This window comes from Carya illinoinensis, chromosome 13, assembly GCF_018687715.1.
Source record: "Carya illinoinensis cultivar Pawnee chromosome 13, C.illinoinensisPawnee_v1, whole genome shotgun sequence".
NCBI lineage: Eukaryota > Viridiplantae > Streptophyta > Magnoliopsida > Fagales > Juglandaceae > Carya > Carya illinoinensis.
The window spans coordinates 27,864,733-27,936,821 of record NC_056764.1 but is presented as its reverse complement, the minus strand read 5'-3'; the positions used below and the strand labels follow the sequence as shown (position 1 = coordinate 27,936,821).

The following is a 72,089-nucleotide window of genomic DNA, read 5'->3' as shown; positions in this document are numbered from 1 at the left end:
AGGATCTCTTTCGGTCCTATCACTTGAAGTTGCTATTTGGTGTGAAGATTAAATAATTGATGAAAATGTATCTGATTTTGTAATTTATATATTGTAATTTTGTATTTTGTAATGTATATATAACAAATAATGGAATATGTAGTGGATTGCATTATGATGCATGCATAGATGAATATTGGGTTTTTTTTTTAGATGCATCTAATATTTTTAGAACACAAATATTATGCTTTGACTATGTTTTTATGAGTATTTTTTTTCTCTTTGTATTCGGTCATCTTTGACTATGTTTTGCATCAAACAAATGAAACATGCATAGCTACATGTTTATTCTTTTGTTTTTCAACCTCTAAAGTACATAATCAAATTTATTCTTTTGATTTTTATAAAAAAATCAGAGCTACATGTGAAAATATTATATATACATTTAGGCTTTTATATGGGTTTAAAAAAAAAAAAAGGTTTAATCCGGGTTTTGAAAAATTTGGATTCATCTGAGTGCTGGCCCGTGTATGACCCGGGCTAATCCGGTTCTAGTTCCGACCCGGATTTGAAATCCGGATTCTGATTTGGGTCTACTCGAATTTTTGAGTTGAAACCCGGACGAACAGGCCTAGCTGCTATGTCACCCAACTTGTCTCGTTGAGTGTGTCTCTAACGCAAATTGTCATTTTTTCATTTTTCTTTCAAATATTCTTTAAACTTCTTTAAATATTTAAAAGAACAAAATACATCAATTCATTAGTAGTCACTTTGTTAACCATTATAATAAACAAAATTAAAAATATAAAATACAAGAGTGACCGGTCAAAATAAGAGGCAAAATCATGGGAGATTCTATCATTTTTTTAGAAAAAATGTTACCCACCTAATCAAGTGAAATTAGATCCATGTTCATCATAATTAGGTGTTATTTTGATGTTAAAATAGTTTCATCTTATCTCATCATATCGTAACATCTAAATACCACTAAAACATACAATTTTCAATTTCAATTTTTAATTTTTTGTTATCTAATTTCTAAACTTCCAAACAAAACACAAAAAATACCATTTTTTTAGCCCCATTCCAACTTTTTGCAATTTAAGTTAGATTGAGCTAAAAAAAATACCATTTCAAATTCAAACTAGAAGAAAAGCAAAAAGTAGAAAGATGAATACCTGTCCTAGTGTCCTATCTGAAAGAAATTTAAATGAAATAATAACTGAAATAAAAATAAAAATGAGAACGAGAACGAGGAAAATATATTTTAAAAGCTACATCTTAATTGCCTTTGAATACAAAACGGAAGCCCCTATTTATAAAAATATCTTCTATATATAAAAAGTGTGTAAGAAATGGAAAATTTTGTTTTAACGGTTTTTCTTGTTTTTCCGTTAAAGTTAACACCGTTTGTTTTAACGGTTTGGCACATAAAATGAAGACATAAATATTGAGAGAGATAGCATTCAATATTGTTATATGATTTATTAATCTCAATAATTATAATACTTAATAGTTTATATAATAATAAGTAATTAAAGATTAGTTATTATATTTTTCTCTTGCTCCTTAACATATACACATGTATTAGGTGCATAAGACGTAAATCCCTAAGTATAATATACGTGTATTATACATTTCATTAACTCAGATTATTGAGTATTTCAAATTTAAAAATCTCATATAATATATAATATAAGTGCGTTTAATCAAAATGTTTTTTTTTCCCATGGTAGTAGGACGTAGCTTCCGCTAAATCATATTCCATACGTGGGCTTGCTATGATAGGCACGTGACAAAGGCCGTGATCCTTGAGCTAATCAAGAAAGAGTAAATTCGGCCAACAATTTCAAAATATATTTTATGATTTATATATATGCTATATATAGAAAATATTATACCACAAATTTTATAAAAAGATTATGTTTTAACTTTATGTTGTCCCTGATCGATTCAACCAACAGCAAAATAAGAATTTCAATGTTGTCTCTATTGATTGTCTACAGGATGACATAAATTGATGAATTATAATACAAACATCAAACAACACATATTTTGAACTACCGTTTGTGTTAGACTTTTATTAAATTTTTCGTATACATCTTTACTAAAATTATAGATGTTATAAACATGTATTGGATTATATGATACTTTGAACTAATTTTTTTATTTTCTCCAATATGCCTTAAATTATTAAGTGACATCAATAATTTTTATAAAATATATATTATTTTTTACAAATAATCATTTCATAAAATTAGACAAACGTGTTTTGCACGTTACTCTCACCTAGTTATTATACAATGTATGAAAGCATAAATTTATTATACAATGTCTTACCTCTTTTTAGAATTTCATGCCATGATAATCAATTTATAATTTCACCACACCTAAAGAATAAAAATGTGATTTTTTATAGTTTTGGAACTTCTCCCCAATAAATTTAGCTTTTATACCAAAAGATTTCACATTTTTTAATAAAAAAAATATTTATAGTTTTATATTATTCAAACTCCGCACACTCTCTTTAAAAAAGTTTAAAAGGAATTAAATATGAAACTCAAAAAAATAATTGTGTTTTTAATAGTGGACGACAGACCCTCTATTTTTTTAAAGGGAGTGCACGCTATGGAGTAAGGGTGAAGAAGTTTTGGTCTGGATCGGAAAAACAGACTAGACTGAATTAGTATATACATATATTTAAAATATTATATATATTATTTTATTTTATATAATAGTGGTATAAGTTAATTATATAATTTTAATCTAATGTATTATCATTTAGGACTAAACAGAAATCTAAAAATTTGACTCCGACGAGTCGGAGTTTTTTCCCATGGGGAAGTCGGAGGCGGAGGTGGAGTTGAGCCGACTCTAACTCCACTCCGCCTCCGACTCTAACTTCTCATTTTAACACTGACTCCGACTCCGCTCTGATATTATGTATATTTTATAAAAATATATTTATTTTTCTATATATTAATCGTATAAATATAATAACGTGTACATAATATATAAAAACTAAAATGCATAATAACATGTAACATTAATGGATAACACTAATGTAACGTTCTTTTTTTTCTTAGGCACAACTTGAAAGTTTGAACATTTGAAAATTTGTAACATTTACTTTATTGTTGTTGGGAACATTTGTTGGGCATTTAGAAGTTTGCAATTAAGTTATTTTGGTGCATTTGGAAGTTTGTAATTTATAATTTGTTGTTGTTGCCTTGTTGGGAACATTTACTAATTTGGTTTGCACTTAGAAAATGTTGGATTTATTATTTTTTTTTTTTGGACAGCAAGCTGCATGTTAGTATGTTACTTGTTTTTAGTTAGTTGTATTTTTTTATTATAATCAAAAGTAAATTATTTAATTTAGATTGTAATTTTTGAAAAAATTGAAATTTATAACCCCACACAAAGTTTTCTTTAAAAAAAAAAAGGAAAAAGAAAAATGAGCCAAATATAAAGTTAAAAAAGAAAAGAAAAAAAAAAAAAACCCAAAATCCTACTCCACTCCAAGTCAGAGTCGGAGGTTGGCCATTCCAACTCCGATCCAATCGGTGCTTAGTCCTATTATCATTGATCATATAAAATGTTAAATAATATATTATATAAATTAATAATGTATCATAAATCATATGATAATATATGTAGATATAATATATTCGTACATATTCTATTATTTACACGTAATTAAAGTCATTAAGTAATTCTTTTTAAATACCTAAGTTGCAAGTAAGCAAGAGTAATCTATTTACAATGAAACTATTTGATATTCATTAATCATATATAAAATGTTAGAATTTTAATTTTTAATATAGGACATTATTAATAACTATGCATACTAAAATTTTAGTTAGTAAGTAGTAATTATCAACATCATAATTATAATAGTAGTTAAATATTTTTTTAATGAGCTACTTACATAATCCACATTAATAATTCAATTAATTTTAATTTTAATAATTTAAATTTTCTTAATTTATTTGCAAAAAAAATGAATCAAAATAAACAAATAACAAAATAACTAGGCACGACCGAATGGTCCGGTTCAATTTAAACCCCTAATATGAAACTTGCACACTTAAAATTTGTATCTAATATTATTCTTTTTGATAAACCAAAATCTTAGTGTATCTTCTATCCAAAAAAAAAAAATTCTTAGTGTATCTCAAAAAGAAAATAAAAGAATAAAAATCTGTTTGGTTGATCTTTTGATCGTGGAGAATTTATGCAGTTTTTCTGGACAATCTTTCGAAGAAAACTGTCGGTACATAAAAATCATGCCCATGCTTGATTTTGATCAAGTGAGTTGTAATGAATTCATTAAAGTTTTACAACCTTTTTTTATTTGGGAAAATGTAAACACACAATTATTTTCACAATCTTCTACACGATCATGCTTTAAATTAATGAATTTTTTTAAAAAAATAATCTATAAAAGTATTATTATTTTACAAAAATTCCCACGCACATTAAAAAAAAAAAAAATTGTGAAAAAAGGTTGTGTATATCGCCACTCGTTTATTTGATGGGCAAAAAGATAGATAATGGTATTGTGAGTGCAAAAAGTAGAAACCATATGAAAGTTGATTTTCCCATTGAGCAACACACAATTCATGTCGATTTCAGCTAGGGCCGGCAAGTAGAGAGCGATTTGAATTTTGAAGTGGGAAACAGTCATTTGCGCAAGCTCTGGCCCAAGGACTTCCAAATACCCACAGGGCCACAAGCATGGCCTCTACGTCGTGCTCAACTACAATGTCTATTGCCTAAGGACTTCCAATTTTCCACAAGCATGGCGTACACGGTATAAATGTTCTCTAACTAGATTTGAGACTCGAGACTGATATATTTATAAAGAGATTATATATAAATAATTATATAAATTGAAGTGTTTTTATATGATTTGTCAAATTTATTTTATATTAAAAATAATTTTATAATCTAACGAATTATATCAAGTCATATTAATTTATAAAATGACTTTTATATAATCTTTTATAGTTTAGAATATTTCTCATTAATTTTTAGTACATGATATTTAATAAAAAATCGAATCTTATTTCAATACCTAACTTTAATATGATATGAAATTACTATTTATTCATAAATTTAAATAAATAAAAAGATATAAATTTAAATATTTATATTTATCATAACATTACTTAATTGTGAAATAAGATATCATGATTTTATTTTCATTTGTTTTCTTATTTTACGCATTGTAACATTCATAGTAAATTATGTTTAATCATTAAAACAAGGCGTTGATCCAAAGGACACGTTAACCCAGCTTGAGCCAGCCAAACGCCATCCAATCAAAACTCCGCGTACACAGTGTAAAGCCATCAGTATTCAGTGCATTGAGCGCAGTTTTGTCGGTGTACATAAGAAAATCAGAAAAGTGCTGGATGGAATTTGAGACAGCACGGCATTGCACGCCTCCGACAGAATATCACGGACACGCGCTAAAGAATCGCGTGTGATGATAGCTCGATTGATTGTTTGTCGGTGCTGCTTCTGTTATAATTGGGCCATTGGCAAACAATAATCAAATATATAAATTTAGTGGAAATGTTTTATAAGAGGTGTGGGTCCCACCATTAGCCACGCTGTGCATTTTTCTTTCTTTTTTAAAGATTCTTTCCTTCTTTACATCTATTCGTACCGTTGACTTCACGAGTCAAGGAAGCTTCCTCCATGCTTGTCCCAACTCTTTTATTATTTTAAAAATAATAATATCTTATTCTCGATTTGATTATTAATAAGGATTTTAAATTTTAAGATAAAATATTATATTTTAATATTATTATTATTTTAAAATTTTAAAAAATTAAATTATTTATTATTTTTTGTATAAAAATTTAATAAATTATAATAATAAAATAAAAATTTTGAATTTGAGATGAGAATTTTTAATAGTCAAATTGAAACCTTATTGAAATTGTTACTGACTTTAGTTTCCCTTTTTATTAAAATGTTAAAACGAATAAAATATATGTAATGTCACGCAACTTTAATGATAGAATATTTAATAAGAGACAGATTATAAAAATAATGATTGTTAAAAGAGATATAAAGTATAATTAGAAATATGGCTTGATATTTTAATTACAATTAGGAAAGAGCCCTGCTTGCGAAGATGGCGGTGAGTGAAGTTGCATTAGTGCTATGGGTGGGAGAAGTGTGGCACCACGGGACATGTGAGTGGCTTGGTACCAATGAGCTGTATATGTTTGTAGTTGAAGCTCACGCGGGTCATTTTTCCTTTTCTTTTAGACATTGCATTTGCATCGGTTTGTTGGCCACCGACACGGACACGCACCTTTTCTACACATTGGCAGCATGAAGCATTCACCCTTTCAAAAATACTTTTGATTTTTTATTTTATTCTTAAATATATATATATATTTTTAAAATTCATAATATCATTAAAAAAATATTTTCTTAATCATTAAATTAAAAACAAAAAAAAAAATCGAGACAAACTATCGGGATCCTTCTCTCAGTAGGTTTAGACTATTTAGTATTTCTTGAAGAGAAAATAGAAAAAAATTAAGGTCTCGTTTAATTGTTGGAGTGTATTGAAAAATCAATTCAGTTCAGTCTAATTTTAAAATAAATCTAATATTTAAATATACAATTTTCAAATTATTAAACTCATCTTAATTTAAAACTTTTTTATATGTGAGAGTCAGTGAGACCCACAATCTTTTTTAATTTAACATTTCTTTATACGTGGGACTTACAACCTTTTTTTAATTTCTCATAAACAAATTTAAACTTATTTTAATATTTAAATACATATAAACTCATTTTAGATGAGTTTCACAAAAATTATTTTACCATCTCAACTCATTATTATTCATAAAAAATTTAATTCATTTCAACTCAATTTAACATATAAATACAGCCTAAGAGAGCTAAGTTACCAAATATCAATACTAGCCATTAGTTGCTTAGAAAAATAAATACTGGCCTTTTAGTTCCTTTTGATCTTAAGTATTGGTATTGGATTATGTAAATGAAAATAAAAGAAAAGATTTAGCTAATAGAGTATAAAAATATACTGTATTGGATTATGTATATGTAAAACAAAATAAAAATAAAAATAACTTTTAACTTCAGTAAACTTACTCCTTAAATCATATTTAATAAATAAATAAATAAATAAAGACTTTTTATGCTCTCCTGTCTCTTTTTGTCACTTTGCACCTTAAGTGTTGATGTCCCTCTCGTTGAACTCCTTGCATGAATTTGTTTTACATTAATATGCTATTAATTAATTTTGTTCGCCCATACTTAAAAATAGAAAATTTGAAGCTCATATGGTTCTCGAACTAAATTATAATTTGTCTCTACCAATTATATGTTAATTATAATTTGATTATTAATTAATATATGAGTGGTAGAATTATAAAATATGAAAAAAATAAATTAGAAAAAATATTATTATTAAATTAATATTGTTTTAAATAATAGATAGATAATCTAATGTGAGATTAGGTTTTGAGTAGAATAGTTAAATGTAAAATCATATGATATTATGTAAATTATGACTTTGCATTTGCATAATCTAATAAAGATGCTACATGCATGTGCAAAATCACATATTTTGGATATTGACTTTGTCATTCAATAAAAACTTTCACATTGAATTATGCATATTTGAGCTAAAATAATAATAACATATTATTATTTTTTTATTATTAATTTTTTTCTTAAAATTATTATGTTTTTTATATTTTGCAATTAGCACCCACTACAAATTTCATCTTTTAATCTGTGTTCAAAAACATCAATTTTTCACTTTTGAGAGAGAGAGAGAGGAAGGAGAGAGAATAAATTAATAAAATAATATTTGGAGAGTAAACAGTACATCTGCAAATATGTAAAATTACTGTTTATAGTTATTTATAAATTTACATGTGCATAATCCAATGTAGTCAATTTAATGGTCTAATTATATAAATATGTATTTGTATATGCATATAGATAAACTAAGAGCATTTTTAATGGATTATGCATATGTAAAAAACACTTTTTATGAACGTAAAATGAATTTAGATTTTGGATATTTCATTTATATAAGTCTTCACATTGGAATAACTATTTTTTCATTATATAACAATAAAATAATATAAGATGAATTTGATTTTGGCTATTCACATCATATTTTCATATTGGATTATCTATTTATTTATTATATATTAATGAGGAGTTGATAATTTAAAAAATATTTAATTTTTTAATTATTAATTTATTTAATTTTATCATATTTTACTATTCCACCTATTATATGTTAATTATAATCATATTCTAATTAAATTGTGTAGATATTTGTAGATGTAGATGGAGAGAAGAGAGAGTGTTATAAAAAATAATAAAATAGGCATTTGATATATGTATTGTATATATCAAATTTGCTTTTAGTTTTGAATTTACTCTCAACTAAAAGCTATTATAGCAAAGTTTTGGATAATCCAATGCGATGGTTTTTTACATCCTATTAGGCATTTGAATATATTTTTTGATATGTGGCTATTCTATTAACAATGCTTTAATACCAATGCTTTTAACAAGAGATCCTCTTAACGGAAGATGTCCTATTACATTTGCATGAGAGGCAAGCCACTATTAAGAGCATCCTCAATGGATTATCTAAAGTTAAATGACACTTTTGATGAATGTAAGATGAATTTAGTTTTTAACTATTCCATTTATATAAGTTTTCACATTGAAATAACTATTTTTTTATTATATAACAATCAAATAATATAAGATAAATTTAATTTTGGTTATTTACATCAAATTTCTACATTAAATTATTTATTTATTCATTATATAGTAACGAGTAATTAATAATTAAAAAAATTATTATTTTTAATTATTATTTTATTATATTATATTTTACTATTATATCTATTATATGTTAATTACTAAACATATTCTAATTAAATTAATAATCAGGAATAATATAAAGTAATAAAATAAATATTTGTTCCTTAAACAGTAACAGGCAAATTTAACTTTACTTTTATCAATATTGTAGCTAAAATCATAATTTAAGTTTGCTTAATCCATTGCAACCGGTTTTTATCTCTAATAGTTAAAATAGATTTTATGTTTATATATATAATCTGTTAAAAATGCTCGTACAAGAAGTTGTTTGAAACATGGAGGTTGCTTTTCAGAACGCAACCACACCACACATTTCTTTCTTAACCTTCTATTTGGATATCTAATACTTATATTTTTAATGAATTGACATCTGTTACTTATCATCTCTACACACTATATTTTATACTTATTTTTATTTTATTTTTTAAAATTATTTTTTATTTTTATTTTATTTTATTATTCTTGAATTAATAGAGTTCTTATACTCATCATCCATACATCACATATTTAGTAAGAGAAAAAAATTAAAAATTAAAAAATTATGTATGATATGAGGATGATAAATAAATTTTTTCTTATGAATTTGATCTTGCATATTTGATTCATATGCTCGATTTGAGTATGACTAGCAAAATGTAAGCTATAAAAAAGCCAGTTGGGAAAAAATATGTATTTCTTTGCTTAGACCTTGAGCTAAAAATAAAAATAAAAAAATGATACGTTGTGTTTGCATGCTGAAGTGATCTTAGATAATTTGAGTTAATTTGTAAATAATAATATTTTGTAGAGCCTATTGAGGTGCATTTGAATGTATGAAATAAGTTGAAATGTGTGTTTGAATATATACAATCGATTGAGATATACTTAACTTTTTATGAAAAGTTAAAAAAATAATGAGTCACATCAATAATTAGTTTGAGATGAATTTGACATCCAAACATACTATTATGGGTTTTTTGGGAACTCAGAGAAATTCCCATTTCATTGCAAAATTTCTTATAATTTCTGTTCCAAATTTCATTTAAACACAAAACATTTTAAAATTTCAAGTCTTTAATTTTTTCATCTAATCATTATCTGTGTTAAGGAAAAGTTGACAAGATCTAGCACACTAAAAACTATCGCTAATGGTAAGGGAATAGATAAAGCCAATAATCTGTCCCAGAGATAGAGCCAATAATTTAGCAGGAGAGCTTGTAAATCGTCTATTATAGTAGATTTTTTTCCCAAACAACCGGTGGACATAGACTTATATGCCCAACTATGTAAATTTTTGTGTTTCTCTCTAGTTATTTTTGTACATTTATTTATTATTAATTTAATGGATAAACGTGAATAGTAATATATCGACGCCATAATCATTATCACATGTAGGGGATAATTCATTCAATCATTTTAGTCTATTGTGTGAATTTATGCATTAATAATATAATCATTACAATTTTATCAAATTTCTAAATAAAACATAAATAACAATAAAATTTATCCAAATTTAAAAACAAAATTAATATTCAAATATTATATTCAAAGAATTTTTCTACTATATTTTTATTGAATTTTGTCTTTAACTACTCTGTACACATTTATCTCGATTAGTTATATAGTTCATATGAGATATTTTATTAAAAATTGAATAAAGTATTATTATAATATAATTTTTTAATTTTAATTTTGTTTTGAGATTTAAAAAAGTTGAATTTTTTATTATATTTTATGTGAATTTTTTAAAAAATGATAATAATGAAATGAAATAATTTAGATTTAAATAAACAAACTGAGCATAGATATTTTATGAGGCGATTATAATACGGAGAAGTATCCTTTTATTATTATTTTTAAAATTTTTATGTAACATTATTGGCAAGAAGGACAATATGGGTATTCGAGTTCACATGCCAGCATATAGAAATAGGGATTATATTATTCCATTTAATTTAGGAATGCCGTATTATTTCTCTCTACTTTTTTTTTTCGAAATTATTTCTCTCTACCTTGTTTAAAGTAGCGTATTATTTTTGAAAAACCCATTAAAAACAAACAGGGGAAACTCGATTTGCCTAGGAGAAAGTAAATTAACATTGATTTCTAATTCATTATTATCCCCATTTTAAGAAATTCAAATAATGAAAGAATTAGTATTTTTAACAAAATAATTGGATAAAAAATGTTATTTTTCATCCTAGATTCTATCATCCTTATTCACACTACTTGTAGTATATTTTGAAACTGTCTTTTTTACTTAAAATGATTATGGTGGCTCTACAGTCACTGCTTGAGGCTTTCGGTGGTTACTTTTGAGTTTTATTTTTTGCTTTTTATTTACATGTATTTTTTTAATAATTTTAAATTTTTTTGATAATATTATTAAATAATATTTATTTAATCATTAAGAAAAAATAATAATAATAAATAAAAAAAAAAAAAACTCCAACGATAATTCCCAACAGGAGTGAGCCACCAGCAATAAAAGAAGCATTTTGTTCAATAAATATTATTAAGACCACCACCAAACTTATATACATCATCAATAATTCGAATGGGGTTAATAAATGAGCACTTACAATGACTTGTTAACTTTGCATTTTTTTGTAAAATAACTAACAACATGTCAAAATCAGTTATCTATTAGATGATGTAATATCAATGCAAAATGCATATGAGCTAAAGTGATTTTATACATTATTAGTTGACTTATAGTTCAAGAGATATTTTATGCTTTTGCAGTAACAAAGGAAAGGGTGAAGTCGTTGGTTTTAACTCCACGAAAGAGTCTTCCATTTTCAAAATAAAAGGAGAGGTTGAAGTCGTGGATCAATGACAAAGATATAAATTGGTGGAGATAAGTGGACAATCATAATAATTAATTAGATACATTATAAATAATTTCATAAACTAGTTAATTAAATAGACCAATCCATATATTTAAAATGAAAGAAAACATTTATCTCATATGAGATGAGACAATAGTAGATCATGACATAACACTTTTGACAACGTTTGATCCAATTTAATAAATTCCCTCTCTTTTTAAAAAAAAAAAAAAATTGAACCTTTGAGAACAAAAACTAGTTAAATAGGTTGGTTTGGATATATAGAATTAAATTATCTCATTTCATCTTATTTTATGTAATTATTATAATTTTTTAAAATTTACAGATAAAATATAATAAAAAATTTAATTTTTTCAAATTTTAAAATAAAATTAATATTATAATAAAATTTTATTTAATTTTTAACAAACCCTAACACGACCGGGTCGTATCGTGTCAACCTATTTTGACCCATTAGTAAATATTACAAATTATGTTAACACGACACAATACGACCCGTTTCAAACTGTTTATATAAATGGGTTGAATATGTTCAAAATTAATCTGTTTAACTTTATTAAAATATAGCATAATTTTATATAAATTTTAAAATCACAATATTTATAAAAAATTATAAAATTAACTACAAGTCTAAAATTACGATATAAATAATAAAAATATTGAAATTAAAATTTTAACAATTTTATTTTTAGATATAAGGACATAATTGTAATTTTAACTTTCTTAACGTATCATAACTAATTAACTTATTATTAACCCGTTAAGCAATCGTATTTTAACAGATCAATTCATTTTGATTCAAATTTATTAAAATTAAATTTTAACTCGTTATTATCGTATGATATTTATATTAAATTAATAAATCGCGTAACATATTACACCTATAAGTTCCACTGCCACTACTTCGAATACGTATCAAGAGACAAAAATCTCTGGTTAAAAAAAATAAAGAAAAGAAAAAAATCTCCTTCCCCCTCTGCTTTAAATAATTTCTCGCACCCCCCGTCCTCCCTCTCGAACCAAATTCACGCAAGACCGGTTATCTTCCTCTCGCACTTCGTTTCACCCCCAGCGCACGTTACACTCCACCGCACCTCCCGGAGAGAGATAGAGATAGAGGGAGTGTAAACCGATAAAGAAAGAAGTAGAGAAAGATAGTATTATTTCGGAAATGGCGTTGGCGAGGGTAGATCTGGACGGGAACCCGATAAAGCCGATGACGATATGCATGATCGGTGCCGGAGGGTTCATAGGGTCCCACCTTTGCGAGAAGCTGATGGCGGAGACGCCGCACAAGGTTCTTGCCCTCGACGTCTACAACGACAAGATCAAGCACCTCCTCGAGCCCGCCGGCTCGCATCCCTGGTTCGATCGCATCCAGTTCCACCGCCTCAACATCAAGAACGACTCCCGCCTCGAAGGCCTCATTAAGATGGCAGATCTGGTCCCCATTCCCACTCCCTCTTTTACTCCTGTTTTTTTTTCTACATTTCAATCCCATATCTTGCAAATTCTTGTATAATCTTTTTTTCATGAATTTGTTTTTCGAAACTTTTGTTTGCATTTGTCGTAGACGATAAATCTGGCTGCGATTTGTACTCCTGCTGACTACAACACGCGCCCACTCGACACGATTTACAGCAATTTCATCGATGCGCTCCCTGTGGTACGCGTTAATTGAGATATAGGAACTCGCATGTTCTCGGCGCGGTTCTTTGTTTTTTCTGTTTTCCTAATCAATTGGCATTGATTTGTCGTTGGTGCTTTGTTACTTTTACAATGATTTGGTTGTTATAGTGGTAGGATTTGATTGAATGTGATGTTCGTGATTTGATTAGGTTAAGTACTGCTCAGAGAACGGCAAGCGTCTCATTCACTTTTCTACTTGTGAGGTGTATGGGAAAACGATTGGGAGCTTCCTTCCTAAAGATAGCCCTCTTCGTCAGGTAGCCTTTAGCTTTTTTTTTCTTTTTCTTTTTTATGAAATTGCTTTTAAGCTAGGCACTTCTCGGATATAAATCGGATCTATGATTCTTCTTACTAATTTTTGTGTGCGAAAATCTTCCTTTGTGTAACTCAGCTAGTTAGACGTCCAGCATTGCTTGTTTTTTATAAATCCGTCAGCGACATCTATCTTGCATGTCTATATTTTTTTGAGAAAATATCTTGCATGTCTATATTCCAAGATAATTCAAGATTTGAAAAGATCTGTGTAGCAGTAGCTGAGTATCAACATTGTGAACACAATGGTTAAGGTTAATAATTAGAACAGCTGCGAATGACTGGGTAGAGGTTTTCCGTGGTGGTAGTGATAGAAGATCCTTTTGTTAGCTTGTCTATTTGTCCATTATATCTTTTATGTAAAGAATGTTATGTATACAAAAGACTGATCCATGGGTTTTGTGTATAAACCATAGAATTTCAGCAGATCTCATTTAGCTGCCAATTCCTTTTTCTTGCGTAGAGACAGATCACTTCCCATGGTCGTAGTGGCCCCCGTCTTGTGTGCCGTACAAAGTTTTACTAATGTGTTCTTCATTCTGTCGATCTGCATCTTGCCAAAACCATGCTGCTTGTTACTTTTTTTCCCCAATCCATCCCCTCCCTCCCCCCCTTCTCTCTTTCTATTTTGTGGGAGGGGAACAACGCATAGATATGTGCTCAGTATTTTGTTGCATTTTTGTATCTGCTGCTAAAAGGGCATTTGTATATAGCGCCAATTAGTCTAGTCTTATGGGAGCCCATTACGGTGGCTTTATGGATTCCTCGACATTTTTGGTTGGTCCAGACAAACATCTCAAAGTTTAAATGCCTAGATATTATCAACCAATAATCCCCTCTTTTAGGAAAAAAATATTTGCAACTCTTAGGTTCATGATGGTATATTTAATCGCTATCCCTGTCTTATTGATCATTAATAAAATGATCTGACTTGTAAAAAATTTATTGAATTCCTTTTAGTATTTTGTTTCTTATTCTTCTTGTTTGCCATGAGCTGAGTATCTTATTCTTCCTTTTAGCATCTTGTTTGCCATGAGCTGAGTCTTTGTCTCCAATCTGTTATAGGATCCTGAATATTATGTTCTTAAAGAAGATGCCTCCCCATGCATTTTTGGTTCTATTGAGAAGCAGAGATGGTCGTATGCATGTGCAAAGCAATTGATTGAGAGGCTGATTTATGGTTAGCTATATTTTCCATGACCTAGCTACTTTTCAATCGGTTTGTGCAATGTATATTCTGACTCTTCTTATTAAATGCAGCTGAGGGTGCAGAGAATGGTCTTGATTTTACAATTGTGAGGCCCTTTAACTGGATTGGACCCAGAATGGATTTCATACCTGGAATTGACGGTCCAAGTGAGGGTGTTCCAAGGGTTCTGGCGTGCTTTAGTAATGTATGATATGTTTCTGCCGCATTTTTGTCTCCATTATCTTCTTCTTCTTCTTGTTTTTTTTTTTTTTTTTTTTTTTTTTTTTTTTTTTTTTTTTTTTTTTTTTTTTATGTCGGGGAACCTCTCCAAGGCAGGACCCTTTGGACCCACCCCTGCAGAATAAACCCCGGTCCCATGCACCGCACTCTCGGAAGTTTCCCTACACGGAACTGGTTAAATCGCTGGCTTTTCACCAGGAGGTGTGGCCCCAAAAGATTGTTTGCACCCATGAGGTGTTGAACCTTGGACCTTGAAGGGAATGAGACCCCAAGACCAAGGCCTTCACCACTTAGGCCAACCCCTTGGGGTTATTTTTGTCTCCATTATCTTTCAAAGGGGAAGGAAGGTCTCCACTCATTTCATTCGTTATTTGCTTTAATTATGTCCTCTTTTTCTTCTCAATGCAGAATCTTCTGCGTCATGAGCCACTCAAGCTCGTGGATGGTGGCCAATCCCAGAGAACTTTCATTTATATAAAGGATGCAATCGAAGCTGTTTTGCTGATGATTGTGAGTCCAGTATACATCGTCTTAAATTTATTTGGCATATTAAAAAGGTGGCTGAGTGGTGTATTTTTATCCCTTTCAGGAAAATCCAGCTAGAGCCAATAGTCAAATATTTAATGTTGGCAACCCTAACAATGAAGTTACAGTTAGGCAGCTTGCTGAAATGATGATTGAGGTGAAGGGTTTTGTCAGATGCATATATAAATATACTCACGTCTGATGAAAATACGTTAGTGGTTTTTCATGCTTTTTCATTTTTGGGAATTAAAAGTTAAGTACCTGCAATGTGCAGGTCTATTCAAAAGTAAGTGGGGAACCATCTCTGGAAGCACCTACTGTCGATGTGAGCTCTCAAGAATTTTACGGTGTGGGATATGATGATAGCGACAAGAGAATTCCCGACATGACCATAATCAATAGGCAACTGGGTATTGACTATTTTCTTCTCTTTTTCTCTTATAAAAAACATTGAGATTTAGGAGCATTGTGACAGAAGGTAACGGGTTATAAATTCCAGGTTGGAACCCCAAGACTTCTTTGTGGGACTTGCTTGAATCAACACTCACCTATCAACATAGGACATATGCTGAGGCCGTGAAGCAGGCCACTGCAAAACCAGCTGCCAACTAAAAGCAAAAATGGTGTTTGGTGGCACTTAAGAAGTGGGGATTCTTTCTTTAGGTTGCTGCTGTTTGGCAGGTGTTACCATTCTTTCCAAGTCCATCATAATATAATATATGATTCGCATATACGCTACATTTTTTGTCTCTCTTTCAAGTGTCGGTAGTCAATAGCTGAAGTAGCTGAGGAATGTGTGTTGGATGGATATCTCTGGAGGAGAACTTAGATTCTGTTATGAACAATTTTAATCATACTACTATACTACTGTAATTGTCAGTAAAAGCTTGGCTACGGCATGCTGCTAGGGGCCGTTATACAAGGAAAGCTGCTTGCTGTTTTCACTTCCTCTAGGGGGTATGCTTGTCGTTCCCCTAATTTGTCACTCCAAGGATGTATTGTATTATTTTGTTTTGACCCTTTCCGGCTCATGTTTCTTCAATTTATTATTTATTAATTTTATGCAATCAATCACTTCTTCTGGTTGCCTTGCACTAATAGCGTTATTTTGTTGAGGGAAAAGGTTTGGTTGGTTCATGAAATGGAAAAATTATCACCAACAATTAATTTGGGTTTTAGCAATTAACCATTTATTTGGTGCGCTTATTAATGAAGTCGGTCTAAATTTCTTGCTTTGCTAGAATTAATAGCTACTGTTATGGGTATGGACTCGTATCAAAATCTCCTTCAAACACCAACTTTTCTCGATGCTTTTTAGGAGATGTTTGGATAGTGAGTTGAGTTGAGTTGAGATGAAAGTAGAATAAAATATTGTTAGAATATTATTTTTTAATATTATTATTGTTTTGAGATTTGAAAATTTTTAATTATTTATTATACTGTTAAGTAATTTAAGAATGTTGTAATGATTAGATAAGATAAGTTGTGAGACTTTTGTATTCAAATCAGGTTAGGCTACGTTTGGCTGAGATGATTTTAGATATCTGTGAATAGGAGTGAAAAAGTAATGATAAAATATTAAATAGTAGTGGAGTGATCTTACTACCCAAACACAATAATGTCTCGCCAAAATGAAAAACAAAAACTTTAAGTAACTCAGGTTCTCAAATCCCAAATCTTTATCCTCCCATATCAACAAAGCAACTTAAAGAGCATGCATGCAGACGCTTGCCGACAGCAACTTTCAATTCCCCTTAACGGCTAAACTTATGGGTCTGTATCACGCCATTAAGAAATGTAGGAAGAGAGAAGAAGAATATAGGAACTTTTCTTAGAAGTTGTGCATAATTCTTACAAACTGCACGAGGTGTTCATATTTCAGATTCCTCAACCGACCGGCGGTGATGGCGGATTCGGGATGCATGTCACGCATAAAACTAACATAGTAGACGGAACTAGATAGTGGGCCACATGGGCTTACAACTATATGGACTCTTAATAGAAGAAAAATGCTATTCCAAGGTCTTTGTACTATACATCATTTACATATCATAGTTTGATTTATAATATCACAAAATTTAATTATGTTATATAGATAGTGTGTGGTAGGAACTTAAAAAATAAATATGAGCTTACTACCACTAAAAGGACTTGGAAAGTAAATGGACTGAAAGATATAAACGAAGATAGTGGCGATCCGTATTCATTAGCCTTGTGGGCCGGACCGAGACAGTTTTGCCAACGGAAATGGATTTTTAAAAAGATAATATTAACTCTTCAAAAGTACGCACGGTGGGACTCGAACCCACAATCTTCCGTTTAGAAGACGGGCGCCTTATCCATTAGGCCACGAGCGCCTTTCCCAGCTATTAGGCAGTACCATTATGTCAAAAATAGAATAGTGCTAGACCACGCCCCTCTTCCTATAGTATATGATGTGACGTATTTATTACCATTTGATGATAAATAAATATATAATAAATAATCATTTAATAGTAATAAATATGTCACATCTTATTTAGTAAGATGCTAGTGGGATAATAATATAGTATATAGAATTTTCCTTAAAAATATTATACCCATCATTCCCTCAATCTTTTTTTTTTTTCCTTACCAAATTTTCCGTACATGGATGATGAGTAAAAAAATAAATTAGTTTATGAGGAATAAATAAAAATAATAAAAATAAATATGGTGTATAGTGTGTGGAATGATAAGTAGCAAAGCTCTTTTATTTAACCTAAATATATAAATTACAGATTCTATACAATTTGTGGCCGATTTTATTCCTTCTTTTAAGCTCATCGTGGGGAGAAGACTTGTGGATCACAAACATCCTATGGGGATTGATTCATGAATGACTACTGCTAATCTTTAATATATACTACTATCCCCACCTAGGATGATGGTGCCCTCTTTAAGATTGTGTGAAAAGAAAGGGAAAAAAAAAAAAAAAATCTTTTGGTTGAGTATGGTAAATATATTTGCTCAGGAAAAAAGGAAAAAAATTAATAAAAATAAAACTTCTTGCTTTGACAGCATATTGTTTTATCTAGAAAAAATAAACAAATGTTTGTTTGCTGGAAACCTCTAAAAGATACACAGAAACTCTGAGAGTACCCTTTACTCAGTGCACTCAATTTTGATAAATCCAAGGGCTTAATTCCGAGTTCAAGTACCAGTTGCAGAATTCACCTGTCCTAGATGAAAATGCAGTCAAATATACATTCTATTGACATATCATGCATATTTGTAAACTTTGCAGTAGTTGGTAGCCATTAATGATCTGATAGGGGAATTTCCATTTACTGCTTTTAATAATCTAATTGAAGATATATATATATATATATTTATATATTCAAACCAACATATAATTATTTAGTTTAACCTGCTCTCTTGACTTTCCAGCCTAAGATGGTGGAGGTTTCAAAAGTTCAACGACCATGATCCATTAATTGACTGCTTGATCATGTCTTTTGGTTGAATGACTTATTCAAAAGAGTAATACATATATCAATTCGAATGAAAGCTCAAATGAATGGATTAAGACCTAATTGATCTAGAACAGGTGTATGGATAATATGTATAATAGATGTGAATGGAATAATGAATTGTGCAGACTAATATATATCTTTCTTGATCTTAGAGGTTGGTGTGGAGCTGTTAGGCTGTGGGGCTGTGGTGGAATCGAGTCTGAGGGCCCTTTCTTGTTTCTTCCATTGTTTTTCCAATTGATATTTGAAAGGGTTGATGATGTCATGCTGTTGGTGGGATCCCTTTATTTTAGTACATTTAGCAGTCCAAAAAATAAAACAAAAACGTAAAATAAAGCCCGAGAAGGTTGATATTTGAAAATAAGGTGATATTCTAACATACTGATCACACATATACCGGCTGTTAATATGGATGAAGGATTGGAAAGTATGACATTGGTGAAATATAGATTGATCGCTGGGATACGGATGCCATATCTGTCTCACTCATATTGCAGAAAAGCTCTAATTTCCATATGGTGAGAAGTTTATTGTGCTAGATGTATAACAAATGACTGGTACAGAGTTGCAGAGCTTTCATGCATCCCACACATGTTGCATGATGGGAATATCATGTAGATTTTATAACCTTTAGTGTTGTTCGTATAAGAATTTTGGTTTATGAAGTTGGTACTTAAGACCTATTCATTCTTGGGCTACACAAAACATAATATCATTTATTTTACTCACATATACTTGACCTCTCACTGCTTTGGGTCATCCTATGATGATGATAAATCCATGTCTTTGTTGAAATTAGAGGCGGTTTACATATGTAAGATGAAATAGACAAGCACTACATATATACTTTCCATGTCAAAAACTCCCTCAATTGAGCAATACAACAGTAGATATTCAAGAAGATAGTGGCTGCATTTGCGGATGTGAAACGAGCACCAAGTCTAACATCAGGTAGTACTCCATTTACTTTGTTTTCCCCTTATCAAACCTTTTATCCTCTTTTAAATTTTCAATGCCAAGTGATATTTGAAGCTAATTACATAAAAAATTGACCAAAATGGTACAGTGCTGCCCGCACCCATGGACAGGGGTGTCCCAAGACTCCCTACCCCGCCCCTGAACTCCAGCACCACCCTCGTGGGTGGGTGCCGCCTTCCAGACGCTGGGGGGCGGATTGGTCCCCCAAAACTGTATGTCCCACCTCGCCCAACACCTATCCACAGCGAAAAATAACAGAAAAAAAAAAAAAAAAAACACAACAAATCCACATTATCACATATCCATCCATATTGAAGCAAAGGGTCATGATGAACTACCAAAAAGCCATGCATGACTCAGCCCTTACATAACCAACTGCAGAATGCTAAGAAAGGAAGACTCTCGAAGAAATTGGCAAAACTGATTATGCTGAGGTGTACAGTGTAGATTTGATCTTTGTATTCTTTTTGTTATGAAAGTAGTCTATAAATACTTTGTACTCACTGTATAAGAAAATATACAAGAAATAATAACATCTTTGTGAGGGTTTTATTCCTTTCAGATATTCTGTCAAGCACTTCGTGTGCAAGTTCTTTTTAGTCCTTTTTACCCATTCAATATGGTATCAAGAGACTGAAAACAGACTTGCGTCTGTCTTTCTCGGTACCTGTCATGACTTCCGAATCACTCACCTCTTCGCTCAAATCACCCACCCCTCCTCCCTCTCCACCGAAATCCTTTTCCCCAGCTCTATCCTCCCTCTCCACCAATTTGATCACTGTCAAACTTAACATTGACAACTATCTACTCTGGAAAGCTCAGATCCAACCATTTCTCATAGGTCATCGTCTCTTTGGTTATATCGATGGCACTATACCTACCCCACCTTCCACCATTAATGGAATTCCTAACCCCGACTACAATCAGTGGGTTTTACAAGATCAACTTATTCTTTCGGCCATTAACTCTTCTCTCACTGATACGGTGCTTGCTCAAATCCTTGAATGCACTACTTCGCGTGATGCTTGGACCACACTTCACTCTCTTTTTTCTACACAATCTTCTGCACATGTTATGCAGACCAAATTTCAGTTAGCCACTCTAAAGAAAGGATCCGAAACTATCTCTGCTTACTTCAACAAAGCTACTGCTCTTTCCTCTTCTTTAAGTGCTGCTGGCCATCCTCTTTCTCCCTCTGAATTTGCAATCTATCTCTTGGCTGGCTTAGGATCTGATTATGAATCCATCGTGACCTCCATCACCACCAGACCAGAACCCTTATCCTCCTCTCAAATTTTCAACTACCTTCTCAATCATGAGTCTAGACTTGCTCATCAAACTCACTCCCTGCTCTCGGCCAGTCCTATCTCTATCAATTCCACTACCACTCAATCTCAGTCTTCTTCCTCTTCATCTAATAGAGGTCGTGGACGTGGATTCTATCGTGGTCATGCTCGTGGCAGGGGCCGAGGCTCTTCTTCACATTCCACCTTTTTTAATCAATCCTCTGCTTCTCGTCCAACCTGTCAGGTCTGTCAAAAATCTGGTCACACGACGTTATCCTGCTATCATCGGTTTAACCACACTTATTAATCTGGTTCTCCATCCTCTCTTCAAGCTCACTACACTGCCTTTCCTAACCCAAATCCCTCCATGTCAAACTGGTTTTCCAATACTGTTGCAACCAACCATTTCACATCTGACTTTGCTAATCTTCATGTAGATCCTACTCCATATTATGGTACTGATCAAGTCAGTCTTGGTGATGGTTCCTCTCTCTCCATCCAGAACACTGGCACGGCTCAATTTCCTACTTCTTCTCGTCAATTTCTTCTTAAAAATCTTTTACATGTTCCTGCCATCACTAGAAATTTGCTATCTGTTAGACAATTTTGTATTGATAACTCTGTATTTTTTGAGTTTCATTCCTCTGGTTTTTTTGTGAAGGATCTACATACTCGGAATGTGCTTCTTCAAGGACCTGTTAAAGATGGGCTTTATGTACTTCAACCTGATGCTAAACAACTGCAGTTTCCGTCAACTCGTTCTTCTTTAGTCTTCCGACCACAAGCTTTAATTAGTGAATGAACTTCCACACAGACATGGCACTTCCGTTTAGGACATCCCAATCCTTGTGTTACCTCATTTACTTTACGTCAGTTTCATTTACCTGTTTCTGCTGCAAACTCTACATTTACGTGTCAAGCTTGCTTGCAAGCTAAATCTCATGTTCTCCCTCATCCCCCTTCCCTTTCCCGTTCTCAATTTCCCTTTCAACTTTTATTTTTAGATGTTTGGGGACCAACACCTGTACTGTCCTCTAAGAGATTTCGGTTTTATCTTTCGATAGTGGATGATTATACTAAATACATTTGGTTCTTCCCTTTACGAGTCAAATCCGATGTGGTTGCTATTTTTCTTGCTTTTCTTTGATATGTGAGTAATACCTTTCCTTCAAATGTAATTGCCATACAAACTGACTGGGGAGGAGAGTTTCGGCCACTTCAATCACTACTTAAAACCTTTGGCATTACTCATCGCATTACCTGTCCTTACTCTCATCCACAAAATGGAAGTGTTGAGAGATGTCATTGACATATAGTTGAGACAGGCCTCTCACTTTTAGCTCACTCCTCTATGTCCAATAAATATTGGATAGAAGCTTTTCAGACGACCACTTTTCTCATTAATTCTTTGTCGTCTCCAACCCTTAACAATGCCTCACCATTTCAGAAATTATTTCGACAGATTCCGGACTACTCTTTTTTTCGTATCTTTGGGTCAGCTTGTTGGCCCAATCTCCGGCCCTTCAACAAGCATAAAATTGATCTTTGTTCTCATCTTTGTGTCTTCATTGGTTATAGTCCTGATCATAAACGTTACAATTGTCTTCATGTACCTACTGGTCATGTCTATATATCTCGTGATGTTCGTTTTGATGAATCTTGGTTTCCCTTAGCATCCACTAGGTCTACATCTACTTTAAATCAACCGAATTTCCTGGGTCTACTCTCTTACTCGACTCTCGTTCTCCCCTCATTCGGCCTCCAGATATTACCTCATCTACTCGGCCCAGTTTCAATTGTCATATATCCACGACTTCTCCTCTCTCTCTAATAACCCCTCAATCATCCTCACGGCCCACTCCCTCTCAACCCGTATCCACTTCCTCTCAACCCGTACTTGCTTCCTCCCACATACTCACTCCAGCTCTGATTCCTCTTCTTCTTCTCCTTCGACGGACTCATCTTCTCCTTTAACAGATTCATCTTCTTCCATCCAACCTCCTTCGGCTCCTCCTCCCATCCAACTCCATGGTTTCCATCCCATGATTACTCGCTCAAAAACCAACATTCACTGCCCTCGCCTTCTTTTGACAGCACAATACCATGGCCAGATCATAAATCCGCTTCCCTCACTACGTCTGTCGTTTCTTCCATTCCTGACGATCCCACTTCATACACTGAAGCTGCAAAATTTCCTGAGTGGCGTGAAGCCATGTCCACTGAGTTTCAAGCCTTATTCCATACCCGTACATGGGATCTCATTCCTCCCTCACCCAATCTCAATATTCTTGGCTATAAGTGGGTTCTCAAGACCAAGAGGCGTGCTGATGGCACTCTTGAGCGACGCAAAGCTAGACTGGTCGCCAAAGGGTTCCACCAGCAACCCGGTCTTGATTACTCTGAAACTTTTTCTCCAGTGGTTAAATCTGTAACCATCAAACTTCTCCTCTCCATCGCTATCACCAGAAGTTGGCCTCTTCATCAGCTTGATATACAAAATGCTTTCTTGCACGGGGACTTGGAGGAGGATGTGTTCATGCATCAACCTATCGGTTTGTTAATCCTGACTTCCTTCATTATATCTGTAAATTACGTAAGTCTATTTATGGGTTGAAACAAGCTCCTCGGGCTTGGTTCTCCAAATTAAGTTCCAAATTGTTGTCCTTAGGATTTCATGCATCTATCTCCGATTCCTCTCTTTTTATTTTTTCTGCTAATTCTCATTCCATTTATGTACTCGTTTACGTGGATGATATTATTGTTACTGCCTCTAATCAATCACTGATAACTGATTTTATTTCTTTCCTTCGTTCTGATTTTCCTGTTAAAGATCTTGGAATTCTGCATTTTTTCTTGGGTCTCGAAATTTGCCGTACCTCCTCTGGTTTATGCCTGTCTCAATCTCGTTACATTAATGATCTTCTCCATCGGACCAACATGCAGAATCAAAACCTGTGTCTACTCCCATGTGTTCCAATGTTAAACTTTCTGCGTTTGATGGTGCTTCTTTTGAAGATCCCTACCCATACAGAAGTGTTGTAGGGAGTCTCCAGTACTTAGCTTTTATCCGTCTTGATTTATCATTTGCAGTGAACAAAGTATGCCAGTTTATGCACTGCCCTCGGGTCCTTATTAGCAAGCCGTCAAGCGTATCTTATGATATCTTGGACTCACCACCAACTTTGGCCTTCATTTTTCACCATCCTCCTATCCTAAACTCACTGTATTCTCGGATGCAGATTGGGCGGGTTGCCCTGATGATCGTAAGTCAATTGGTGGTTTTTGCATCTACTTTGGTTCTAATATGATTTCATGGGGTTCTAAAAAGCAACCAACTATTGTCCGATCTTCTACGGAGGCTGAGTACAAAGTGTGGCTAACACAACTTGTGAACTTTTATGGATACAATCCTTATTAAAAGAGCTGGCAATTTTTCTTCCTGATCCACCTACCTTATGTTGTGATAACCTTGTAGCCACATACTTATCTGTGAACCCAATCCTCCACTCTAGAACTAAACATGTGGAACTTGATTTTCATTTTGTAAGAGATCGTGTAGCTGCAAAAACACTTAAAGTTTCTTTTGTTCCTAGCAAAGACCAAGTGGCTGACATTCTCACCAAGCCACTCTCATTAGTCCGTTTCAGTCTTCTGCGCTCCTGCCTTTACATCTCTCCAGTACCAGTTGGAGCGAGGGAGGCTATTGAAGCAAAGGGTCATGATGAATTACCAAAAAGCCCTGCATGACTCAGCCCTTACATAACCAACTGCAAAATGCTAAGAAAGGAAGATTCTCGAACAAATTGGCAAAATTGATTATGCTGAGGTGTACAGTGTAGATTTGATTTCTGTATTCTTTTTGTTATGAAAGTAGTCTATAAATACTCTGTACTAATTGTATAAGAAAATATACAAGAAATAATAACATCTTTGTGAGGGTTTTATTCCTTTCAGGTATTCTGTCAAGCACTTTGTGTGCAAGTTCTTTTTAGTCCTTTTTACCCATTCAATAATCCATGACAGATCCGAAAGCAACAAAAATAAAAATAAAAAAAATTCAAAACAATCAAAACAATAACATATATGAGCAAAGAACCACAACCACACTTCAGTCTTCAAGGAGGAAAATAAAAAGTAGAGGAGGAGGAGGAGAATAAGAACAAGAAGGGGAGGAGGAGGAGGAGAATAGAAGAGGATACCCGGCAGAGAACGGGGCGGTCATGCCGGTGAGAGGGAGAGAGAGAGAGAGAGACAATGACGTGGGAGGATGAGAGAGAGACGGGAGGTTAAACTTAACCTTAAAACGACATTGTTTTATTAAAAAAACTTATTTTTTCTTTTATATATATAGGTTGGGCCGAGTGGATGGGGTAAACCTCGGGAGGGCATGGCCCAACCAGGTGGATGTTGAATGGGGTGGGGTTGGGGCTAGGTGGCGGGTGGTGGTGTCCCGCCTCCATCCCTACAAAACAATATCAAACAAACTTAATTAAAGTTAGATTTAACGTCTAGAGCCAATAAATGATGTCTTTTCACACAAATTTCCAAGAATATTACGAAACTATGGTGTGGGGAAGTGTCCAATTAGAAAGACAAAAAAATATGGAGGGGGGGCCAAATAGGCTTCAAGAATTAATATAAGTTGGTGAAACTTTCTATCGTTGATTATCAAGAGGACAAAGGAGAGGCCACACCCCCATAATGCACAGCCATTTTGGAATGTGGTTTTAGACGTACAATGATAGCAAACATCTACAAACGGCAGAAGCATAAAGACAAATGTTGTAATTGTAATTGGGCCAACTTTTGTCATGATTTCTCTTGACTCCATTTGAGTGAAGCTATGATTCTCCTTCGCTTCTGTTCATTATAAAGCTCTACGTTTATTATAGCTAGCTGTACTGGTGGAAGACAGTTATTGAATTAACCATCAAATTTGACGAAGAGATATTTTAAAATATATATATATATATAATTTATAAATTCACGTGATTAAATATAATATATTAATTTTATAATTAAATGTAATATATTTAATTATATTAGATTATATATATAAATGATATTTGTAATCGTGAAGCGTGTAAGTGTTGTACAATTTTTTTGAAAAAAATGAGTAAATACAAAACCTACATAATAATAATAATAAAATTTACTATTTTTTAAAATGATTATACGGTGTTCACATATTTCATAATTATATCTAGTATTACTTTTTTGGGATAATGCTGTAGACAAAATTCAAACATTGTATTTGACAACAGCTAGAGGCGTGCTCTTGACGTTATAAAAAACAAGCTTGCATTAGATAGAAAAGGTAGAAATACAACAAATTTAAAGAGTGTCCTTTCCACTATCATTAAACAAAAAACTAGAAAGAAGAATAGCTGGTGGAATGCTATCAAACACAAAGTTGATAGCGGCCATTGAGCCACTTAATGCACAAATCAATTTTGAGATCGATCAATTTTTTTAAAGTGCCAATCTTTGTGATTTTTTAGTGTAAAAATAATATTTCTTATGATATTTGTGATCTGCCAGTCGATACGCTCTCTCTCGATAGAAGAAATAACTAATTGAGCATATTCTTCTAAATAGATAGAAGGGTAATTTTAATTTAGATGCATCGTCATTTTAGTAGCTAATTTTGCAGTTAGATCTTCCGCAACAACAGGGATTGTAGAAGAAAAACAACACCCAGTTGGTGCAAGGGCATGACATCCCATTTTCTAAAATAAGTAATCATTAAAAAAAATATTAAACATATATCATTCTTTAAATCTTTATAGACTCCAATAAAATTTTATTTTGTATTCTTTCTCAATATTTTTATTTTTATTTTTTATTTTTTGACTTTTGGTTTTCAGTTTTGAAAAAACATCAATCGTTCCTTCGTTTACTTTTATCCCTTCCTCTTCCTTCTACTTTTACTTCTTCATTTTGTTTTTGCATGATGTGCCGACAAAGAAATGATTATGGGTGTAATTGGTTCGATTTGATTTAGTTTTGGATATATTTTAGAACTGAACTGGTATATACCAGTTTTAAAATTTGAAAAACTGATACTGCACTGATTACATTTCTAAACTGGTACTTCTGATTTTATCGATTTTGATTTTATTCGATCCGATTTTTCTAATATATTATATATATAATATATATAATATGTTATATATATATATTATAGTATATAATAATATAATAATATATTTTAGTACATTATAATATATATTAATATTGTATTAGTTTAACTATTAATACTAGAGACTATAGTAATAATATATAGTTATTTATATAGAATTTTAAAAGCTAACGTTATTTAAATTAGTAATTTAGCATATAATACAAGATTATTTTATATATAATCATATATATATATATATTTGATAAAAATTATATATAATATAAAAAATCATATAAAACATATTTTATATAATATAAAAACTAAAATCATATATTTATATGAACTGGTCTGGTCCTTTAAAAAAAAAAAAATCAGAATCAAACTGATTTTGATCAATTTTTTAAAAAATAGAACTGGCCTCGGACCAAACCGATTTAGAATTGAACCGGTCTCGTTCGGCTTTTTTTCATCCCTAGAAATGATATGACGAATCAAATGAGGCCACACATGATTTTTTAAAATAAACTAAATATTCTTAAAAATAATTAAATATTTTTATTAGAAATTAATTTATATTATTCACAAAACTTTTTAAGAAATCTGAAAAAAAGAAACCATGGTAGCCACTACTGGTGGAGGTTTTTTTTTTCAAAAAATATAAAAATAAATTTTTATTAGAAAACATAATATTTCTAATTTTTTAACTTATTTTTTAAATAAAATGGCACGTGACACTCTTTCATATCAACAATATATTTGTTACATTAGCTATATATTTAGTACGATAATAAATAAAATTGCAATTAAATATATTCAATTTTCTATTTAAATTTATATTTTTTAACAAATTATTTCAGCTCCTTTTAATTTTAATTTTTTATAATTATTTAAAATATTTCATTTCTATCTTATTTGAACGAGATCTAATTATTGTCAGTTTGCTAGTTTGAAACTTTCGACCAAAAAGCCTTTGAACGCCTCCGAGCGCCTTTAGAGCATTGGCAATCTTTAAAATTTTACATAACTATGAATAATATTTATTTAAGTTTGAAGAATTACAATTCACTCTTCAAATATTATTTTACTATTTTTTTTCTCTTCTACCCATTAAAATCAATTTTGTGAAATTTGTATTAATATGATTTTGATATATTAAGTTTATATTAAGTTGATAATACAAAGTGCTTTTTTTAATATATATTAATATTTATTGATAAAAGTAGTCATTTTGATATATAAAATTGGTAATATTTAGATATATGGAATTTATATTTTTGAGCATATTGTGTTAATTGTAAAATATATAAAAATAATAATTTAAAAAAATAAAAAAGTAAAAATATTTTATTATTATTTAGTTCAAAAATGTATAATCTAATTTAAAAATTTTTCTTTATATATAAAATTAATATTTAAAATTTATGATTTTAAAGATACATATAAAGAAACTAATGCTAGGACTGTTAGAGCCCGTCTCTCTCTCGTTGCCAATAAGAAGAACACCACATCTCGTTGCAAACTTTTTCTTGCCCCCTCCCATCCAGCTGAATGCTCGCCACATTTTATTTTATTAATTTCTCTCTTTCTAGGCCCTTTTTTCCATGTTTATGATTGTTGCTCAAATCTACGTCTTCTTAGCCTTTACTGTTACACATGACGCACCTCACCATGACCCTTTCCTCATGTTCTCTCCAATGATCCAAGTCCGGACTCCATCTCATGGTGTGTGGGCCTCATGCAGACCACACATCTCTCCCAAATAATCACTAAAAGCTCAGCTTTCTAACTTCACACCGACCCATGCACCTACCTACCACCTTATTGGGAAACCATAATGCGAACATGGTGAAAGAAAAGTGGTAAAAAATAATCACACAATATAAAATTTACGTAGTTTAATAATATGTCTACATCTATAGAATTATAGATGATTTTTATTTCATATGAATATGAAGTACACAGTGAAAAATACAAGTTTCTCACTTCTCTCAAACTCCCCCTCTCTCTTAAGTTTTTTGTATGTCTCTATGCTTTATCTATTGTTTAACAACATATATATGCACGACATTGTGAAAACCTAAGGCAGTAAGTTATTTGAATATTCGTTTAGGTGCGATTTGAGCAAATTTTTTGTTTGATATTCACTTTAGCGCTAAGTCGAGTGAACTCTTGGGTTGAGCTTCACTCGAACCTATTATCAAGTATTTGTTAAGCGAACTCTTTATTTAAATCTCACTTAAGTCCCTTGTTGAGCGAGCTTTCTACTTAAATTTCGTTCAAGCAATATATCAAGTAAACTTTCGGATTGCTTCAGCTCGAGTATAAAACCAGGCTCTACACTCAACATGTATGCCTCCCAGTCACGGTCCCAACCTTATAATCCCGGCCAGCACATCTTTGCGCATGTACCATAAACACTAATGCCGGCACACATGACCACCACTTGTCGCCGCACTTCCTCCTCCAAATCAAGCCCTCGACCCTACACTGCCTTCCACACATTCTGTCCATCCTATGTTATGTTTTCTATTTGTTTGCTTTTTGTGTAGGTGTTTGAAAGTTTGATTTGTCGCTGTTTACGAGTTTAACTCTCCCACCACTTTTCGAAATCAGGCGGGTTTCTTTTGCTGGTAAACTGTTTTTGTACATATACCCCTAAACAAGAATGCAAAAGGTGCGGGGACAAAACATCTCTATGTCATGTATCTATACTGAGCTTTTGTTGGCATCCTCATCCATCATTAGAATATTACTCGTACATATACTTTTCACAAGAAATACTCTAATCAAAAGGAATTCTATGACCTGATTTATTAAATTATTAAATTATATTTATTATAAAATAAATTAAACAATATAATCACATTAATTTATGATATTATTTTTATATAATTTAATTATTATTATTTAAAAAAAAGCCTAATTGCTGTCGCCAACTTTAGAGAGTAGAGGTGGACAGTTCATACTGACGAGAAGTAGTTCCACGGTGGCAGTGGCCAGTGGGTCCAATACTCCACTGGCTCGTCTCCTTATTGCAGCCAATCCATGGCTTTCTCCCATTGTTTTTCTTTCCCATAAATCTCATTTAGCCTCAAAGGTCTTTGACTCATTTCTGTTTCTTTCTCTTCAAGAGATCTCGTGCCCCCATTCTGTTCCAAGCAATCTAAACCCACGCGGTTTCAAACCATGATTGCGCCAAGGTGTTTGACAAAAAGCGTGAGACAAACATCATTCCTCGGCCGGTTCCTTATAATTACTTATCATTCCTCGGCCGGCTGAAACCCCTACACGGCTACATGCCCCTTTCCTCTGGCCCCGTCCCTCACACGCCCACTTTTGTTTAAAAAAGAGAGCGCTTTACCGGTTCGTGCTTATTTATCTATAAAACCCTGTTTTACATTACACCTACCATCGTTAAACACGCTTTTTGCTTCGCCGGTTGACGTCGTGATCCGTGCATTCTTTTTCTGTGGCACAAACGAATCCCAAAAGAATTGTTTTTCCTGTTGTTTGGTTTATTATTTTGATGGGCACGCAAACTTCCTGGCTGTAAAGGCCCACTGTTGCCGACACTGCCCCAGTTGACTGAGTGGGACTCGGTTTCTGTTCTGTTCCTTGTTGGCATCTTTGTTTCCTTTTTTTATTGGAAGAATAATTTCTAGGTCTTCAACCAGAAATGAAGAATTTGACTTGGTAGAGAGAGAGAGGGTCTCTCCTTCCGTTCAGCCATGGCTCCCGCAAGGAAGGTTTCTGAGTTTCGTCGAGAAGGCAATGACTGGTATTCACACTTACAAACTTACTTCTCATAAGCTTTTGTTTGGTAACTGTATCTGATAATTTTCCGTATAGTCTAATTCTTGTTAAGCTTTCTTTATTGGGTCCTTGAATTTAGAATTCATAACAGCCTCGTGGCCGAAATCAAGTAACACAACAAGTTATGGCTCAAAAATTTATTACCGGTTTTATTATACAAGGTCCATAGAAAAATAGAAAGAAGAAAATACTTGATTTTTAGTGTTGATAATTGGTGAATTTCATGGTCTTGGCAGGTTCTGCAATTCTGGATTGCCTAGCGATATTACCGTTGTGGTTGAGGGCGTAAACTTCCATTTGCACAAGGTATCCCTACCCCTTTGCTTTTATGGGCGTTTGTAAGAAAATTTATCTTGTTTCCGTTACATATATTTTTGTCTATTGATCGTTTCCTGATTCTCTAACTTCTTTGGTATATCTGCTTAAGCTTTTGTCTTTCTTGCTAATTATTCTGACTGAATATAGTGTTCCGACGATTAAATTATTGAATATTGATGTGATTTTAAATACACTTTTTTTTTTTCACCTTTATATATATTAGGGAAATTCTGAAAATGGAGAGAAGTTTACGTTCTTGTTAGGGTGGGATTTAAGAATAGCCTCTCTTATACAGCTATCTCTGTTTGAGTTGAAGTTTTACACCACAAGTGACATAATTATTTGAAGCTTTTTTTGAAATTGAATCCTGATGAGGGCCTTCTACCTGTTTTGTATAAAAACCTGCTTTGTTTCGTTGTGTTGGTTTTGTCATATAATCCCTCCAACTCAATTTCTCATTATTTGGCTGCTTATCCCTTTTGGGTCTGGCCGTCTGGGAGTCTCAGGCAGCAAATATGGAATGCGCACCAGTGCATGGCAGTAATTATTTCCATCAATGACCGAATTGATTCATGTTTGTGTGTCGCATCTCTCAGCATAAGTTGCCTTAAAGCGGTCCTGTTATAGTGCTAAGCCTGACTCCACATTTAAAAGAATATTTTCTGACCTTTATATGGTAATTGGGTGGCACATCATATTTTTTTGAAAAATTGTTAAATTATGTATTATAGATTTTAAGGGCCGAGAGTTCACTAGGGGCTGAAAATTCTTAAATTAACTCTTTAAATAAGGTAGAAAAATTAAATTATATTAAATTAGAAGTTATTCTATTTTCCTCTATGTTAAAAGTTGCAATCCACTATTTGAAAACTGAGTTCTTTACTTCATTTTCATCCTGCCAAATTTTCATCAAAATCAACTCTTACGAAGTAGCTTGTGTTACATGTCAATTTCTCATCTGTGAGGTCTAGTTTCCATCCCTTTGTCTTGGAATCCGTATGAGTCCTGGATCTTTTACTTGTACTTAACTCATAAAAGACTTGGGATAGATAATCAGGTTATGAATTGGGCAACTATGCCATTTGGTTTTCTGCTATGACTATAGTTATTATGCACATTGGAATACTTTTGGTATGGAATCAATTATGCCGCCCCACCTCCCCCAACAAATAAGTCTTGCTTTCATCAATGGGGATGAATGTACTTCCCCTTATTGCTACTGATGTAAACATTGATTTTATGACCTGTTTAAGCTTTAAACTCGGGTTTTTATTAAATAAGACTACTCAAAAAGTCGCTCAAGACTAGCTTGGTCAAACTCAAGTTTGACTCAGTTTGTTTATTAAATGAACTGTTCGTTATGATTGATTATTATTTTTTGATAAGCAAATAAGAGTTTTATTGATGAGAAGTAGGCATAGCTCAAGTACACGGGACATACACAAGAGCAACACCTAGGCATGACTGACCAAAGATACAAGAAATCGTAAACATTTAGACTATTGAAATCTATTACAATCAACCAATGGAGTAAAGTGTTAAAAAGGAGATCTCTAAGCTCATCCATTAAACGATAAACTCATATAAAGCTTGGTTCGACTTGTATTAGTTCAAAAAATTACATGTTTATTATTTACTTATCAAAAAAAATTCGCGTTTATTATTTTATAATATTATTTTAATTTTACAACGAGACTATTTGAAGTATTTCAAAAGATAAGAGAAATCAAGTTCCTAATATTTTGTATGTGTTGCTTGAGGTCATATGAATATAACCACTGGTATGTCTATATATAGATAGTTACCAAAATTCTAAATTTGTTTGTTAAGCTTTGTAAATAAAGTTTAAGATATGATGTAAATAATCTATTTTGTTAAAATTAAGTGGCTTGTGAATTAGCTTGAATTCGCTCGAATAATGATTGAGTTATTTATAAACAGAAAATGTAACTTGGTAATAAGCCCTTGCTCGACTCATTTGTGAATAAAAATTAAATGAACAAGGCTTGACCACCCACTACATGTATGAACTCAGCTCATTTAGACTTCTACTTTAAGGCTTTAAGCTTTACTCATAAAAAAAACCTGTTTGAGCTGTAAAATGCTGGAGTGGCTTAGTTCAATCTACTTTACATATACATGTACGTGTGTATATATCTTCAGTTTCTTTTTGTTCATGTTTGATGCATGCACTTGCTTCTATGAGTTTGGGAGAGTTTTATTTTTGGCGGTGGGGGGGAGATGAGAGGGAAAGCGCAAAGGACATTGGGATCCATGCAGATTAGTGGTTCACAGTTAGTTGTAGGCAGGATTACTGCTTTGAATTGGCACGTTTTTGCATGAGGTCATGCCGATTGGTGTTGCACAGTTGGTCCGTTAGATCCATGTTTTCAACAACAGGGAGATCTTGGTTAAGTGATTCTGCTCTCTAGATTTAAGTTGTAGAAGTCATTGAAACCTTTTACACAAGGGAGCTTCTTGGTGTAATGGTGATATGCCCCATTGATTGGCATATTCTATTTCTTTGAAATTTTTTTTGCAGTTAGTTTTGTCTTTGTTAGTATATAAAAGTACAACTAAATATCCTAATCCGTACTGCAGTTGAATCAATATGCTTGATTCTTCATGTGTGCTTTATTCTTCATTTACAATGTTCTCTATGTAGCCTATACATTGGTGTTCAGTTGAATTTAGATATTATAACAATACGTAATCCTCCAGTTTCCTCTCATATCAAAATGTGGGAAGATGGCAAAGATACATGAAGAATCCCAAAGTACCCGTGAGAAGATTTTTACCACAGTGCTGGAAGAATTTCCTGGTGGCCCTGACTCTTTCTTGATTGCAGTTAAGTTTTGCTATGGCGTCCGTCTTGAAATGACACCAAGAAACATAGTAATGGTATACTGTGCAGCAGACTATCTCGAAATGGCAGATGAGTATGGAGAAGGTAATTTAATATCTAAGTCAGAAAGTTTCTTTCATAAGAATATACTTCGTAACTGGAAAGATTGTATTTTGGCTCTTCAAAGTTCTGAACCTGTCATGTCAAGGGCTGAAAAGCTCCAGATATTGAGCAAATGTTTTAATGCTCTATCTATGATGGTTTGTACGGATCCTAGTTTGTTTGGATGGCCCATGATGATGTATGGTAGTTTGCAGAGCCCTGGGGGAAGTATCTTATGGAATGGAATAAACACTGGGGCAAAAATTAGATGCTCAGAATCTGACTGGTGGTTTGAAGACATCTCATACCTTAGTGTTGGTTTGTTTGTGGGACTTATTAAGACAATGGAAGGAAGAGGGATAAGACCTGAAAACCTAGCTGGTGCAGCAATGTACTATGCCAGAAAGTACCTACCTGGTCTAGGCCGATGGCAGGGTGGACAAAGTGGCAAAACCAGGACAGTTGCAAGTTTTAGCTTGACACCTGCTGTGGTGGATCAAAAGGATCTATTGGAAAGCATTGAGAAGCTTCTGCCAGCAAAGAAGGGCAAATCCTTTTGCCGTTTTTTGCTGGGACTTCTTCGTGTTGCATTGATATTGGGTGTCAATCATACATGCAAGGACTCTTTAGAGAAGAGAATAGGAATGCAATTAGAACTGGCAACTCTGGATGCTCTTCTGATTCCAACTTATTCTGATTCTGATACATTATATAATACTGACTGTGTTGAACGGATCATCCATCATTTTATCTCTTCCGAGTCATTTATAACATCATTTTCTCCATCATCATTTGACCTGGAAACCTCACCATCATCTGGGCCTTTAAGAAAAGTTGCAAAGTTGATAGACAGCTATATTGCAGAGGTTGCTTCTGATGTGAATCTGAAACCAGGAAAGATCCGCGCTATTGCTCAGGCCCTCCCAGAATCTTCAAGAACTTTGCACGATGGGCTGTACAGAGCACTGGATATATATTTCAAGGTTTGGTTTTACTGGACCAACTATAAAAGTAAAAACTTATCCTAAATTTTGAGGTTTATAACTGCTAATGACATTGTGCAGGCGCACCCTTGGCTTTCTGAGAAGGAGAAGGAAGAACTCTGCAATGTCATTGACTACCAGAAACTATCCATTGATGCCTGTGCTCATGCATCCCAAAATGAAAGGCTGCCACTTAGAGTTGTTCTTCAAGTTCTGTTTTTTGAGCAAATGCAGCTAAGAACAGCGCTAGCTGGTTGTCTCCATGTACTGGACACTGAAATTGCCCCTGCAGGTCCTTTGACTGTCCCAGGTGACATGGGAGGCCAGATTGTACAGAGGGATGGTTGGGTAACAGTAGTACGTGAGAACCGGGTTTTAAAGGTTGATATGGAAAGGATGAGGTCTAGAGTTGGGGAACTTGAGGAAGAATTTAGTAAAATAAAGCAAGAGATGAAAAAGGTGACAAAATCACATAGTACCCTTAGTTCTCCTCGTTTGGTTGTGAAGAAAATTGGATGCAAGCTTGTTCCGGGATCCTCGGATGCTCAACAGGATACTGTTGAAAGCACTGGACCCACTCCAAGACCGTCACTTGAGCAGTTGCGTTTATCACGCAATTCCAGACACCGGAAAAGCTTCTCTTTGTTTTGAAGGCATTGGCAAGGAAGCTGATTATAACTTGTCAAAGAAGAAAAGCAAGGAAGCTGATGATGGGATTTCCATACATGGAGGCTCTTTGGTCCCGAATGTGCGAGGGAAAGGGAAGGAAAATGTTAAAATTTGCTTCTGTTTTTTAGCATTTTTTTAACTGATTGAGCATTTTCCTTTTCTTTCCTCCGTTTGAAGCTGGCACTATTTTCAATAGGGCAGTTGAAAAGAGATCCACTCTTGCACCACAGAATTGTTTGTCGAGTGCTTGGCAGTAGACTGTAGAATTGTTTAAGTTCTCTTTCACCTTTCATAGGTTAGGGGTTGGTAGGCTCAAAGAATGAACCAGGAAGTCGGGAAGTGAATACTTTGCGATTGAAAGATGAAATATTGGGACTCCCATCTGAAACTTGGACACATAATGTGGATTCCATAGAAGTAAATACACCAAGTCACAGTTATATATGTTATTTTGTCTTTGTAGCTTACACATTTACAGCACTGTAAATCAAGTTGTAACTCTGTCAAACATTGGGAAGATAAGTAAAGGTCCGTGTTTTCATTGTCTGAACTTGCAAATTAACCTACTTCTGATTATCTTGTTTACCGTTTGGTGCACTCACAAAAATGATTTTAAAGCGCAGCAGCCATATGAATATCTATCTATAGTTATTATATAAGCGACAATCCGCTTGCTACAGTGTTAAGAACAGTAAAATCTTCCCCCCCTCCCACTTTTTTTTTGTCCAACATTTTTTTCCCATTTTACCCTTTACTTTATTTGGAAGTTACCGCAGTTTACGTTTTACTTTTATTCCACCGACAATTGTTTTTGTCTTTCTGCCTCCCACAGACAGATTAGTTTGCTTTATTGTCTTTCCGATTTTGCCCTTATTTTTGTTGTTCAGTTCATTGTCTTCAGTGTCGTTTTACTTTGCCCACTTGATGTTATTGTCTTTTTACCGTTAATACTTATCTCTTCATCTGACAATATGAATCCAACTGTAGTTTAAATATCAGAATTTTTTTCATTCCGCCTTGTGGCTCTCTACTGCGTTTTGCTCTCTCACTCAGCATTGTAGGTACGTTTTATTTGTTTTTCTTAGTATTGTAAAAAGTAACTGTATTATATGAATCTATTTCTTACATTATGTAATTACATGATATGCATGTGTATTACAGTAAAAAAAAATAAAAATGGAAAGATAAAACTATATTTGCATATTTACATCTTTATTTAAAGAGTAAACCCAACAAAAAAATTAAACCCATCATATAAATTGGATCTTCTGAAATTTAATCTTCAGATTTGTTCGTACGTCCTGAGAACACAAAAAAAACCAGCAGTTAAGAGTGAAAAAACAAAATTGAGTTCCAAAATTTTTGAAAAAAAAAACTATCCAGTTGAAAAAATTTCGTCTAGATGTGAAAAATATTTATCTATATTGATAATATACATCAATACACGAAAATAATGAACAAATGAAAAAAATTTCACTTTCTGGCGTGGTCGTGGGCTGCCGACTGGCCATTATCAGCCGATGTGAACTGCAATGTTAGGAAGACCCAACAAATAACAGATTTAACGGAAAAACCCAGAAATATCCATTAGGAAAAACAAAAACTTTCTTCAACCAAAAACAACAGATCCAACCAACAAACCGAAAATATCGATCAGATAAAAAAAAATTAAAAAATTAAAAAATTAAAACCCAAACAGAGTACGTTAATACACAATGGTGAAATATTACACAAACAAAAAATATTTCACCTTCCGCCATGGTCGTCGGCTGCTACACGCGGCCATAGGCAGCGGATCTGAGCCACCACGCGAGGAAGAACCAACAAAGAACAAATCCAACCAAAAAATCTAAAAATATGCATAAAAAAAGGAAACCCAAACAGAGTGCCTTAATACACAAGAGATGTTGAAATATACACAGAGAAGCCGTGAGAGATGAGTGGTTGTCACTGGCTAAGGACGACGAATGCGAGGATGGTGCTTCACGGCCGTAGATGTCGTGCCTGTACACAGAGGATCCGCACGTTACATACATCATTTGCAAAAAAATAAGTTATTGTACAGATCTAAAAATTCCAAACATCAAACAACAAAATAAGAGAACGGAAGAACAAAATAAGGCAATAGACAAAAACAAGAACAAAAAAAGGAGAAGGAAACTCAAACAAAACAAATTTTTTCAGATCTTAAAGTAAAAACAAAAAAAAATTTTGAAAAACCGTTAAAAACATTCTTCATCGAAACGTATAAAAAATCAACAACAAATAAATGAAATAAACGGTTCAGATCTGAAAGTTTAAAAAAAAGTCCCGTAAAGAACATTCTAGATCTAAATGCACAAAAGATGAACAAAAAAAAATAAAATAAACGCAAGAGATGAGTAGTGTGGACGAAACTGCAAGAGATTAAAAGAAAAAGAAAATAAAAACAAAGATCAAACAAGAAGATGAAAACTGAGAGAAAAAAATTCCCGTAAAGAACATTCTAGATCTAAATGCACAAAAGATGAACAAAAAAAAACCCAAATAAATGCAAGAGATGAGTAGTGCAGATGAAACTGCAAGAGATTAAAAGGAAAAGAAAATAGAAACAAAGATCAAACAAGAAGATGAAAATTAGCATAGGAAATTTTCGCTTGCAGTTCTGAAAGTAAAAACAAAAAAAATTTAAAACGATAAAAAACAATCTTGATCTAGATGTATAAAAAAGCAACAAAAAATATTCAAAATAAACGGTTCACATCTGAAAGCTTAAAATATATATATATATATATATATGTATATTATACCGTAAAGAACAACCTAAATCTAAACAATCAAAAAATGAACAAAAAATAAATCAAATAAACGCAATATATGAGTAATGCGGACGAAAGTGCAAAAGATTAAAAGGAGAAGAAAAAACAAACAAAGATCAAATAAGAAGATGAAAGCTGTAAAAGAAATGCGAACGAAAGTGTAAAATATTAAGAGGAAAAAAAAATACAAACAGAGATCAAAGAAGAAGATGAAAGCTGTAAGAGAGAGAGAGAGAGAGAGAGAGAGAGAGAGAGAGAGAGAGAGAGAGAGAGAGAGGGGACGACAGCTGAAATGGGAAGGGAGAGAAATGAGGGAATTAGAGTTAATGATGGTTATATAGGGTTGTCTAGGGTTAGAGTAAAATTTACTTTTCTGCCCCTGTTGTGTTTTGTTTATTACCGGATTAGGATTTACATTTATTTACTTATATCTATATCTATAGTGATAATATAAGCGCGAATCCGCGATGTACAGTGTTAGGAACAGTAAATCTTTTTTTCACCTTTTTTTTTTTTGGTCCAACGTTTTTTTCCCATTTTACCATTCACTTTATTTGGCAATTACGATAGTTTACGTTTTAGTTATATTTCACCGACAGTTATTTTTGTCTTTTTGGCTTCCCACCGACAAATATGTTTTTTGTTTTTTATTTTCGATTTTGTCCTTATTTTTATTGTTCACTTCGTTGTCCTTAGTGTCGTTTTGCTTTGTCCGCTTGGTGTTATTTTTTTTTTACTGTTAATTTTGATCTCTTCATCTGATAAATTGAATTGAACTGCAGTTTAAATATTGAAATTTCTTTCATTTCGTTGTGGCTCTCTATTGCGTTCTACTCTCTCAGTTAGCCATTGAATTGTAGGTACGTTTTTATTATTTTCCTCAGTATATTGTAAAAATTAACTGTATTTTATGAATGAATGAATTTCTTACATTATGTAATTAGATGATATGCATATGTATTTTTTTTTTTTATCATTTACACCATTTATACATTAGTATAGGATTAATTTTAAATATTATTTTTATATTAATATTTTTTTCTAATCATTTAAACTTTTTATCATTTTTATTTACTTCTAATTATCTACAGTTTTTATTATACTCATATTTATTATAATTTTAAAATATTTTAAATATTTATGGAAATATAAAAAATTTATCATATCTATTTTTTTTTTAATATTCAGTAAAGTAACATTTTAAAAAATAAGAAAAAATATCGAGTTCTTAAATTTATAAATAGAGGTAAAAAATTAATAATAAAACAATAATAGAGTAAAATAGATAAAGAATAATGAATGAAATGTTAGAGGTTTTAAAAAAATAAGTAAAATTTTCCAAAAAAAAATTTGGATAATGTCTTCTTTTGGTAAATTAAAGATAATTTTATGGGAAATCTAATTTTAATACTTTTATAATATTACTTTTATGTTATTTTCTCAAATTTGTCTATTTTTTTTTTTATCAGATTCTGGTTTTTTTCTTTATCATTTCGACCACCTATATATTAGTATAAGATTGATTTCATATTTACTTTCTTCATTTTGTACATTTTACTATTAAATAAAATTGTTTTCCCTTATTCTTTTAACTTTTTAAATGAATAGTTATAAAACTAAATATGAACTAAATTTATAAAACTAAATTTACTTGTAAAATGGGTGACTAAATTTATTCATGCTTTCCTTTTCCAATTGTAGTGCTATTTTTGTCTTTTTTATTTTTTACTTTTTATTTGTTTTAACACAGATGTAGTCAATTATTAGAGTAGTCATTTATATTAATATTCAAAAAATCTTTGAAACATAAATAAATCCAATCTAAAACTCTTACACATAATAAAACAATGATATTGAGTAATATAAAGAAAAAAAATTGTAGATGTAGCTAAAAATACAAATATAATTTAATATACATATAAAATTGAATAATAAATAAGAACATAACATTTCATTTATATATATGTCAATAATCCATAAAAATAGTCAATATGGTCAATTTATATAAAATAGAGTTTTAATATTGGTTCTTTTGGATTAGTTTTCAACTCTATATTGATGTACAAATAAATTCAAAATGAAAGAACAAGAATAGAAAACTACAAGGATGTTTAAATTTATAAAACTAAATTTACTTGGGGTAACTAAATCTTTTCATGCTTTTCATTTCCAATTGTAGTGCTATTTTTGTCTTCTTTATATTTTACTTTTTATTTGTTTCAACACAGATGTAATCAATTATTAGAGTAGTCATTTATTTCAATATTTAAAAAATCTTTGAAACATGAATAAACCCAATCTAAAACTCTTACATATAATAAAACAATGATATTAAGTAATATAAAGAAAAAAAAAATTGTAGATGTAGCTAAAAATACAAATATAATTTAATATACATATAAAATTGAATAATAAATAAGAACATAACATTTCATTTTTATATATGCCAATAATCAATAAAAATAGTCAATATGATCAATTTATATAAGTATTAACATTGATTAGCTTAAATATGGTCAATCGTATTGAGTAATATAAAATAGAGTAAAAAATTTACATGTAACTTAAGAAAAATAGATTTTAAAATATATAAAAAATTCATACCAATAAATGACAAGTTATCATTTTATTTGTGTACACAAAAAAATAAAAAATAAGAACAAAACAAATTAAAATATACATACTTATTAAAAAAACACATCAACAACTAACAAAATTATTTAGGAAAAAAAAATAAATTGCTGTAAAAAAAATAAAATAAAACAAAATTGATTCAAGTTAGGAATAAATTGTTCAAATTTTTAAAGATATGTTATATTTTGTAAAAAAACAATTTCAAAGAAAGAAAAAATATATAAAAACATAACAATAAAAATAACGACTAAATTTGTTTATATTATTTAAAAATATAATAATAAAAAATTTATATGCTTTAATTTTTTAAAAATTAATATTCTTCTTTCAACTAATAACGTCTTCTTCTTTTTTTAGTTTTAATTTCTTATATTTTTTGTTGTTAAAAATAGTGGCTATTTTGTCATAAAAATGATTAAAATTCATCTAATAATATATTATATCGGCAACAAATATAATATTGGAATTCTCATTTTATATAATATATATAATGTAATATACAAATATATAATATATAAATCTTATCTATAGTGATAATATAAGTGCGAATCCGCGATGTACAGTGTTAGGAATAATAGATCTTTTTTTCATATTTTTTTTTTTCGTCCAATGTTTTTTTTCCTATTTTACCCTTCACTTTATTTGGCAATTATAGTAGTTTACGTTTTAGTTTTACTTTGATGTATCTAAAGTTATTAAATTACTTTGTTTTGGTGATTTCATTTGTATAAATGAATTTTACATTATTTTACATCTTTAAACAAATATATTCTTATTAAAAAAATTCTAATATATTATTTGTTGTAAAAAATAGGGGCTGTCTTGTCAACAGGACGATCAAAATTCAAATCACATTATAATCATTTGGTAAGAAATTTATAAGTGTTCATTTGTTTTATGAATATTAAACATTTATTTTTTGTTCAATTACATATTTAATCGTACATATTTCTTCAAAATAATAAAAAAAAAAAATCTAATGTACTATTTATTGTAAAAAATAAGGGCTTTCTTGTCAATAAAAAAATCAAAATTCAAATCACATTACTCTTAAATATTTTTTATTTTACCTTTTGCTAAAATATTGCAAAAATCTATTTATCATATTTTGACTTTTATTTTTTAATAAACAAATACTATGAAATTTTTAAAAATATAACAAATTTACTACATATTAGTATATCTTTTGTGATGACCCGATTTTAAGTGTATTTTCGCTTAAATGGTTGTTTTTATTTTAATTAATATATTAGTTTATTATTTTAATTTATTTACGTTTTAAAATTGGTTTTTAATTTATTTGATGTTGTGTTTTATTTCTTTAAGTTGTTTTGTGGTTTTTAGTCCCTTTTCGGCGGTTTGTTTTGTTTTCCCGGAGTGAGGATTGGACCTCATTTCTTTTTGCAGCTCTTTTCCTTTTTCTCTTCTTTTTTTCCTTTTTCCTTTCTTTTTCTTTTTCTTTTTCTCTTTTTCCTTCTTCTTTTCTTTTTCTTTTTCTTTTTTTTCTCTCTTCTCTCCCCCGCGTCCGAACCCCCCCGAGCTCTCCCTCTCCTCCCTCTCCCTCACGCCGGAACACTCCTCAGCCCAACCCATCGCCGTCCGGCCACCGTTCGGCCCCCCACCGGTCCCATTCTCTTCCCCTCCCTCCGGTGCACCACCCCACCCAAGCTCACCCCCAACCGGCCGGCCATTTGGCCGGAAAAATCCCAACAAAGTCGCACGGTTTTGGCTCCGATTCGCCGCCGTCGCTCCACCTCCGGCCACCATTTATTCACCACTTCATCACCGGTCCCTTGCCGTCCTAACCCACCCATTTCCGGCCTCCAACGACCACCGGAGCAGCTCCTACGAGCTTGTTTTCCGATTTGGGTATTTCGGCCATTTTCCGGCGATTCCGCCGCCACCCACGGCCGTTCATCACTTCCAATAGCTTCACAACCATCCCTTGACCACCCCCTATCAATCTCGTGTCCTAGTTTGTCCCCGTTCAAAAGTGGGTTTTTCAGACCCACGGCCACAGTGAATTTTCACTGTGACGTTGCTGTTTTTCCGCCGTTTGCATCGCCTCGTGTTTTCTAAAATTGCCATATAGCGCTGTAAGTATTTTCCAAACCCTATTTTCAGATTTTAATATATATTGCTCATTCAATTATTTACTGTTGTTGGTTGTTGATTCCGGACTGAGTCCGAGAAGTTTCGGGGGTCGGATGGATGGAGGACGGAGTTGCCTGTTTATTTGATTTATGATTGTTGGATTATTTTATTATGCATTGTTATGGCATTACATGGTGCATGCACGTGTGTTTGTGGATTTGTGTGAAAAGCCTGTGTATTGGCGTGAGTGGTTTTACGAGTGCGTGGGTATCACGAGCCCAAGCCGGGATGGGTTATTATCTCGGTGGAGCTCCTCTGGTCACTCGGGAGTGGAATAAACTGAGTGATGTCCCCTGAGTTGTTGCTAGACGACGGGAGCGGGGGCTAGGGGTTGCTTGGCTACGAACGCGCCGGGCGCGAAACCGAGCATCGCTCTACGCACCGACTCTGTGGCCCTTCACTGGTGAGGGCTAGAGGATGCTTGGCTACGAACGTGCGGGGCACGGAACTGGGCATCGCTCGTTAGGTGTCACATGCGTGGTGGCACTCTGCGGTGTGGCACTGGAACCAGGGTGTGCGGATGACCCCTAGGGGAGGTCATGGTGCATACGGATAAAAAATGTGATTTTGGTGTGTGTGGAAAACTGTGTCTTTGGGTTTTGTACATTGGACATGGTTCATGCATATTGTTTGAGTTCTATATGTGTTATTATCTGGTAGTGTTTGGGTTTTGCTTACCTGCGGTACCATTTATGGTTCCGTAGCTTTTGGTGCAAGAGATGAGGATGAGGAGGAGGAGGCTGAGCCTGAGGATGCGGCTCCGCCGGGTTGCTGATGTTATGCTTTTCTTTATGGTTTTAAAGCTGTATTTGTGTTTTGTAATATTTTATCTATGTACGTTTTAAACAGCTTGTATTACGTTAAGAAAAAAATTCTGGTACTTAGTTATGACTTTCGTTATCCGCTGCGTGTTCTTTCGTGCACATTTGTTGCCTTTGCACACACTCGGCACCCGTCGATAGGATGGTGACCCGGGTTGTCACCATCCGGACGTCTCGATTTTTCCGTGTTCGGGTGTGGGGATTTGGGGGCGTCACAGGTGGTATCAGAGCGGTTTGGCTCTGGGTAAAACCACATGTCCCGTAAGTAGTACCAGAATGTTTTTAAAGTTGTGTTTTGAAAATTATGTTGAGTATAGTTGTTTTATTTGTTTTAATTGTGTGAGCTTGTTTGTTTGTTTTTATTTATTTAGTTATGTTTTGGCATGCTGGTTTCTTTTGTTTCTTGCTGTGTAGTGCTGTTTTGTTTTTGTTGGTTTTATGATGGTTTTTTTTGTTTTCTTAAAGGAGGGTCAAGAGTGGTGTTGTGACAGGAATATGGGGAGACCAGGAAGACCAAGGAAAAATACTCAGGAGCCACGGGACAATACCTCCAAGGATGACTCCATAGCCGAAGCAATTCGGCAGATGACGAAGTTTATGCAACAGAGTGCGAGGTCTCAACAGGCAGGGCCTTGGCCACCACAAGGACCTTGGCCACCACAAGGGGGTCCTTGGCCACCGTCAGGAAGGCCTTGGCCACCGTCAGGAGGGCCTTATCCACCGTCAGGAGAGCCTTGTCCGCAACAAGGAGGGTATTGGCCACAACCGGGAGGTCCCTGGCCATATCAGGGAGGGCCTTGGATGTATCCAGGAGGGTCCAGTAGCATGGTGCAAGCCGGATGCACCTATGAGCGCTTCTTGGCGCATAGGACTCCACACTTCACTGGAAATGAGGATCCACTTCAGGCTGGAAAATGGATCAAAGATCTGGAGAAGACTTTTGAGGTGTGTGGGTGCACTGAGGCACAGCAAGTACTTTACGCCAGCTATCTCTTGCAAGGTACCGCTTCTGATTGGTGGGATACCAAGAGGGTGTTGTTGGAATCTGAACTGGGATCTTTCGCTGCGGTGACCTGGCAGCGTTTCAAGAAGGAGTTCAATGACCGCTTCTTTCCTGCATCGGTAAGGAAGCAAAAGGCAAGAGAGTTCTCCAATCTGGTCCAAGGGGGCGCGACAGTGGAGCTGTACGCCCGGAGGTTCATAGAACTTGAGCGGTTTGCTCCTCACCTTGTTGCCACTGAGGAGATGCGAGCAGATCGTTTCCAGGAGGGGCTGCGTCATGACATACACCGTATGGTGGTCAGCCATCGGATATCCACTTTTCAGAAATTAGTGGATGTGGCTACCCTTGTGGAGCGGGAAAATAATCTGAGTGTGGGTTCCCCTCCAGGGCATAAGAGGCGGAGTTTTTCTGGTGAAGGAAGCAGCTCGGGTTCGCCCCAGAAGTTTGTTCAGCGGACCGGAACTCGACCTCCTACGTCCTCAGGTGTTCGTATGGGAGGACGGGTGCCTATTTGTGGAGCTTGTAATAGAGTTCATGAGGGCGAGTGTCGGATGAGTAGCGGACCCCAGTGTTACCGGTGCGGCCAAGTGGGACATATCGTTTGGGATTGCTCCGTCAGAGTTCAAGAAAGCCGTGGAGGTAGACACGGTGGAAGAACCAACCCGAGACAAGTAGTGCAAGCCCGGGTTTATGCTGTCACACCCGAAGAGGTGGATGATGAGGCACCAGCGACCCATGATGCTGGAGTAATCACAGGTATGGATTAATTTAATTTTTAAGTTGGATTTAATTTTTGGTGCATTCGGTTTCTTCGTTATTTTTTGGATTTCATGGGTTGTGTGTTTGGTTCAGGAAGAGTCCGTTTGTATGAGTTTTATGCTTGTACTTTGTTTGATTCCGGTGCTTCACGATCGTTTGTGTCTTCCACGTTTGCTCGGGTGTGTAACTTGGTCACGGAACCGTTGCCGAAGGCTATGGTAGTGGCTCTACCCGATGGTGAGATGGTGTGGTGTTCCAAGGTTGCTTTGGGATGCCCATTAAATTTTGAGGGAAGATTCTTGGATGCGGATTTGGTGGTGTTCAAGCTGTTGGGCTTCGATATCATCCTCGGGATGGATTGGCTATACCGATATTCTGTGAGTATTAATTGCAGAAGTCGGATAATTAGCTTTCAGCTTCCAGATGGTGATTGTCTGGAATTTGCGGGGAGTAGATTAAAAGAAAAGCTAATGATTATATCGGCGATTCAGGCAAGACGGGAGATTGCATGGGGAGCGGATGCATTCTTGGTGCAGATGGTGTCCACGCCGTCTGAGAAGAAGTCTTTGGCAGACATTCCAGTTGTGGAAGAATTCCCCGATGTGTTTGTGGATGACTTGCCCGGACTACCCCCTGTTCGGGAGATGGAGTTTGTTATAGACTTGGAACCTGGAGCGGCTCCTGTGCATAAAGCTCCTTATCGCATGGCACCGGCTGAATTGAAAGAGTTGAAGACTCAGTTGCAAGAACTGGTAGAGAAGGGATTTATTCAGCCTAGTACGTCGCCGTGGGTGCACCAGTTTTATTTGTTAAGAAGAAAGATGGAACCCTCCGTATGTGCATTGACTATCGGGAATTGAATAAGGTGACCATCAAAAATAAATACCCTCTCCCGCGGATTGATGATTTGTTTGACCAGCTTCAAGGAGCAGCCGTGTTCTCTAAGATTGACCTGAGGTCGGGATACTACCAGCTGAGAATCAGAAACCAGGATGTGCCTAAAACTGCTTTCAGGTCGAGGTATGGGCATTATGAATTTAAGGTGATGCCGTTTGGGTTAGCTAATGCCCCTGCAGCGTTCATGGATTTGATGAATCGAGTGTTTCAACCTTATCTGGATTCCTTTGTGGTAGTATTTATTGATGATATACTGATTTATTCCTGAGATGTTGAAGAGCATGTGTATCATCTTAGTCTGGTACTTGAGAGAGTGAGAGAACACCAGCTATACGCCAAGCTCAGCAAGTGTGAATTCTGGTTAGAAGAAGTTAAATTCCTTGGGCATGTAATTTCCCGGGGCGGAGTGGCAGTTGATCCTAGTAAGGTAGAAGCCATATTGTCATGGCAGCACCCGACAACCGTGCGCGAGGTCAGGAGTTTCTTGGGGCTCGCCGGATACTACCGAAGATTTGTAGAGGGTTTTGCTCGCCTATCCGGACCTCTCACAGCTTTGACTCGGAAGAATACAGAATTTGTTTGGTCAGAGAAATGTGAGAGAAGCTTCCAGGAATTGAAGAACAGGTTGACAACGGCACCAGTGTTAGCACTCCCAGAACCGCATAAGCCATTCGTAGTCTTCAGTGATGCGTCTAAGTTCGGTTTGGGTTGTGTCCTTATGCAGGAAGGACGGGTTGTAGCCTATGCATCTTGTCAGCTTAAGGACCATGAGAAGAATTATCCGACGCACGATCTAGAATTGGCTGCGATTGTTTTTGCACTCAAGATCTGGCGGCATTTCTTGTATGGGGAAGCTTGCGAGGTATTTACCGATCACAAGAGCTTGAAGCATTTGTTTTCCCAGAAAAATCTGAATATGAGGCAAAGGCGTTGGCTGGAGCTAATCAGTGACTATCAGTGTGAGATCAAGTACCACCCGGGGAAGGCTAATATAGTTGCTGATACTTTGAGCCGGAAGTCTCATTTGGAAGATGAAGCCGAACCGTCAGAATTGGAATCGTTGCTTTGTGGGATGAGAAGGCTCCTTATAGAAAGTTCGCAGCAAGTAGAGATTTTGTCTTCAGTTCTTGATATTCGGGTAACTGATTTTGAAGAATTGAAAGCTCTCCAAAGAAAGGATCCGAAGCTGCTGAACATCAGGAAAAGAGTCTGAAAATCTCGAGGGCCGTTGCATTATAGCATGGATAATGATGGGATACTTCGGTTCCGAGATTGCAGAGTGGTCCCAAAGGACTCAGATTTCAAAGAACGGATCATGGCGGAAGCTCATGCGGCCCCTTATTCAGTTCATCCTGGCAGTACAAAGATGTATCGGGATTTGAAGAAAAATTACTGGTGGGATGGAATGAAGAAGGACGTTGCCTTATATGTGGAGAAATGCCACACGTGCCGTCAGGTGAAGGCCGAGCATCAGAGACCTGCAGGTATGCTCCAACCCCTCCCAATTCCTGAGTGGAAATGGGATGACATCACAATGGACTTTGTTGTGGGTTTGCCGAGAACGCCTAGTGGGAAGAATTCTGTTTGGGTGATTGTGGACCGGTTAACGAAGAGTGCTCATTTTCTGCCTGTTAATAACACCGACTATTTGGGTAAGTTGACCCGTTTGTATGTCAAAGAGGTAGTGCGGCTACACGGCATACCAAAGAGTATAGTGTCGGACCGAGACCCGAGGTTCACGTCTCAGTTCTGGAAGAGTTTGCAGGCAGCTTTGGGTACTAAGTTGAAGTTCAGTACTGCTTATCACCCGCAGACAGACGGCCAGTCAGAGCGCACCATACAGACCCTGGAAGACATGTTGCGAGCGTGTGTCCTGGAATTCCAAGGGAGTTGGGAAAATCATTTGCCGCTCATCGAGTTTGCCTACAATAACAGCTTCCATGCGACCATTCAGATGGCTCCCTATGAAGCTCTTTATGGGAGAAAGTGTAGGTCGCCCTTGTGTTGGGATGAAGTTGGGGAAAGTAGGGTAATTGGACCCGAAATAATTCAAGAAATGCAAAGCCAAGTCCGGATCATCAGAGACAAAATGGCGGCAGCTCAGAGTTGCCAGAAAAGCTACGCTGACACCCGGAGGAGAGAGTTGTCTTTTGAAGTTGGTGATTGGGTTTATCTTAAAGTCTCTCCCATGAGAGGTGTTAAGCGTTTTGGTAAGAAGAGGAAACTAGATCCGAGGTACGTCGGCCCTTTTCAGATTCTGGAGAGAGTAGGGTCCGTCGCCTACAGAGTTGCTTTGCCAGATTATTTTGGGGATGTTCATGATGTCTTCCACGTATCATCCCTGAAGAAGAGCTTTGGACATCAAGAGCCACGTTTCGTCGACCCAGCAGGTATTCAGTTGCAACCGGATCTCACTTACGAAGTTGTTCCGTCGCGGATTTTGGATTGGAAGGAGCAACAGTTGAGGTCCAAGACGATACCTTTGGTTAAAGTGGCTTGGGGAGATCCGTTAGCTCAAGACTTCTCTTGGGAACGAGCAGCGGACATGAGGGAGCAGTACCCGTACTTGTTTGAATGATGAAGGTATGTATTTTAATCATGATCTCAGTTGGTTTATGAGCGTTTATGTGGCTTGCTTTAAGTTGGTGGTTGATTTGCAATTTCGAGGACGAAATTGTTTTTAAGGAGGGGAGGATGTGATGACCCGCTTTTAAGTGTATTTTCGCTTAAATGGTTGTTTTTATTTTAATTAATATATTAGTTTATTATTTTAATTTATTTGCGTTTTAAAATTGATTTTTAATTTATTTGATGTTGTGTTTTATTTCTTTAAGTTGTTTTATGGTTTTTAGTCCCTTTTTGGTGGTTTGTTTTGTTTTCCCGGAGTGAGGATTGGATCTCATTTCTTTTTGCAGCTCTTTTCCTTTTTCTCTTCTTTTTTTCCTTTTTCCTTTCTTTTTCTTTTTCTTTTTCTCTTTTTCCTTCTTCTTTTCTTTTTCTTTTTCTTTCTTTTTCTTTTTTTCTTTTTCTTTTTTTTCTCTCTTCTCTCCCCCGCGTCCGAACCCCCCCCGAGCTCTCTCTCTCCTCCCTCTCCCTCACGCCGGAACACTCCTCAGCCCAACCCATCGCCGTCCGGCCACCGTTCGGCCCCCCACCGGTCCCATTCTCTTCCCCTCCCTCCGGTGCACCACCCCACCCAAGCTCACCCCCAACCGGCTGACCATTTGGCCGGAAAAAGCCCAACAAAGCCGCACGGTTTTGGCTCAGATCCGCCGCCGTCGCTCCACCTCCGGCCACCATTTCTTCACCACTTCATCACCGGTCCCTTGCCGTCCTAACCCACCCATTTCCGGCCTCCAACGACCACCGGAGCAGCTCCTACGAGCTTGTTTTCCGATTTGGGTATTTCGGCCATTTTCCGGCGATTCCGCCGCCACCCACGGCCGTTCATCACTTCCAATAGCTTCACAACCATCCCTTGACCACCCCCTATCAATCTCGTGTCCTAGTTTGTCCCCGTTCAAAAGTGGGTTTTCAGACCCACGGCCACAGTGAATTTTCACTGTGACGTTGCTGTTTTTCCGCCGTTTGCATCGCCTCGTGTTTTCTAAAATTGCCATATAGCACTGTAAGTATTTTCCAAACCCTATTTTCAGATTTTAATATATATTGCTCATTCAATTATTTACTGTTGTTGGTTGTTGATTCCGGACTGAGTCTGAGGAGTTTCGGGGGTCGGATGGATGGAGGACGGAGTTGCCTGTTTATTTGATTTATGATTGTTGGATTATTTTATTATGCATTTTTATGGCATTACATGGTGCATGCACGTGTGTTTGTGGATTTGTGTGAAAAGCTTGTGTATTGGCGTGAGTGGTTTTACGGGTGCGTGGGTATCACGAGCCCAAGCCGGGATGGGTTATTATCTCGGTGGAGCTCCTCTGGTCACTCGGGAGCGGAATAAACTGAGTGATGTCCCCTGAGTTGTCGCTAGACGACGGGAGCGGGGGCTAGGGGTTGCTTGGCTACGAACGCGCCGGGCGCGGAACCGAGCATCGCTCTACGCACCGACTCCGTGGCCCTTCGCTGGTGAGGGCTAGAGGATGCTTGGCTACGAACGTGCGGGGCACGGAACTGGGCATCGCTCGTTAGGTGTCACATGCGTGGTGGCACTCTGCGGTGTGGCACTGGAACCAGGGTGTGCGGATGACCCCTAGGGGAGGTCATGGTGCATACGGATAAAAAATGTGATTTTGGCGTGTGTGGAAAACTGTGTCTTTGGGTTTTGTACATTGGGCATGGTTCATGCATATTGTTTGAGTTCTATATGTGTTATTATCTGGTAGTGTTTGGGTTTTGCTTACCTGTGGTACCATTTATGGTTCCGTAGCTTTTGGTGCAGGAGATGAGGATGAGGAGGAGGAGGCTGAGCCTGAGGATGCGGCTCCGCCGGGTTGCTGATGTTATGCTTTTCTTTATGGTTTTAAAGCTGTATTTATGTTTTGTAATATTTTATCTATGTACGTTTTAAACAGCTTGTATTACGTTAAGAAAAAAATTCTGGTACTTAGTTATGACTTTCGTTATCCGCTGCGTGTTCTTTCGTGCACATTTGTTGCCTTTGCACACACTCGGCACCCGTCGATAGGATGGTGACCCGGGTTGTCACCATCCGGACGTCTCGATTTTCCCATATTCGGGCGTGGGGATTTGGGGGCGTCACATCTTTCTTTTATCTAAAATTATTGTATATACAAAAATTAAATATATATATTTATACCATATTTAGACATTAAAAATTCTATAGTGATTTTAAAAATAATACCATATTTAGACATTGATTTCTATGTAAATTTGAATTTATCAAGCTATAAAATTTATAGCTATAAATTCAAAAAAAAAATTATGATCAATTCTTTAACTGTAAATATTTACAAAATAAAACATTATCATTTTATGTTATTTCTGATTTAAACTGTTTAGATTTTATTTTTATTAAATTTAACTATTTAAAATAAGTGTATGAATTAAAAAATTAAATTAAATACAAACTTAATATATAATATAAATTTTTATCACTTCTTTTATATAATTCATTAATTAAAAATTTCAAAAGAAATTCTTAAAAAAATATTTGAATGTTATCAGTTGTATCCCTGATCAAAATGAATTGCAACAAATTAAAGCTTTTTTATCTCTTTAAAAACTTTAAATAAAAATATTTGTTTTTGAAAATAACATACATTTTTTTTAAATGTATATTACATTTTCAAGTAAAAGATCTAATGTTAACAAATATCGTGCTAGCTAAAGAAACTGTAAGTATTTTTTTTCCTTATATACTACAAATTCTTTACTTTATTCAATTCATGCTTAAAACTATATCTTTAAAAAAACATAAAAAATTTATTATTTTAGTTGTAACAATAAAATGTTACTTTTTTTACTTAAAAAGTTTGATTAAATTTCAAATAAAATCTATCACATTTATTTTGGTGGTTTCATTTCTATAAATGAAATTTACATTACTTTAGATTTTAAAAAAATATATATTCTTATTAAATAAATTCTAATGTATTATTTGTTGTCAAAAATAAGGACTATCTTGTCAACAGGAATATCAAAATTTAGATAACATTATAATCATTTGGCAAGAAATTTGTAAATATTCATTTGTTTTATCAATATTAAACATTTATTTTTTGTTCCATTATATATGTATTGGTACATATTTATTTAAAAGAAAAACAAAATCTAATGCATTATTTGTTGTCAAAAATAGAGGCTTTCTTGTTAACAAAAAAATCAAAATTTAAATAACATTATAATCTTTTGACATAAAATTTCTAAGTATTATATTAAATATTTATTTTTTGTATAAATATATATTTAATAGTACATATTTAGTCTTAAATATTTTTTATTTTAGCTTTTGCTAAAATATTGCAAAAATCTATTTATCATATTTGTCCTTTAATTTTTTAATAAGCAAATGCTATGAAATTTTTTCAAAAATAATAAATTTATTACATATTAATGTATCCTTCTTTTATTTAAAATCTTTGTATATATTTACAATATGTCTTTTATACGTTGTTAGTACATAAATTTACACATCATTTTTTTGAGGTGAAATTTATTTCCTAACAAAAGTAAATTCATACATTTCTTTTAAAATTATTTGAATTATTAATTGTTTGTATTTTCTTAAACATTTATTTGTCCTTGAACATCAATCCATCCAGAATTTTAATAATAATTTATATCTTTAAAACATTTATTAACATCAAAAAATAATAATAAAAAAAACTTTTGCTTATTATTTTTCTTCTTTTCAGTTCCTAAAAATTTTAAATTTTATAAATATGTTCTTTAAACTTTAATATTTAAATATAAAATCTTTGCATATAAATTTTAATGTTCTGGATGGATTTTTGTTTAAGGATGAATATTTTGTTTTTCTATGTAATAGAATTAAATACCAACAGTTATAAAATATTGTTCTATCGCAATATTATATATAAATCTCAAATTATTCTTAGATATTAATTATACAATTACAATTATAAATGTATTAAATTTTTTTTCTTGCAAAATATTTGCATTTTATTTGTCCATCGATACTTCAATATTTTGCTTTTTTAACAACAGTTTTATTTATTCAAACATATTTCATGATAGTTATTATATAAATGTTTTTTTTTTGCAAATATTTCTTAATTAACATATGGTCAATAAAAATTTTAATATAGCTTTCGATCTAAATAATGGTGTTTGCATCAAATTTTAATCTCAAAATCACTATAAAACATAGTGATTTTAAAAATAATACCATATTTAGATATTGATTTCTATGTAAATTTGAATTTATCAAGCTATAAAATTTATAGCTATAAATTCAAAAAAAAATTTATGACCAATTGTTTAACTGTAAATATTTGTAAAATAAAACATCATAATTTTATGTTATTTCTTATTTAAACTGTTGAAATTTTATTTTAAATAAATTTAACCATTTAAAATAAATGTATGAATTAAAAACAATTAAAATAAATACAAACTTAATATATAATATAAATTTTTATCACTTCTTTTATATAATTCATTAATTAAAAATTCCAAAAAAAATTCTTAAAAAAACATTTGAATGTTATTAACATTTTAAATTTGATATTATAATAACAAATGAGTATTCTTACTATTACATATCAACTAAACATCAAGTTCTTACAATTTGGTTTATCAATTGTATTATTTTTGTGTTTACAAATAATTATTATAATATCTCTCTTCAAAATTAATTGCAACAAATTAAAACATTTTCATCTCTTTAAAAATTAAAAAAAAAAATATTTCTTCTTAAAAATAACATACATTTTTCTTTTTTAAAAATAGGGATTACATTTTCAAGTAAAAGATCTGAAGTTAACAAATATCCTGCTAGCTAAAGAAATTGTAAGTATTTTTTTCCCTTATATATTACAAATTATTTCATTTGTTCAATCCATGCTTAAAACTATATCTTTATTTAGCAAGTAATGTTTTATTCAATAAAGTATATAATATAAATAAATATATTTATTATATGTTCTTTTCTGTTCCAATCAATAAACCTTTTGAGAAAATTAAATTGCATCATTGTTTAAATATTTTACATTAGATTGTAATTATTGCTTTATGTACTTTTTATTTTATGTCAATTTAAAATTTTGAACTTATAATTTACTTTATTAACATATTGAATGATAAAATTTTATTATTTAATTCCAAAATCTTTACTTCAAGAAATAATTAAATAAAATTCTGCTTCAAAAACAATTAACAAAATAAATGTCGTCTAAAGATCTTCTACAAAACAAAAAAGATCAATTGCAGCAAAGAACAACAAAAAGACATGCTCAGAAACAAGTTTCAAAAAGAAATATGATTGATTTTCAAGATTCAATGCCATATGATATTGATCAAATGATTACATCAATCGATGATACATCAGATGATCATCTCCAACCTATTAGCAATATTGAAAACTCTAATATTCAACAATGTCATGGAAAGAGGTCCAGAAGTTCTCGCCGTAATTTTAACATTCTTGGAATGACCTCCTCAGAAGAGCCTAGCATATATCCAAATGTTCATATCCTTGAGAAAAATTTAGAAGAATCTACACAATTAAATATTTCATACAGTTCTTCTGTTGGCTCACGTTGTTCTGTAAATTTGTCAAGAGGAAAATCAACAAATACACTAACAGAGACAAGTCAACTTTCTTAACAACTTATGGTCCATCAGGTTTAGTAACTTTTATTTTTTCCCATCATATATTTTATTTATTTACTCTCTTTCAATAATTATTTTTTCTCTAAAATAAGCTCTTCCTGTTGATCAATCACAATCAAGTCCTCAAAAAAATCTGCGAACATGTACTTTTGGTAAGAACTAAAAATAAAATCAATTATTTAATAACATTATATTTTATTCTTATTTATATTTAAAATATTGATTCAAAAAAATTATTTAATTATTTCTAATGAAATTTCTTAAATTTGTTTTTCCTTTACCCCAACTCAATAGGCACATTACGTCGTCATAATGTTGTACATAGACAAATATTACAAAATGTTCCAGTTGAAGCAAATTATTTACCAAATGTGCCACATTGTAAGCATTGTAAAGCGAAAAGATTCTTTCATGAAACAAACAGTTTCTGCTGTGCTGATGGATCAATCTCTTTGGTTACAAATGATGTTCCAGATCAATTCTATAATTTGTTTGTTTCAAATACTGGTGAATCTACACAATTTCAAACATATGTTCAAACATACAACAAAAAATTTGCTTTCACATCTTTTGGAGTTAAATTTGACAGAAATTTATGTCGAAAAAACAGAGGAATATATACATTTCGAGGTCAAGGTCAAATTTATCACTATCTCCCTGATTTGATTCCTTCAGCTGGTCAACCTTTTAATTTGCAGTTATATTTCTATGACATTGAACATGAATTTAAGAATCGCATTGTTGACTCAATCAGAATGGATCCTTCTATTATTGCCCAATTTATGGATCTCCTTCATGTAAATCCATATTCAACATTTTTTTGATCTATTGGTGATTTACCAAATTTAGAATATCAAAACATCTGTATAAAATCAGATCCTGGTTTAGATCAACTGGTATTTAATGCCCCAACATCATTAGAAGTTGCAGCTATTTGGGTTGAAAATGATGATTCAGAACATTTAACACCTCGTGATATTTTCGTATTTAACCATATTGACGGGAGTCATTTAGTTCAATATTATTTTGGATGCTATGATCCGTTTCAATATCCTTTACTGTTTCCTCTCGGAGATATTGGATGGCACCAAGGCATACAAAGAATTAACAAAAGAACTGTATCTGTATCTACCAATAATTGCACAACTCAATTAATTGATCATCATCAATCAACATCAGCAGAAGAATTACTCAGAAGAGAACGACAAAGTTAAATTTTCTATGCTATCTTTTTTATACAACTTATTATTAATATATTTGGTATGTATTTTTCTAAATAATTTTTTATTACTTTTGTAGTTTTAAAGAAAAAGAGAAAAGATTCCATTATTTCTTGTCGTGAATATTACTGTTACAAGTTACAAATCAGAGAAAATCTGAAATCTATCCCTCTAATCTCTGGCCGACTTCTTCAACAATTTGTTGTTGACATGTATGTCAAGATAGAGACTTCAATGTTAGATTATTTTCATTGCAATCAACAACATATTCGATCTGAATTATATCAAGGCATTGTTGATAGCATTAATCTTGGAGAAACAAACGCTTCAAGAATTGGCAAACGTATAATTTTACGTTCATCTTTTATTGGAGGCCCAAGAGATATGCAAAAAAGATATTTAAAAGCAATGGCTTTAATTCAACGATATGACAAACCAGATTTTTTTTGACAATGACATGCAATCCAAACTGGAAAGAGATCTCAACTCAATTGTTACCACATGAGGAAACCCAAAATCGACCTAACTTAATTGCTCGAATCTTTAGAGCAAAATTAGAGGATCTGAAGTATCAACTATTCAAACGAGAAATATTTGGAAAAATCTCAGCATATGTTTATGTTATTGAGCACCAAAAAAGAGGACTTCCACATGTCCATTTCCTAATTATATTGCGTCAAGATTGGAAATTATATGCACCAGAATCTTTTGATGAGATCGTATCTGCTGAATTACCTGACAAAGACAACAACTTACATCTCTATACAGCTGTTGTTAAGCATATGATGCATGGCCCGTGTGGAGTTCTAAATCCAACAAATGTATGCATGAAAAAAAATAGCTGTTGCAAAAATAATTACCCAAAACAGTTTGTCTCAAACACTGTTGTTGGAAATGATTGCTTCCCAATATACAAACGCTGCAACAATGGAAGAACAGCCAAAATCAGAGGACATGATTTAGATAATCGTTGGGTTGTTCCATATAACCCTTATTTACTTGCAATGTTTGACTGCCATATTAATGTTGAGATATGTTCTATAATAAAAGCTGTCAAGTATTTCTACAAATACATTTATAAAGGCCATGATCGTGTTGCCTTTAATCTGGTTTCTGAACAAAGCACTCAACAGATTGATGAAATTAAGCGATTTCAATCAGCTCAATGGATTGCTCCACCAGAGGCTATGTGGAGAATATTTGGGTTTATTATCAATGAGGTTCATCCAGCTGTCTATAGCTTATATTTACATCTTGAAAATCAACACCAGGTTACTTTCCATGCACATGAAAACTTAACAAATGTGATGAACTCTAACTTTTCAGCAAAATCAATGCTAACTGAATTTTTCGCAACAAATCAAGTTGATCAGAATGCCAGAAAATTGTTGTATAAATAATTTCTTGAATTTTATGTTTGGAGCCAACAATACAAAATGTGGATTATTTGGAAAAAAACAAGTTGTGATAGGTCGAATTGTTACAGGAAATCCTTTTGAAGGAGAAAGGTATTATCTGCGGATGTTATTAAATCATATAAGAGGTCCTTTATCATTTGATCATCTTAAAACTGTAAATGGTATCTTGGCCCCCACGTTTCGTGAAGCTGCAACTATGTATGGTTTATTACAAAGAGATGACAGTTTAGAAGAATGCTTATATGAAGCCTCTCTTTACCAAATACCTTCAATTTAAGAAGACTATTTGCAACAATTTTGATTTACTGTAATCCTACAAATCCAAGAGATCTTTGGGAACACTTTGAACAAGATATGTCTGCTGATTTTCAATTAGTTGAAAGTTCTTCATCAACTGTTAGAACTGAAACTTTACTCTCCATCTCCACAATATTTAAATCAATGGGTAGAAACATCAATTCGTTCCATCTCATCGACCAAAACATTGATTTTGATCAAGATGAGTTTTTGTTTAGAGAAATTGATGATGAATTAGCTGTTCCAATTCCAGAAGAAGATCTTCATGCATCAACACTGCTTAATTGCAAACAACAAAATGCTTATAATTCTATCTTACAAAAAGTTTTGTCAAATGAAACTGCCATATTCTTTATTGATGGTCCTGGTGGAACAGGAAAAATATTTTTATACAAAACACTCATTGCTACAATAAGAACAAAGCAATTAATTACTCTTGCAACTGCTTCATCTAGTGTAGTTGCATCAATCTTATCTGGAGGTCGAACTGCACATTCACGATTCAAAATTCCACTAGATACCGACAAAAATCTCACATGTAGTGTCAGCAAACAAAGTGGACTTGCAAGATTACTACAAAAGTAAAGTTGATCATATGGAATGAAACTCCTATGTCAAGAAAAGAATCTATAGAAGCATTGGATAAAATGCTAAAGGACATTAATGATTCAGAATTATCTTTTGATGGAAAAGTTATTGCATTTGGTGGAAATTTTCGTCAGATTCTACCTGTGGTCCCAAAAGGAACAAGACAACAACAGATTGATGCCAGCTTAGTTTCTTCCTACCTATGGCCAAAATTGACAAAAATTCGTTTGACTAAAAATATGCGTGCAAGATTAGATCCAGAGTTTTCAAAATACATATTGGATTTAGGGAATGGGTTACCACTAATCACAATTAATGAACACGTCAGAATTCCTGCAGTCATGTTAATTCCATATGAAAATGATGCTGCTTCTTTGGATCATTTGATGGATACTGTTTTTCATAATATTTCTGATTATTCAGCAAATATTTCAAGCATGATGAATCGAGCTATATTGACACCAAAAAACAGTTATGTTGATGAAATAAACACTTTGCTGATTCAGAGATTTCCTAGAGAGTTAAAACAATATTACAGTTTTGATGAAACAATCGACGAATCTGAACAAGCAGTCATGGAAGATTTCTTACACACTTTAACACCGAATGGACTTCCTTCACATGAATTATTGTTGAAACAAAACTGTCTAATCATGTTATTGAGAAACATCAATCATTCAGAAGGACTATGCATTGGAACACGACTAATCTGTCGCAATTTTGATCGTAACGTTATTCATACAGAAATTGCAGTTGGTCATCACAATGGCAAAAAGGTTTTTATTCCAAGAATTATATTTTTACCAAATCCTGATGAAAACAGTGATTTCCCATTCAAACGAACTCAATTCCCTGTTAAACTAAGCTTTGCAATGAATATAAACAAGTCACAAGGACAGACATTAGATTTTGTTAGGATATACTTGCCACATCCAGTTTTCTCACATGGACAATTATATATAGTTTTATCAAGAGCTAAGATTATTTCTGCAATCAAGATTTTGATACGACCAATCTCAACTGATGAGCCAAAAAAAAACTGCACAAAAAATATTATTTACACAGACTTATTAACATTGGCCTCCTCTGATTGATGTTACACATGTAACAAATTTTATTTTTTTATATTTAATTTTAACTGCTATAAATAAATTAGAAATTTCCTACAAATATTTTTTTTTATATTTCCAATATTCTATTAATTTATTCTTGTTAACTAATTAATACATATAAGTTTTCTATTAGTTTTTATTTTACAGTTTAATTAATTCCATTTCTTTCCTTTTATATTTATAGACTTCATTTCTTTTTTCCTTATCAGTTTTCAAAATGCAAATCACTTATACATTAATTAAAGATATTACTCCAAAGATAAGGGACTGGAAAATCAAAATGCTCATGGTTGAAAAATCCCCCAAACGAATTGGGCAACACTCATCAGTAAAATACCAAAATCTAATGTTGGTAGATAAACAGGTACAATATTTTTTTCTTTACTTACAATTTATTCTACAAATATACCTATATATATACTTTATATAACATATCTTACACATTCTATGTAATTATATTTACTTGTAAAATTTTTTTACTTTTTTTTAAAAACAAATTCCTTACTTATTATAAAAACTAACAACCTATACTTTCTTATATAATATAGGGAAATCGTCTGCAAGCAACAATGTTTGGAAATGATATTGATTCAAAAGAAGATTTTCTATAGATATTTCGATCCTATTATATTATAAACGCATATGTCAAGCTACTGGATCCTAAATATCAAACTGAGTCACATCAATACCAATGGATTATAAATGCAAAAACAATCATCGAAGAGATACCAGAAAATGAACAACAAGTAGAAATACCAAAGTACAACCTCATTTCCATTAACGAGTTGGATGCTTATAAGGATTCAATTGCAGAAATAGGTAAATTATTATCATTTTTTAATTCTTTTTTTTCCTAAAAAACTAATAATTTCAATATTTTTAATCAGATTTCTTAGCAGTTGCTCTTCACATCAAACCTCCAAAAGAAATAACATCAACAAATAGACCAGCTACTCTTCAAGAGATCTATGTTATAAATCAAAGGTAAAATTTTTTCCCCTTTTTAATTTTTTAAAATTATTTTATAATCTTTATTTTATAAATTCTTTTTAATTTTCTCCTTTCATATCACATAGCTTCAATCCTATCTCGTTGACTATGTGGGGTCGTTTTGTTCAAGATGAATGCAAAAAAATTTCTGAAATAATCGAAACAAAACCAATTCTACTTGCAACAAAGCTCAAAGTTCGTTCTTACAATGGTAATTCTAATAATTCAAGTTCTTAATTCTTATTTTAAATCTTACATTTTTTAATTAACAGTTATTTATATTAATGAAACAGGACTATCTCTTTCATCTCGACCAGCAAGTGCATTTACAATTAATCCTCTTATCCCTGATGCAAAACCACTGCAAAGATGGTAATTCATATTAATTACACTATTTTTTATTAACACATCTATTAAAAATTTTCCAATTATAATTTATTTTTTCTTTTTTTAAGGATTGCAATCAATGATTCAAGACTTGAAGCATAATTGCAAAATCGTTAAAATACCCATCTACATCTTTATCGTTAGTTGGTATTCGACAAATAACAAAAAATTGTGATGTTGCTGCATTACTAAAAAGTTTGCAACCAATGGAGGTAAATTATTTTTCTTAACATCATATTTATATTTATATTCATTTTCATTAAACAAAATATTGTTCTTAATATAATATAGAAAGCAAAATTCTGGATCAAGACAAAGATAAATATCATAAATTTGCACCAAATCTTCTTCTATATGTCATGCATCAATTGTAACAAAGGAACTGGGCATGACCATAATGAAAATTTTCTCTGTTATCACTGCAAACATCAAAGTGTTGCTGAACCATGGTACACATTTTTTTAATTTCAATAAGTAACAATTCATTTCAAAATTATTCACATATTAATTTTACCAATACTAACAAAAAATAATACTTTTATTATTTACAGTTGTCGAGCATATGTTGAAGTTGACGACGGGACAGGAAAATTAGTAGCTGTTATGTTTGGTGAACTTGCAGAAAAAGCATTGGGTCATTCAGCCATTGATTTCATGAATCATACTGGAGAAGTAACTTTATTTTTTTTTAACAAAATTTTCAAATAAAATTATATATAAATTATTTTTACATTTATTAATTATCTAATCTCACTAAATATTTACTACACAGGAACATTTACCATTTATACAAAAAATGGCATCAGAAGCTTCAGAAAATCAGTTGATGATTCAACTTATTGTAGACCCAAAAATATTCAACCAACAGAGATACAAAAACTTCAATATTATCTCCATCGATCCTGTCCAATATGGACCTGAGCTTGAATGATAACTAGACAAAAAAACAAATCCATAACTCATTTTGTTATTTATATTTGTGTAGTGTAATATTTTTGCTGATAAATTTTTATAACTTAACTAAACAGGTTAACAATACAACGAAACAAACGTACATCGCACGTTAGTCCTCAACTAGTATTGATACATATATGGACAAGAGAAGGCTTTTCATAGGTTATGGGAACGATGGGCTTCTGATCCATAGGCTTCTTCCCAGAAACTTGACCTGATTGCAATTTCATACATTAATTTTGTAAAAGTAGAAAACTTAGGTCTCAATTTCTAGAAACATGAAAATTCGAGTACTAGTTTTGCAACTAACTTTAATTTTTTATTTAGTTATTTTAGTAAAAATCTATTTAGCTCCTGACATTACTCATCAAGGCACACTTCATTTTATAATTGGATGATATTATATACACTACCATTTGGTTTTTTTTATATCAATATATTGATATGACATTATTTATCAAATTTTGGATTTATTTTAAAAGAAATCTGATCGTAATTTAGTTGTTAAAAAAATAGTATCACATCATTACAATGTAAATGTATAATGTAACTCTTTGTTAAAATATTATAGTAAAATTGGTAGCAGGTTTAACACTTTCCTTTTACATAATCCAATGCCATCTAAATGTTTTTTTTTTTTTTTTTTTTTAGCATTTTGTGTTGATCAAACCATGAATGTAAATGATAGTTTTTCTTTTTCTTTTTTATGAAATATGCTCCACTGTGGTGGCAGATTTAAAGAGCTTATGATGTTGATGGAGATGATCATGGTCTTGTGCCATCAATAATGTGTTTGATTTATGCAAAATAGATATAATATATTATATGAAATCATATCAATTTATAAATTTATTTTTATAAAATCTTTTTGTATTTGTATTACCTCTCATCCAGGAAATTTGACTACAAAAATTTTGAATCCAGTTTTACAAAGGATAAATAAAAAAGGGCAGCAAGCATTTCACTTGTCGCTTTGGCCGAGTGGTTAAGGCGTGTGCCTGCTAAGTACATGGGGTTTCCCCGCGAGAGTTCGAATCTCTCAGGCGACGGTTTGGTGGATTTTCCACTTTTCCTTTTTCCCTAATTTACCAGATCTCATTGGACTTACCAGTTTCAGCTCACTAGACTCGGTCCCATTCAATCATAACCCATCCGCCTCTGCGTTTCTTCAAAATACTCGACACAACCTTCGTAGAATTTCATTGGAAATTCAACCTTCAGCTCCCTGGACTCGATCCCATCCAATCGCCACTCATTCGCCTCGGCCTACATACGAAAACCTTGACAAAACCTCCGTCTCTCTCAGACCTCTTTTGAACATTTTGACCCGTAGTTTTTAGTACGCGGCCCCGAGAACATGTCGCTCTGTTCTCCGAGCTTCAACCTGGCGCGTGTTTTCACCTTGTGGGACGACACCACCTCCAATCCAACGCCGCAATGCCGGACTTTGGGATGCTCTCTGAATTCTAGTCTCGACTCCACAAGTCATCGACCAAAGATGGTGGCTTTCCGCATTCGAGAAAATTATTATCTGGCCCAGAACCCCGGGTTCGGGCTTCGATGCGTCGGGTCGGAGTCCGTGGCGAAGGGGATCACTGGGTCGGAAGAGGGACAAACTGGTGATTTGAAGGAGAAATCCAGGGTGGGGGGTGATTATGAGGCAAATATTGATGGTGGCGGAGGATATGGTAGTGGTGGTAGAGATTCGTTTGGAAATGGTGGTGATGGAGAAGACGGCCGCGGTGGTGGCGATAACGACGAGGAGAAGGAGTTCGGGCCTATATTGAAGTTTGAGGAGGTGATTAAGGAGACGAAGGCTCGAGGGGTTGAGCTTCCTTCGGACATGTTGGAGGCCGCCAAGACGACTGGAATTCGGGAACTGCTTCTTGAGCGGTATTTGGATTTGCAGGTGCATGTGCGATCGAAGAAAGATTGGGATCTTGATGTGGTTTAAGGCTCTATGATAAAGATTTGTGGATTGAATGGAAAAAACAATACGTAGATTGAATCCAGATTTTCGTTTCTTCAATTTAAAGCTGAATAACTAATATTTGATGTATGTTCATTTTCATGTTTCCAGGGGTCTGCTTGGCCGCTAGGCCTTTTGATGAGGTACTGCTCTATGCTTCGTAACCGAATGCTGGCTGATCCTTCGTTTCTTTTCAAAGTTGGGACAGAGGTTTGTCTTGGGTGCATTTTTTTAATTACTATTAGATGATTTACTGTCTATGTTTCGTGACTGAATGCTGGGTGATCCTTCTTTTCTTTTCAAAGTTGCGCCAGAGGTTTTTTTTGGGTGGATGTTGTTTTAGTTCAAATCAGCAGAATTAAATAATACTTATAGTTTGTAAAATTGTTTACGCATTAATCCACATTAGAACATTAATCAGTCAGTTGGTGTGTCATCTCGAGCAGTTCTGTGGTCTGATTCTGTTTTTGTGGCATACCAGTGCTTGATTGGTGTTTAAGGCTGTTAGCACTTCAGATTGAATGACTGCATATTTTAGGGTCTTGGAGTTGTTTTCAAGTTTATCGTGTTAATGTAATGAAGAAATTCTTATTGTTGATATGGTGTTATGCAGATAGTCATAGATTCCTGTTGTGCAACATTTGCGGAGGTTCAGAAAAGAGGGAAGGATTTTTGGTCAGAGTTTGAGTTGTATGCTGCAGATCTTTTAGTTGGTGTGGTTGTGGATATTGCTTTGGTTGGTTTGTTAGCACCTTATGTTCGATTTGGCAAGCCATCCACATCGAGAGGTTTATTTGGACGCATACAACATGCTTGTGATGCTCTTCCTAGCAGGTTTTATTGCATACTGGCACTGTGAAGTTTTCCATTTTATGAGATCCAGCTCTAGTTTAATTCTCTAGTATTATTATGGACCTGTATGTTATATGTACAGTATACTTATTTCTTTTGCCCTATTCTCCTTGCTGCTGTGGGCTAGATAAGTTTATATACTAGTTCAGTGATTGTTTAGTAGATATATAGATCAGTGATTGTTTAGTAGATATAAAGTGCGACCAGTTTAGTTTGCTTTGGTTCATATCTTTCATTGAAGGCTTGGGGCAAAAGATTTGGATGGGTGACAGCTGGGGAATTTATTAACAGAAAGGAAGTGTGGTCGTTTGGCTGAAAAAGAAATCGTAGGTACCACCACCCCAGGCAGAGTTTGTGAGCTGTGTGGGCTACCATTTCGTGTAATTGCTGTTTAGAAGCTAAAGTGTGGAGTTTATGGGAGAGAGATGATAATAGCTAGAAAGCTACTACAATATACTGTAAAGCATAAGGCTTTTTTACCTATAAAAAATAAATAAATATATATATATACACCGTAAAGCATAAGTTAAGAAGGAGAGTAGTGTTTTGCACATTCAAGTAGTGAACTGGATGGACTTGTAAACGAGCAGTGTCCAAGGTCTTAAGATTGTCATAACTACTACTTATTAAAAAATGTTGTCATAACTAAAATGTTAAATCCTGGATGCACTGACCTCTCTGCTTCATTATAATGTGGAAGATCTTATGTTATGGGTTGAAATCATGTAAAAAAAAAACAAAGATTGAGAGATGGAATCTAATTGATCAACTGTGGGACCCACAGAGGCCATGTGGGGCCCTCTAAAATATTTTTCTTTATGTCTCTTTTGGTGAAAGTTTTGAAATTGCAGTATTTCTCATTGCTCTTCTTGCATGAAGCTTTAGATGATTGCGAGTGCTTCACTCATGGAAAAATATTCCCCTAATGCAGTGTTTTTGAAGCAGAAGGGCCAGGTTGTAGCTTCTCAGCAAAGCAGCGGATTGCCACATACTTCTACAAGGTATCATTTGTAAAATCAGCATTTTGAATAACTGGAAACTAATTAGTTGCCTTCTGGAGTGCTTATAAAAAACAAGTTAGTTGCCTTCTGGACCATAATCCTATGGGAAATGCTCCTGCCAGGCAAAAGATGGGGTTTGAGTTCTTGGCTTTCATTGTGATATCTCCATGGTGAGACGTGTTACTATTATCTTCTATCCCTAATAATATAGTTTGCATATTCTGGATACAGGGTGTATTATATGGATCAGTTGGATTTGGTTGTGGTCTCATTGGCCAAGGCATTGCAAATATGATCATGAATGCCAAACGGTATGCTCTTATCAGGATAACTCCTGTATCTTTTTCTGATTCTTTGTCATACCTCAAACTTTGTTGCTTGGTCTATGCTCTACATGAATATGCCGTGACAATACTATGATTCTATGTATCAATAGAAATGTGATAAGAAATGATTGATGGGGCTTTATCTTCTCCCATTTAAAATTTAAGCAATTATTTCAAAATACATCCTATATTGATGAGACTCTCTCTCACTAAGATTTTATGTCAATATCTGGCGTGAGCAAGCGATCTGTAAACTGCACTCGCATGATGCTGATATTTCTCACCGAGTTTGCTCTTGATTGTTTCTGTAGTTTCTTACACACAAATTCCACAGCAGCGCTTTCTTTACTACAGCTCACGCCGGCTTTTAGAGATTTTTCCTCTTCCATTATGTGCGACAGATGTTGCCTCCTCATAGAAGAAATAGAAAAGGGACATGCACCTAGATTTGAAATTAGATGAATTGCTGTCCCAAAATCTGGAAGCTAGTTTTATTTACCCCTAAGGTTCCTTATTACCAGAATAAGACAAACCTGTAGAAAATCAGAAAAAGAATGTTTTCAACATGCTTGAAAGCTCAGTTTAACCAATATTTGTAAGACTGGAAACCTTTCTTGGTGACATCTGGAAGATGGTCCAAGAAGTTGTCCGATTCCTAAACCCAGCTACTAGGTCACCATGGAGAGCACATTTGAGATTATATCGAAAAAATTAGTTACATATGAAGTTATGTCAGTTTGTGGGTTTACTTTTGTGGAATCTGTTTGTGCATGTAGCACTGCTCAAATCTTGTTCATACAATTTGTTGGAACAATTGTAGATAGACAAAAAACTATTGACCGTAGATCAATATAATTTGAAGTGTTAAAAAATACAAGATGCCAAAAGTATTATTTGCTTCCACCATTCATACTTCTTCCCACAGATAAAGTTCATTTGAAAGATATATGAATACGACATGTCCCTAAGTGTGTATATGCTTAGAGAAGTGTTACAGGCATAAAAAGATCCCACAAAAGTAAATCCACAAATTTATATGGTTTCCTATGATACGTTAGATCTACTTTATAATAAAAGTAGCTTTAGAATCTAACCACGTCAATTTGTAGGTTTACTTTTGTATGATCTTTCTGTGGCTAAAACATTTCTCATAAGATTTTTACCTTGGGGATTTATTGCAACAATGGAAGTTCTAAGATCTTCCTTGTTCTAGTTTCTATTACGCCCAAGATGCTTAGGTGTTTCATCTAATGAATAAGTGTAGGCTATTAATTTCACTGCCTTTTACCCTCGTTCTTTGAAGGAAGTAATAACTTTCCACCTTAATTGTATGCCTGATCAGGAGTTTAAAGAAATCAGAAGAGGACATACCTGTGCCTCCTCTTGTGAAAAGTGCTGCTCTTTGGGGTAAGTTTTTCATTTTTTTCATATTTCAATATTTTGTATTATATTATTGTCCTAAAACGACCAAGCTCCAGACAACCATGTCCAGTGGTCTATGTGCTTCTGTGAATGGCTTTCTGTTTTAGTTAGTTGCTCCAAGTATGAAATCATGGTGTTAGGTGTTTTCCATGAGGATGTTCTTTGTTCTTTATAGCTTTTGCCATCAATCTATATTTATACCCAAAGAGAGCGTAGATACAGTCATCATCTCATCTTCTGAATCTGTATTAGTGTTATAATCTCTTTATTATAATATTTCGAATCTAGATCAATGCACTTTTGGCATTATGTTTGGTGTGCTCCTCAACTTATAAAATGACTTGTCATGTATTTTATAGCAAAACACTTTTAAGTGTTACCCCATTTTTGGAGGAGAATATACTTCTTCTGGAATAGCTTATACCTTGCTCTCGTTTTCAGGTGTGTTTCTTGCCGTGTCTTCCAACACTCGCTATCAAATCATAAATGGACTGGAGCGTCTGGTTGAAGCATCCTCTTTGGCGAAGCAGGTTCCACCCATTGCAATGGCTTTCACCGTGGGCGTGCGATTTGCCAACAATATTTATGGTGGTATGCAGTTTGTAGATTGGGCAAAATGGAGTGGGGTTCAATAGCTCTGCCTGAATCATCTAGATTGCATAAAATGTTTTAGAATTTTAAAATATTAAGGGCAGGTTCTTCAAGTTTTGCCATTAGTTCTGACTAGAAGCTTCCTATTTTAGTTTGGCTTCCTATCTTACAGGGATGATAAGTTATGCTTAAATCATCAAGCAATAAATCAATCTCTTTTATTTATTTTTTTATTTTTATTTTTTGGGGCCTTCTTTATTACTTGGTTTTCACCTTTTTCTTTTTTAATCAATCCTACCAATAGGATCTGAGGCTATAAATTTTTGCCGAACTGTGTGTATTGGCTGAACCCAGTCAGATTTGTCTGAATTATGATAATCAACCATGCTCCAGCCTGCTGCATGTAAAAAAATCCTTCCCCTACCGCTGCCGATACCATTCTACTTAGGACCTCCATTACCAAGACAAATAAAATGGGTGATAATAGAGCTCCTTATCGTAGTCCCCACGAGCTATTAAAGAATCTCATTGGATCACCATTTATCAAGATCGAAAAGCGCGCAGTTGACACATAATGCTTTGTCCACTTTCTCCAAAACCACATCTACTTAGCATATATATTAAGAAATCACAGTGAACATGGTCGTATGCCTTCTCCATATCAAGTTTGCATAAAATACCTGGGACTATTGACCTGATTTTGCTATCCAGCCTTCCAGGCATTAATTGGCTATAAGAATCAAATCTAGAATTTGTCTCCCCTCACAGAGGCATTTTGGGATTTAGAGCTAATCTTCTCCATGACCCGTGCTCATCCTATTAGCAAGAACTTTTAAAAGTATCTTATACATGCTACCCACAAGGCTGATCCATCTGAAATCTTATACCTCCATTACACCAGCCTTTTTATGGACTAGAGTAATAAAAGTAGCATTTAAACTTTTTTCAAATTTTCCATAAATGAAAAATTCCTGAAAAACTAGCATTACATCCTTTATCACCACCTCCTAACAAGTCTGAAAAAAAGCTATAGTGAATCTATCCGGGCATGGAGCTTTATCTTTATTCATTTTCCTGATTACTTGGTATACCTCTCTCTTCAAATGGCCTCTCTAACCAAACTATATTATTTTGATCAATAGCCTCAAAGGCTAGGCCACTTATGGTAGGCCTCCATGCATGAGCTTCCAACAACAAATGTTCGAAATGGCTAGCCACATGTTCCTTTTTATCACAATCTGATCTGATGATGTTCCTCCATCAATGGTCATGGACTCAATGTAATTAAACCTCCTATGTGCATTAGCCACTCGGTGAAAAAACTTTATGCATTTATCCCCCTCCCGAATCTACAAAACCCTTGACTTTTGCCTCCACGAAATCTCCTTTATTAGAGTCAATCTTTCTAATTCAGAAACTACTTGATCTGTACGGTTGTTTTCATCCCCTACACCCTCCAAATTTTGTAACTTTTGAAGCAAGCTCTTCTTTTGTAATGTTACATCACCAAATACTTGTTCATTCCATGTCTTCAAATCCTTCTTCAAAGCTTTCAACATTCCAGCCAATACATTGCTTGGATTGCCCTTAAATAAGTATGAATTCCACTATTGCCTAATCAAGTCCACCATTATTTCTCACCTCTTATTTGCAAATGACACTTTTATGAGGTAAATGCAGGACGTATCCAATCTATGAAGGCCATCTTACTTTGTTTTGAAACATTATCAGGGTTGAAGATTAATCTTACGAAGATGGAGATGGTAGTGGTTGGTGAAGTAAGCAATATTAGAGAGTTGGCTAATATTTTGGGTTGTGTGGTTTCTCTGTTGCCTTTGAAGTACATTGGTCTTTCATTGGGACCTTCTTTCAAAGTCAAGTCAATTTGAGAGGGGATGCTGAAAAAATTTGAGCATAAGTTGGCCAAGTGGAAAAGTGTGTATTTATCAAAAGAGGGGCAAATCGCACTTATCAAGAGTATTTTATCCAACCGTTCCACATACTACTTATCCTTATTCCCTCTTCCTGCTAGCTTGCATTGACAATAAAGAAACTTCAACGCGATTTTTTATGGAGTGGTATAGGAGTTAAGTTTGGGAGATGGGATAAGGTGTGTTCTCCTTTAAGAGATGGTGGCTTGGGGGTTCGGAATATGAGGGCTTTTAATAAGACATTATTAGGTAAATAGTTGTGTTGTTATAATTGTGAGAGGGGAGCCTTATGGAAAGGGGTGATTGACATGAAGTATGGTAGTGAATTGGGGGGGTAGTGTTCTAAAGAGGGTAGAGGGACATATGAAGTGGGGCTATAGAAGTATATACGGAAATATTGATACTCTTTTGCTAGTAATATCCGGTTGTGTTTGGGGGATGGTAATAGAATCAATATTTTTTTTGGATGGATATGTGGGTGGGAGACACAACTTTGAAGGATACTTATCCTACAATTTTCAGTACTGTACGGGAAAAAGAAGCCACGGTGGCTGATTAGAGGGTAATCAATCACGGTATATAGGAGTGAAATATTAGCCTTACTCGGGATGCACATGATTGGGAAGTGAATGCTTTGGTGGAATTTCTTAACTTGCTGTATAATACTTCTATTGCTGCCACGGCAGCAGATGTGATGGTATAGAAAAGGGAAATTCTCGGTACACTCATTTTATGAAGCTATTACCATGCAATAAAGGCACAATTTATCTTGGAAGAATATTTGAAGGAGTAAAGCATCCACCAAGGTCGTATTCTTTGTATAGACAGCAGTTTTAGGAAAGATTATGACCATTAATAATCTTAGAAGATGTAGCCTTATAATAATGGATTAGTGTTATTTATGTAAAAATAATGGTGAAACGGTAGACCATCTACTTTAACATTGTGAATTTGTTCGTGATATGTGGAACTATTTTTTCAGCAGAATGAGAATTGTATGGGTAATGCCGGGTAGGGTGTTTGAACTTTTAGCAAATTGGAGAGGGATCACTGGGACACCACAGATCGCAGCCATGTGGAAGATGACTCCAATATGTATTTTTTGGTAGATTTGGAGTGAAAGAAATGATAAATATTTTAAAGATCATGAACGTTCCTTAGAAGAGTTTTAGAGTGTTTTTATGGAAGACTTTATTTTTGTAAGCCATTGCTTTAGATTTGAATGGTCTCAATTTCCATGATTTCATTGTAACTATTTCTAGTTCTTAAATATGTGTATGCACATGTATACTTTTAACCCATCTTTATATCAATAAAATAACTTATTACCTATTAAAAAAAAAAAAAATCTTTGCCAATTAAATTAGCTTCTCATAGCAAGAAAATCACTTGAAAATTTTG

General features: G+C 33.5%; 5 protein-coding genes, 1 long non-coding RNA gene and 2 other non-coding genes across 8 annotated transcripts; 6 read left to right on the top strand and 2 right to left on the bottom strand.

Annotated features, from left to right (window-relative positions):
• The first annotated feature begins 12,685 nt into the window (after nt 1-12,685).
• LOC122292613 (UDP-D-apiose/UDP-D-xylose synthase 2) lies at nt 12,686-16,694 on the top strand. The gene is made up of 9 exons (XM_043101058.1): nt 12,686-13,164; nt 13,294-13,386; nt 13,559-13,666; nt 14,787-14,901; nt 14,982-15,115; nt 15,559-15,660; nt 15,740-15,832; nt 15,950-16,085; nt 16,175-16,694. Exons 1-9 carry the CDS (start codon nt 12,892-12,894, stop codon nt 16,285-16,287), a joined length of 1,167 nt encoding a protein of 388 aa, XP_042956992.1. The 5' UTR covers nt 12,686-12,891; the 3' UTR covers nt 16,288-16,694.
• Nucleotides 16,695-17,959: 1,265 nt separating this feature from the next.
• On the bottom strand, nt 17,960-18,032 carry TRNAR-UCU. The gene has a single exon. It is a non-coding gene; the product is annotated as a tRNA-Arg (tRNA).
• Nucleotides 18,033-30,549: 12,517 nt separating this feature from the next.
• Nucleotides 30,550-36,837, top strand: LOC122291890 (BTB/POZ domain-containing protein At3g44820). Its single transcript, XM_043099925.1, has 4 exons — nt 30,550-31,335; nt 31,607-31,676; nt 34,410-35,618; nt 35,700-36,837. The coding sequence occupies exons 1-4, from the start codon at nt 31,286-31,288 to the stop codon at nt 36,267-36,269; spliced, it is 1,899 nt and encodes a 632-aa protein (XP_042955859.1). The 5' UTR covers nt 30,550-31,285; the 3' UTR covers nt 36,270-36,837.
• A 624-nt stretch (nt 36,838-37,461) lies between these two features.
• On the bottom strand, nt 37,462-38,474 carry LOC122291891. The gene is made up of 3 exons (XR_006236800.1): nt 38,038-38,474; nt 37,765-37,814; nt 37,462-37,588 (listed from the first exon to the last, which is right to left on the bottom strand). It is a non-coding gene; the product is annotated as an uncharacterized LOC122291891 (long non-coding RNA).
• Nucleotides 38,475-57,302: 18,828 nt separating this feature from the next.
• On the top strand, nt 57,303-58,250 carry LOC122291099. The gene has a single exon (XM_043098746.1). The coding sequence runs from the start codon at nt 57,303-57,305 to the stop codon at nt 58,248-58,250; it is 948 nt and encodes a 315-aa protein (XP_042954680.1).
• Nucleotides 58,251-58,622: 372 nt separating this feature from the next.
• LOC122291098 lies at nt 58,623-59,150 on the top strand. The gene has a single exon (XM_043098745.1). It carries the CDS (start codon nt 58,623-58,625, stop codon nt 59,148-59,150), a length of 528 nt encoding a protein of 175 aa, XP_042954679.1.
• A 4,413-nt stretch (nt 59,151-63,563) lies between these two features.
• On the top strand, nt 63,564-63,645 carry TRNAS-GCU. Its single transcript has one exon. It is a non-coding gene; the product is annotated as a tRNA-Ser (tRNA).
• A 69-nt stretch (nt 63,646-63,714) lies between these two features.
• Nucleotides 63,715-68,982, top strand: LOC122292733 (protein RETICULATA-RELATED 1, chloroplastic). Its single transcript, XM_043101218.1, has 7 exons — nt 63,715-64,505; nt 64,677-64,775; nt 65,179-65,399; nt 66,349-66,418; nt 66,650-66,729; nt 68,087-68,151; nt 68,608-68,982. The coding sequence occupies exons 1-7, from the start codon at nt 63,954-63,956 to the stop codon at nt 68,799-68,801; spliced, it is 1,281 nt and encodes a 426-aa protein (XP_042957152.1). The 5' UTR covers nt 63,715-63,953; the 3' UTR covers nt 68,802-68,982.
• The last annotated feature ends 3,107 nt before the right edge of the window (nt 68,983-72,089 follow it).

Excerpts from the sequence above, each read along its gene's own strand:
- LOC122291099 (XM_043098746.1), top strand. The coding sequence starts at position 57,303 with ATGACATGCAATCCAAACTGGAAAGAGATCTCAACTCAATTGTTACCA.
- LOC122292613 (XM_043101058.1), top strand. The coding sequence starts at position 12,892 with ATGGCGTTGGCGAGGGTAGATCTGGACGGGAACCCGATAAAGCCGATG. Across the intron at positions 13,165-13,293 it reads TCATTAAGATGGCAGATCTG|ACGATAAATCTGGCTGCGAT; the intron begins GTCCCCATTCCC and ends CATTTGTCGTAG. Across the intron at positions 15,661-15,739 it reads AAGCTGTTTTGCTGATGATT|GAAAATCCAGCTAGAGCCAA; the intron begins GTGAGTCCAGTA and ends TATCCCTTTCAG.
- LOC122291098 (XM_043098745.1), top strand. The coding sequence starts at position 58,623 with ATGTCTGCTGATTTTCAATTAGTTGAAAGTTCTTCATCAACTGTTAGA.
- LOC122292733 (XM_043101218.1), top strand. The coding sequence starts at position 63,954 with ATGTCGCTCTGTTCTCCGAGCTTCAACCTGGCGCGTGTTTTCACCTTG. Across the intron at positions 64,506-64,676 it reads AGCGGTATTTGGATTTGCAG|GGGTCTGCTTGGCCGCTAGG; the intron begins GTGCATGTGCGA and ends TCATGTTTCCAG. Across the intron at positions 68,152-68,607 it reads GAAAAGTGCTGCTCTTTGGG|GTGTGTTTCTTGCCGTGTCT; the intron begins GTAAGTTTTTCA and ends TCTCGTTTTCAG.
- LOC122291890 (XM_043099925.1), top strand. The coding sequence starts at position 31,286 with ATGGCTCCCGCAAGGAAGGTTTCTGAGTTTCGTCGAGAAGGCAATGAC. Across the intron at positions 31,336-31,606 it reads CGTCGAGAAGGCAATGACTG|GTTCTGCAATTCTGGATTGC; the intron begins GTATTCACACTT and ends TGGTCTTGGCAG. Across the intron at positions 35,619-35,699 it reads CACTGGATATATATTTCAAG|GCGCACCCTTGGCTTTCTGA; the intron begins GTTTGGTTTTAC and ends GACATTGTGCAG.